The 60948-nt window shown below is 43.0% G+C and overlaps 1 protein-coding gene across 6 annotated transcripts; it reads right to left on the bottom strand.

Annotated features, from left to right (window-relative positions):
* Nucleotides 1–3920: 3920 nt before the first annotated feature.
* SEC22C (SEC22 homolog C, vesicle trafficking protein) lies at nucleotides 3921–47167 on the bottom strand. Of its 6 annotated transcripts, XM_067530424.1 has the most exons (8): nucleotides 41790–42647; nucleotides 39733–39793; nucleotides 39584–39627; nucleotides 37236–37399; nucleotides 35010–35186; nucleotides 28988–29106; nucleotides 28229–28294; nucleotides 23570–25178 (listed from the first exon to the last, which is right to left on the bottom strand). In XM_067530424.1, the coding sequence occupies exons 2-8, from the start codon at nucleotides 39763–39765 to the stop codon at nucleotides 24978–24980; spliced, it is 804 nt and encodes a 267-aa protein (XP_067386525.1). In that variant the 5' UTR covers nucleotides 39766–39793; nucleotides 41790–42647; the 3' UTR covers nucleotides 23570–24977. The 6 variants fall into 6 exon arrangements, with proteins under 6 accessions (XP_067386524.1, XP_067386525.1, XP_067386522.1 ...); XM_067530423.1 differs by lacking the exons at nucleotides 23570–25178; nucleotides 41790–42647 and adding exons at nucleotides 3921–4146; nucleotides 46381–46472 and having other exon boundaries at nucleotides 39584–39793; XM_067530421.1 differs by lacking the exon at nucleotides 41790–42647 and adding an exon at nucleotides 47105–47167 and having other exon boundaries at nucleotides 39584–39793.
* Between the last annotated feature and the right edge of the window lie 13781 nt (nucleotides 47168–60948).

Genomic DNA, 60948 nt, shown 5'->3' on the forward strand with positions numbered 1-60948 from the left:
CTGAATAGATATTTAGCTTCTTTGAATGCAATTTAACAGCTGGAAACACGAAGCACAGGGCCCCAGCACCAAGCGTCCTGGTGGTTGCTTCCTACAGGATGAGTATTCCAGAACCTCAGTGCAGTAGGAGTGGTAGAAGAGAGAGAAAACTGGATATTCTGCTACTGTCTGTCCAGGCTAGGAAGAATGAGATTTTCATTGGTAATTGTTGATAAACGTCGATTTTGCCGCACACACGCAAAGCGATGAAAACAATATTTGTATCGATAATTGAAATGTACAGCTAGGCAAAAGGAGAAATATGCTGCTTGCAAACTTCTTAGAGTTTAACTTAAGGATATTTATTTTGCATATTTTGACATGACGTGCTGGCAGTTTGTGTTTTAATGGTTAGAAAGCTTTAACGTTTGGAGTTTCAGCATCTGCTGACATTAAATAATTGTCTGACACCCCCATTTCATTTCCCACAACTGTGCAATTTAAATCGATAAAAACTGAAAAATGTGCTTAAAAATGAACAGCACTGAAACGATAAAAATTGGATTGTGCCAGGCCTCTGTACATCCAGGCCCCTTGTCTCCTTACAGTTAGAAGTCAAAGAGTTACTGCAAAGATTCTGGGCCAGCATGTAACAAATTGCTTGGGCCATGGCTACTTATCAACATCTTCCATCTTGCCCCGGCAACTCACCCTCTCACACACACAGACTGCTCTACACTGGGGACCTCTGCTTCTATTAGGTCCAACTCACCCACCATGTGTCCCATAGTGGTTGGGTGCAGTGTTTTCCCTCTCCGTAGCCCCGGGGACCGGCTGCTCAGCTCTGCTGGTGTTCCCTTCATCTTGTGACTGGCCAGGTCACGTTTAGGCTCACCCCTCTCTGGGTAAACCAAAGTTCAACTCAATAAAAGCCCCATGACCTCACCTCAGGTCATCGGCACTGGTCCAGGCCTGATGGTCTTTCTGCCATTGTGGGGGGGGTCTTCATGCCATCCCCTTTGTTGAGGCAGTAGGGGAACCCATTCTCTCCCTTTCCTCAGGGCCTGTCTCGTAGACTTCTTGCTTCTTCCCTGAACCACTTCCAACCTCACCTCACCTTCTCCTGAGCAGGGGTGCGATCTGCAGCCCATGCTGAAGCCTACGGCCACAGGGTCCTCACTGCTATTTTTAGCAAACCAGTGAGAGTACAGCTAGCGCGGGTACATCTACATGAGCTGCAAATCACACCCGCAGCTGCAGCACAGACATATCTCCAGACTGGCATTCTTCACCGGTGCAGCAGGGCAGGGCTGACTCAGCCCATAGCTGCTCTTTAACCCTTACTGATTAACATGAGGTTTGTATCCTTGTCACCCCACCCTAATCATGGCAGGAGGTTAGTCGGAGTCTGATGGAAACCCACCCCTCGCCCACTCCTGCTTGAATCCGATCTGATCGACCTCTTGGAATTCTAGATCCTGCCGCTTACCTGTGAACAGAACATGCACCCAGAGGCGTTTCCATAGTGTGCTGGTGGACACAGGCAGATCTGCCTAAAGGAAAGATTTGTCCTCCGCAAATACAGGCCCACAGAGCTTGTACAGTCCCCTTTATAGCACATCAAGTAAGTCCGAACATCACAGGGAAGCAAGATGGCTAGCTATGGCTGACAGAGTGGGAACCAACGAGGTAGGCAGCAGTTCTGCAGAAAAAGACCTTGGGTTACAGTGGACAAGAAGCTGGATATGAGTCAGCAGTGTGCCCTTATTGCCAAGAAGACTAACGACATATTGGGCTGCATTAGTAGGAGCATTGTCAGCAGATCGCGGGAAGTGATTATTCCCTCTATTCGATGCTGGTAAGGCCACATTTGGAGTATTGTGTCCAGTATTGGGCCCCCCACTACAGGAAGGATGTGGACAAATTGGAGAGAGTCCAGCGGAGGGCAACAAAAATGATTAGGGGGCTGGAGCACAGGACTTATGAGGAGAGGCTGAGGGAACTAGGCTTGTTTAGTCTGCAGAAGAGAAGAATGAGGGGGGATTTGATAGCAGCCTTCAACTACCTGAAAGGGGGTTCCAGGGAGGATGGAGCTAGGCTGTTCTCAGTGGTGGCAGATGACAGAACAAGGAGCAATGGTCTCAAGTTGCAGTGGGGGAGGTCTAGGTTGGATATTAGGAAAAACTTTACTAGGAGGGTGGTGAAGCACTGGAATGGGTTACCTAGGGAGGTGGTGGAATCTCCATCCTTAGAGGTTTTCAAGGCCCGGCTTGACAAAGCCCTGGCTGGGATGATTTAGTTGGGGTTGGTCCTGCTTTGAGCAGATGGTTGGACTAGATGACCTCCTGACATCCGTTCCAGCCCTCATCTTCTAGGATTCTCGGCTCCATGGAAACTCTAATGTCTTTCAGTTACTAAAGCTCTGTGAGGTCAGTTCAGTGACTCTTTTCAGCAGAATTAACTAGTTCATGACCCTGACAAGCCACGCATGGTGTGTGGCCGCAACACCATCAGGGGAGCAGAAGGGCGGGTTTTTCTTTAATTTAGTACTTTGAAGGGACGTGGGGCCACCTTTAGTTTTAAGTTGTGGCGTCCAGCCCAATACATTTATATCCTTGTATCACTGGTAGCCTCTATTGTGGGGCATCCATTCACTGCCACGACAAGAGGGGCACCTCTGAGAAGCCTTCTACCACCTCGTATTCATTTCTGACTAAACAAGTGGTCGAGCTTTTCCAAGGTGACTAATGAATTTTTAGGGGCTTATCTCAAGACACTTCAAAGGGGCCCAATATTTAGAGAGCGCTGAGCACTGGCTCTCAGAAAACCAGGTCCTTTTACCATGCCTCAAGTTGGGCACCCAAAAATCGAGGCCTCAAAAACCACTAGTCATGTTAGCCTCCAGCTTGTGTGAATATGTGGTGCATCCACCCTGTGTGACGTTCCCCTCTGCAATCTGGACCAGTGTATTGCTGTGTCACCCTAACCCCTCACTCTTGGAGTTTGTCTATCTCACTCTGCTCTGCTGTGTGAACCCCCACTCCTGGACAGTCCATGCAGAAGTCGACAGCAAGCAAGTTGCCCCCAGCTCAGTGAGTGAGTGCCTCTAACCAGCCACTCATGGGATTATGCAATGGAATGACCCCAATCAATATCCCCGGTCCCAGATGCAAACCTAGGACCTGCCGTCTTACAATATTCAGTGCTGCCCACTGAACACTGCAAGCTCATATGTCTGTCAATTTATCAAAGTAATTGAGATGCACCAACCTTGTCACTTCAGATGGAGTCTCGAACACGCCTTAAACCAAAGGCACTGCTTTCGATAAAACAAACAAATGTATTAAGTACAGAAAGATTTTAAGTGACTATAAATCAGAGGAAAACAAGTCAGATTTGATCAAGATAGACAAAAGCCAAAAACATTTTAAACTAAGCTTAACACTGTCAGCAACCTTACATATTCAGATGATTTTCACCACAGGTTGGCTGATCTACCCCAGCCAGGGCCTCCCCCGGTGATCAGCATTTCAACAGCTTGGTGGTGTTTGCAGATGGAGGTGAAAGAGAGAAAATAGAAAAATGTCTCCTCTTTTTAACATGTTCCTTTGCCCCCTTCTGGGACCTCGCCCCCCCCTTCCCCTTTCAGGGCCAGGTGACTAATAGTGTCCGGACCTGGTTCTCTCCATGCCGAGTCACTGTGGTTCTTTGTGGATTTGTTTGTCAACGTCTGGGCCAGCCCTTTGGTCCTGAGATGCTAAGCTAGGTTGTGCTATCCAAGTCCTAAGGAGATGCGAACTGCCCCGCAGCTCTGTCGAGTTTCGCCTAGATCTGTCTCAAGCCACGAGACACAGAGTTGGGAGCATTACAGGGTGAAGCCTCATAACTAAACACACGACACTGCAACAAACGTATCACTGTAACAAGAGTGGTCCGTTCGTCATGAGCGTTCCAAAAACATCTTACACGACAGGCTTTGCATTAAACAAGACACAGTTACACTGTAAGGGTGATCGTGGGGAGTGCAGTGTGTCACACCCTGTGCTGGACCTCTGCACAGCGGTGAATTTCAGCCTCTATCCTTAGCAGAAGGCAGCTGGGTTCCATTCCGTTTATGCTCATCTCGCTGACTTTTGCAGCTTGTGACGTGTCTAAAACATAGCCAGCCTAAAAAACGCGGGAAAAAAAGAAGCTGATTCAAGGCTGAATTTTTCACTGCAGTCCACGCAACTGCACACCAAATAAGGCAGAGAGAGCAAATGCTCAGCAGTTACCCACGGTGGGGAGAAGCGGGAGTGAACCAGCAAACATTTGATTTTGGTAGTTCTCCCGGATGACCCTCTCACATACGAGTTTTGCGGGAAGTTTAAATTGAAATTGAGTCCCCCTCTCAGGTTGATTTCTATTATTTCTTTTCCTTCCCACACTCAAGAGTCAATCACACGTGGTTCCCTCCAAATCCCACCATGCGCATTTGTCCGCATTCCTGTGATCTAAGCGAGTGCTCTGAAAGCACCCAGTGCCTGAGGAGTGCAGGGATATCAGACAAGCATCATGCATTCCAAATACTTTGCTCTAATCATGGCTTGAATGGAACCAGTGTGAACCAGTGCCTCTGGCCAGGGCACACACAAAAATACACAGGGTCACTAGGTTAGCACCATATACAAGATGATCCAAAAACATTGACCTTGATTGCATATAGGGGGACTCGTGCCACATTAAGTCATTAGGAGGGTTTGAACCTGAGACTCTCAGGGCTAAAAAGCAGAAGTCTTTATTACGTGAACTAAAGGAGCAAACCTGTTTGCAGGATGCAATAGTTGCCTCTTATCCATCTCTCTGGACTAGCCACTAGCAGGAGGACAAAGACCCACACTGTGCTACCGTAGGTTACATGTTTACTAGCATTAGCGGCTAACGGAGATATGATATTGGACTAGATGGGCCACTGCTCTGATCCAGACTGTTCATTCCTCCATTCCTATGTATTTGTATTTCACCAAATCTAGAGCAGCAAGGAAAGGTGGGCTTGTGGTTTGGGCGCTAGCATAGGCTAGAGGTGATGATGTAGGTTCACGTCCCTCCTCAACCAGGGATTTATTGTGTGTCCGCTAGCTAGTTCTTTAATACCTCAGTCTCCCATTTGGAAAAGGGGGTTAATAGCACTTCTCAACCCCAGAGGGGTGTGAGGAAGGTCATTACATTAAAAATTGTGAGGCATTCAGATATTACAGTAATGAGGGCCATTAAAGCAGCTTCATTAGATGAACAATGAAAATAGAGTGGCCAGGTTCACTTTAGTTCATAGTTTTAATTTCTGGGTCCCAGGCAATATTACAGTGCTGCAAAAATGCAGGGAAATGTTTAAATCCAGGCACGAGAGAGGTTGTTTTTTTGTTTTGTTAATTAATGAAAAGACGTTGATTAACATTAAGTTTGGTTAATCTGTAAGGTCAGGTCTACACAAAAAAGTTAGGTCAACCCAGCTACGTTGCTCAGGGGTGTGACAAATCCACCCCCCCACGCAACAGGGTTAAAGAGGCCTAGCCCCCTGTGTAGCCAGCACTAGGTTGACAAGCTACTGCCTCGCAGAGAGATGGATGAACTACAGCAACGGGAGAACCTCTCCTGTCACTGTAGTGAGCATCTGCGCTGAAGTGCTAGAGCTCCACCGCTGTAGCTGTTTAAGTGTAGACGTAGACCAAGGTCTTGATCCCAGTTACAATTTCTGCTGCTCTGACACCATCAATGAGCCCTAAAGGGAGGGGAAATGTAAACTTTAATATCCCTTCCCGAGGCCAGAGCGGTGTGAATCTAAGAATCAGTCCCTAAAATTGGTTTTGGTTTTACCATAAACGCTACATTCTGGCCCTGAACTACCTGACAGAGTCTTCTGAAAGGCAGCCAGGCTGAAGGCACCGTTAATTTATTCTCTCACAAACACGAGTTTTGCAGTGTTTGCTGTCTCTGACAAGCAAAGACCACTTGAGCACATTTCCACCTCCTGTGGCCTCATCAGAGCCTTTTTTTTTTTTTTTCCAGTCAACACAAACAGAAACTGGGGAGGCTAAGTCAATGGAAGACAAAAGACAGGGCAGGGTTTTCATTAATAAAGAGAATGCAAAATGAGGAGCTGAAGCAAGCAGAGAAGAGATTAAAATCACAGGTTTTACAGAGCCATTACCCAGTTCTTCACATTACCCCACACATTGTGACAAAGCTGTTAAGGAAAGCTGACAGTTCTACAGCTCGCTGGGTGATTTATTTTCCAAGCCCCAGAGGTGTCCCTCTCTGAAGGTGTGTGGGTGTACCCCTGCCTCCAGTGACTCCCTGTCTTTGCAGCTGCATGGCACTTATTAGTGCCTACATTGACTTTCTTTTTATAGTCAAGAACTCCGTTTTCCAAGCAAGAAATACTCTTTCCTGCCATACGGTACGCCAATTATTTTCAATCCATACAGCATGAGGAAGGACGGCCCTGGGGTTCAAATGGCAGGTGGGGACTCCGGAGATCAGGGCTCACTACCCAGTTTTGCCCCAGTCTCATTGTATGGTCCTCGATTCTCCATCTGTAAAATGCGGATTAGGAAATGTGTCCGTTTTCTCTGTTTAGATGGTAAATTCTTGGGGCCTGAGCTCTTTTTTCACTGTGCATTTGTGCAGTGCAGAACACGGCAGGGCCCTGATCTGTCTGGGGCTTTTCAACGTTACAACAACATGAAAAATAAATAGGAGTGGGCTCCTGCTACCTCTGCCCTCTCCTGTACAGATCACTTTTCATTGCCCCCAAGCCACCAACAGAACTTGCTCCCTTAGGAAGCGTAGCGAGCCCCACCATTACCAGGTACTCTGACCGCACACACCTCATCCCACCCCCAGCCCTTGGCTGCCTATTCTAGACCGTGACAGGCACCCTCTTCTTGGCCAACACACCAGGGATTGAACAGGGGGCTGCCAGCACTAAAAGCATGCAGTGCTACAGCTGGCACTGGTGCTAAAGCCCACGTTGCCGGCTTTGGATCAGACACTAAGGAGCCATGCCCGGAAAGGAGTCCCCGCAGAGGGAGATATCTATCTCGAGCCCCCTCAGCCAGCACACGGGGCACCTAAGCCCCTCTCCTTGGCATTTCACTCCCAGATAGCTCAGGTGGCTCCCTGCTCAGCTGGCCGGCTCCTGAAAACCCCTTCCTTAGACATCTAACTCTCCCCGTCCATTGTATAGGGAGCTTGGACACCTCGCTCGGGGCTGCAAATTCCTCCGGGCAGGTATTTCTACACAGCGAATGGCAGCCGGTCTCAGACCCCGGTCACCAGACTGGGGCTCGCACTTTGGCGCTAAAAATAACAGTGTAGATGTTTCGGCTCAGGCTCTAACACCCACCCCCCTTCCCCAGGCTTCACAGCCCGAGCTGCAGCATCTCCACTGCTATTTTTAGAGCCGCAGCACACGCCTTGCGACCCCGAATCTGTCACTCTGGACTTGGAGGCTCGCTGCCATGGGCTGTGTAGACGCACCCATAGGAGTTAGACCTTACAATGCTGAGCAGCCCAATGCCCAGGTACCTTTAAAGATCTGGGCTAAGTACTGAAAGGGGACTAGCACACCCTGGCATGCTAGCTGGCTAACAAGAATAACGATAACGACTTTCCCCTCTTTCAATGATCCAGCTGAAACCAAACGACGACCAGAGTTAATTAGGACTCGTCTGATTTATTTAACCATCCCCCAGCTGAAGCCCTTCAAGGAGATTCAACTGATGGACCACTCACAATGATAACACATCAGGAAAGTAATATAAAAAAGTTCTTTTAATGCTGGCAGCTTCCCTTGCCAATACAGAAATGATTCGGGTTTGATCCACTGACTCATAGCTGCTTAGACCAGCAATATCATCTCCTTTTTTAATTACAACTGCACTCCTTTTAGAACAAGTTGATGTGCCAAGTTTCTATGGAAGATATTAAAGGTGTGCGTATGTGCATCTCAGATTTCATACGCTGAGTGTGAGCACCGAGGGAGAAAAAGCGTAGGGTACTTGTTTAATGGAGAGTGTACCATAGGGTTTACCTTGATCTGCTGATGTGCTAAAACTACAACTGCCTCGTCTTCACTGGGACTTTACCTGGTGTTAGTTATCATGGGGCAGTTAATACACGGTAAGAACACACCTTTTTTCCTAGTGAAGACAAGATCCAAGTGCAGGCCTGTAGCACTGATTAACCCTCGCTGCGATCTTGTGAAAGACCATGCCAGAGTCAAAACAGGCTATTTGCACCATGACAGCACCTCTATGTTGGATGGACAGGATGGAGAGTAGGGCTGTGTTCAGAGCATGTAGTGACTTCAGTGGAAGTTAGGAGCCTAAATACCTTTGTAAGCATGTTCGAAAGTTAACCACAGTGGAACCTCAGAGTTAAGAACTGACCAGTCAACCACACACCTCATTTGGAACTGGAAGTATGCAATCAAGGAGCAGCAGAGACCCAAAATTAAAAAAAAGTGCGAATACTGTGCTATGTTAAACATAAACTACTAAAAAATCATTGGAAAGCAGCATTTTTCTTCTGCTTAGTAAAGTTTCAAAGCTGTATCAAGTCAATGTTCAGTTGTAAACTTCTGAAAGAACCATAATGTTTTTTGTTCAGAGTTACGAACAACCTCCATTCCCGACGTGTTCGTAACCCTGAGGTTCTACTGTACTTAATTTATTGTAACTAGCTTTAGACTGAACGACAGAAGCCAAAGACTCTGACTTCTCACAGAACTAGGGTCACAAACTCTCCCACAAGATACCATAAGGTAGCCAGGGAGTCACCCTGGGCCTGATCCAAAGTCCATTAAAGTCACTGGAAGCACTTGCATGGACTTCAATGGGCTTTGGATCAGTTCCAAGGTGGAAGCCTGGGATGGTGAGATGGTCCTATGCTTGTTTAGGGTTCTCAACTAGGGCTCTTAGTGGGTCTCAGTTGGTGGCCAGGGCCCAGAGAACATGAATTGACGCTGTAGAGGGAAATGAATTAATTGCCATTACAAGTAAAATAGTGCTTGTAGCGCTCTTATCTGCTGTATCCCATGTATCATATTATCAGCCAGTCCAATTTCTGTAGATAAACAGACATGTCAGATGTATAGTTGCTGGTTTTCCATGTGCGACATTAATGCATCTTTCTGGACATTTAGCCTATGTCAGGGGATTTTGAAGTGCCACACCCAGAATGGAGGCTTTCTAATTATGCCTATTTCTCAGTAGTGAAAGGTACATTTTTAAAATATATATATATTTAGGGCCAAGTTTCCTCCTGTGCCAAGATCTGCTCAGCGCAAGACAGAAGAGGGGCAGACCAGCTCTCAGGTTCTCAAGCTGCCCCAGCCTCAGCAAAAGTTGGAGCAGCCTAAGTGCTGCTCTAATTTACACCAGCTAGCTATAGTCCTTAGGGGACCATATGCCAATGGTAAATTGGCTTAGCACAGTAGAGTTCTGCCCCCTATGCATCCTGTCCCCAAAATACCCTCTATACCTGGTGGCAGACAGGCAATGACACAGGAATTAGTACTTCCAGCTAAATGCCAGTGGAAAATTCCCCTCCATCAGGGAGATTTATCAGTTTGGCAACTGGAGCTGGAACAGAGGCAGAGAAGCCAGCTCTTAAAATCGAGAAGATCGTCCCATCCAGAATAGGATCTGCAGGTAAATTCCTATTGGGACAGCGTCATTCTCTTCTCTTGTTGTTACAAAGAGGAGAGTCAAAAATTGTTCTCATTAATCTCTAAGGATAGGACAAGAAGCAATGGGTTTAAATTGCAGCAAGGCTGGTTCAGGTTGGACATTAGGAAAAACTCCCTAACCCTCAGGGTAACTAAGCACTGGAACTAATTGCCTAGGGAAGCTGTGGAATCTCTGTCACTGGAGGTTTTTAAAAATAGGTTAGACAAAACACCCGTCAGAAATGGTCTAGTTATTAAGTAGTCCTGCCATGAGTCGGACTAGTAATCTATTGAGGTCCCTTCCAGTCCGGCATTTCTATGATTCTCACTTACACGGGTGTCAATCAGGAGTAACCCCAGTGGAACCAAGGAAGTTGCACTGGTGTAAGTGAGAGCAGAATAAGGTCCTTGGAACATGGGCTGCCAGGATGTGTGTCGCCTTCTGCTGTGCCCTGCCGTGTCTAGCCACCCCCTGAAAAGCTGTAACCCACAGGGACACCGGATTTCTCAGCGTGTTGCTAGCACGAGCAGAATAGCACAGGAGGGAGCCGATTTCTGGATCTGGGCTGTAGTACTTCATCCAAAGGCTACTGAAGTCAGTGGAATTTGGATCAGTTACTTAGAGCATGTCCACTCTGCAATCAGACACCGGTGGCTGGCCTGTGTCAGCTGACTTGGGCGTGGGCACAGAGCATTTAATTGCGGTGTAGGGCTCAGGCTGCGGCTCCAGCACCGTGATGGTCCGAGAGCCAAGCTCCAGCTCAAGCCTGAATGTCTACACCACATTTAAACAGCACCTTAGCCCCTGCCTCACCTGCCCAAGTCAGCTGGCACGGGCCAGCGGCAGCTTTTTAACTGCAGGGTAGACATGCCATCGGTGCCTTTGAACGCGAAGGGTGAGTGGGATCTTTCTGATACCGCCTTACATTTTTGAGTCACAAGAGCATTTAGCACAGTAAAAGAGAATTTCAGACAGAAGAGAAACATTTTCCGCAGTACAAGAACAGGAGTTTCGAGGCATGCCAAATGCTGGTTCTTTACTCAAAAAACAATCAAATGTGGCAGAAAGATATCCTCATTCATTTAAAAAGTGGGGAGGAAAATATAGAGAAATCTCCACAAAAGCCTAATATTTTTGGAGGAACACAAAGAGTCCTTGCTCACGAGCAGCAGGTGGAGAGGATTCATTTATCTAAGAGCTGGAAGGCAGCCAAACAGCATTTCATTGCCAAGCCTTGTATTTCACTCACAGGCACCCAGCTTAAGTACTTACCTAAAGTCATACTGAAAGCCTGTGGCTGAGTCAGGAATTAAACCCGTGTTTCCTGAGGCCATGTGGAGTGCTCTAAGCACTAGTCCATCCTTCATCATCATTAGAGTTGTTAGTTTCCATCCCAGCCTAAAGACTGCACCAAAGCGGAACCTGACCTACTTTTCCTTGCTAGGAAAGAATGTTGCCTTTAGGTGAATAAAAATGTTAATGTGAAAGATACAGTCACTCATCTAGGCCTTGAACCAAACATAAATACTGTCGTTTTCCTTTTTGCATGGCTTAAATTTTCAAACACTTCCTAACTATTTTTAAGGAATAGTATGTTTTGCACCTCAATAGTTCTACCCACTTAGTCAGCTGGAGTGGTTGCTCGAGCACAATCAGTTCCCTTCCTTAGAGCTCAGACAGAAAGACCCAAAACCAGGGTTACTTACCAGTAACTGTTGTTCTTCGAGATGTGTTGCTCATGTCCATTTCAACAGAGGTGAGTGTGCGCCCCGTGTGCTGGTTCCCGGAACTTTTTTCCCCTTAGCCAGCCCTGTAGGGCCGGCTCAGGCGCCCCCTGGAGTGCTGCACTCATGCCGCAGTCTATCAGGCACCGCCGGCCCTGCGGGGCCTCAGTCCCTTCTTTCTGCCGACTCCGACGGTGGGGACGGAGGGTGGGTTTGGAATGGATATGAGCAACACTTCTCGAAGAACAACAGTTACTGGTAAGTAACCTTGTTTTCTACTTCGAGTGATTGCTCATGTCCATTCCAATACAGGTGATTAAATAGCCATACTTTGGAGGTGGGTAGGAGTCAGCGTCAAGCTGCTCTCATCAGCACGGCCCTGCCGAAGCCCGCGTCCTCTCTCACCTGCTGCATGATGGCGTAGTGGGACGTGAAGGTGTGGACCGACGACCAGGTCGCTGTCTTGCAGATGTCCTACAGGGGCACTCTTTCCAGGAAGACTGCCGACGAGGCCTGGGCTCTGGTTGAGTGCGCTGACACAGCTCCTGGAAGCGGCACCGTCGCCCGCTCGTAGCAGCACCTGATGCAGGCTGTGATCCAGGTGGAGATGCACTGGGTGGAAACAGGTGAGCCCTTCATTCGGTCCACCACTGCCACGAACAGCTGCGTCGACTTCCGGAACAGCCGTGTCCGCTTGATGTAGTAGGCCAGGGCTCGTCTCACGTCCAGTGAGTGCCATCTCCGCCCCTCCTCCAAGTCATGTGGTTTAGGAAAGAACACGGGGAGGAAGATATCCTGGTTATAATGAAACTGGGACACCACCTTAGGCAGGAAGGCCGAGTGGGGTCCAGTCGCACCTTGTCTTTATAAAAGACAGTGTAGGGAGGCTCCGAGGTCAAAGCCCTTATCTCGGAGACCCTCCTACCCGATGTAATGGCCACCAGGAAGGCTACCTTCCAAGAGAGGACAAGCAGCAGGCATGTAGCCATGGGCTCGAAGGGGACTTGAAACCGGTTGAGCCAGGCATGGCCCAACCTTAAGCCCCTGAGGGCTATCTATCAATTGTCTAACACTAACACTTAACTATTCAAACTTAACTGCTATATTTAACAACTATTTACTATTCAACAATGAACAACGGGGAAGCTACTCGCTGTTAGCAAGAGGCAGACGTTCCAGCAACCGTCAACGGGCAGAAAGAAGGAACTGAGGGCCCGCAGGGCCGGTGGCACCTGATATACCGCAGCATGAGCGCGGCACTCCAGGGGGCGCCTAAACCGGCCCTACGGTGCTTACAAAGGGGAAAAAAGTTCCGGGAACCAACACATGGGGCACACACTCACCTATATTGGAATGGATATGAGCAATCACTCGAAGTAGAACATCAGGAACCAGAGGAGCAATATGGGGCACACAACATGCACCAAAGAACCAAAATGGGAAAGAGGAAAAAAATCTGCAATTTTTTTATGGCTCACAAATTGCATCAAAGTAGTTGGGTAAATGGACTTTTCTTGAGTGTTCCCCTTAATGTCTCTGAATTGCTTTGTTTTGTAAACTTCAAAGTAAAATCTATCAGGGAAATCTTATTGTTCATATAAGCAGTTAAATTCTCCATCTGTCTGACTCCACACACCACTCCCCTCCACCCCCATTGGCTTGAGAAGTGCAGCATTAGCTTGTATGTTGATGCCGCTTAGTGGTTGGACCAGAGATCAGCAAGCAAAAAGCTTGAAATGCAGCTAGAGATACCTTGAAAACACAATTCACTTTGGCCACATCTACGCCAGGAAAAAGGTACATTTTACCTGGGTGTTAAAATCCTACCCTAGACAAGGCAAGTTGCAGTGTTAGCACGGGTTAGTTAACATTTCAAAATGCACTGTTTCCCAGTGAAACTGTCTCCGTAAATATCAAGGAGTTAAATACAATGGAACCTGCTTACAGTGATCTCAGGTGACCCTGCTCCTAATGAAGTCAATGCATGACACTTCCATTAGAAAATGAGGCAATGTAAGGAATAGTTCAGCTACCTCAGTGCTTTAAGGATATCTATACTACAGGTGAAATTGAGGGAGGAAATACCAAAAGCACCTAAGTGACTTCGGAACCAAAGTCCAATTTTCAAGTTAGGACCCTGAGGGCCAGATTTTCAAAATTTGAGGTTAGTTTTAGGTGCCTAAAGGTGCAGAGAGGCACCCACTGGGATTTTTCAAAAGTGCCTGAGCAGGTTGGGTGCCTGACTCCCTGCTCTTGTAAAGCGCACTAGGCCTTTATCTGTAGCTTTTGGCACCTAAAAATACTTCTGAAATGCCTAGGGCCAGATCGTCGAAAGGTACTTAAGTGCCTACCTGCCCTTGAAATCATTGGGAGTTAGACCCCCACATACTTGTGTGGCTCTGGGCCGAAGTCACTTCTCAAAATGTGACAAGTTTCCAAGTCACTTTGGCACTTCTGAAAAATGTACCCCCTCTCTTTGGTTGTGCTTTGTCTCCAAGTTCAGTCTCATCTCATTCCTCTTGCGATTTCGAGTTAAGAAGGGATTTTCTTCCCTTCCGGTCAGACGTGTGTAGCATTGTTCTGCGCCATCACACAGACACAATGTTCTACAGGAGGTTAAGGAGATGGAGAATAAACTAAAGGAAATACTGTAGGAATTCCTAAAAAGTCTGACAGAGGATTTAGCCGCACACCTGCCAGATGCCTGTTGGAATCACTGCATCAAGCAATACAGCTTAAGCTCAAAAGCTGGTCTCTCTCACTCACAGAAGTTGGTCCAATTAAAAATATTACCTCATCTACCTTGGCTAATATCCTGGGAACGACCTGTCTACAACAGCACTGCACACAGTGTGCTGGACTCAATTCTGCACTAACAAGTCACCGGAAGAGCTTTTCCAAACTTCCAGCAGAGCTGAAGCCATACAAGGGTTTGCGCCCCAGTGGGTCTTAGTTGGATACAGTCACTACACTCAGTTAGAGCTCGCATGGAATGGACATCGTATCATTTGTCAAACACTGACTGTGTTCTGCCCTATCCAGGTCATAGAGAAGACAAGGCCAAAGACAAAGAATACAGAGAATCACGGGACTGGACTGCGTGACTGGAAGTTGGATCATCATAAAGCAGCACAGATTTAAGTAAATACATTAATATGGCAATACTATGGATGAGGGGTTCCACCTCTGGAAGGGAATTCCATGCTGTCAAGAAAAAAACTTTGCAGACCAAAATTTCTCTCTCAGATACAGAGTGGCTTAATATTAATGGGAATATTTACTTTTTTTCCCCCCCCTTTGCAGATTTAAGCTCTACAGTCTGCCTCAACATTTACACAATACTTAGCACCATGTGATTGCAGACTCGACTGGGGACTCTGGATGTTAACATAAGTTCTCAAACACTGTGGTGACGAGCCTTAGAAATACCTGGATGGATAGTACATGAATAATGGTGTTATATACCTTTAAGATATGGCTGCGCATTTAAAACAGATGCTTATTTAGAATATATAAGGTCCACTCTGCTGGCATGGGCAATGATACCACATCCCCTTGGGGTGTGGCATTCCCATTAATTTCAATGGCAGATGGAGGCTGGGAGGGTTTAGCAATCTGTGGGTCTTGAGTTCTGGAAGCAATGACGAATGGCAGGTCATGTGTCCTGCACTTCCCATATCTGAATGGGATACATGAACTGAAAGACTTGTGTCCGCAGCCATTAGGCAAATGTGGATTGTTCAGGTCTGATCCTGCCTGGGGCTCAGCCCACCCCACTCTCAATCAAGTCAGTGGGAGTTGACAGAGTTCAGCACCTCACAGACCAGGGTTCTTTGATTGCCTTGCCTACTGCATATTTATGAGCTCTAACGTATTGCAAGCTGAACTTTTTGCATAATTGCTTTTTACCATTCACTACCTGAGCCCCTGAAATAAAGGATTTTGTATGTTAATATAGTTCATTGTGTAACAAAAGAATACATCTCAGCCGCTCCCTGTAGCCTTATACCGTACTATGCTGACTACTGCTTTACATTTTAATAGTCATTATTCCAGCCCCTCTATCTTATCTACTTCATGACTTTTATTCTAAAAGGGAATTAGATATGGTCCTGTGTGTAATTTGATTACTTTTTAAGCGGGAGCAGAAATCAAAGATTTTTAAAAGTTATTTAATTATTCAAAATTGTCTGTTTCAAATATCCCAGACTAGTGTTCCTCTTTACCTGAAAGAGGAATGTATAAGAGACATTTAAAAAAACAACATGAAAATTAAAAATGTGGTAAAAGTGGTTTTCGAGTCTAAAAATCAGACATGAAAAAATCAAAGCCTGAAAACAGGTCTCCAATGTCCAAAATTCAGTTTTTCAACTAAAAAAAGTCAACCTAATTTTCACAAGTTGTATCCACAATCCCACCCTTCAGCTATATAGTTCGTTGTCAGTTTTCAAATTCCAAATAAAGTATTGGTCGATTTCTACGAGTTGTAGATCTGGTCAAAATGTCTTAAGTTTGAAAATTTGGACAAAAGAAAATTCAGAATGCAAAATGCTAGTGCAACCACATTCCAATCACTGTTCTTCTTTAATAATAACCACTACCAACTTTCCCAGCAACCATGCTGTTTTCATTTCTGACCTAGATTAAAAGGTATCTTTTGAGACGCTGTATACAGTAGTCACCATTAAAAAGTCATTGAATATTCTACAAGGAATGTAATAACATCTTATCAGCTCCTGAATCCACAGACATATGGTGGTTACTGCAGGAATATGGCATGGCAACTGATGAGTTTTTAAAATGGCATCACCAAAGGCTCATAAGCAAAGTAAGCTGTCATGGGAAAAGAGGGAAGGTCCTCTCCTGGATCAGTAACTGGTTAAAAGATAGGAAACAAAGGGTAGGAATAAATGGTCCGTTTTCAGAATGGAGAGAAGTAAATAGTGGTGTCCCCACAGGGTCTATACTGGCACCAGTACTGCTCAACATATTGGTCAATGATCTGGAAGAATGGGTAAACAGTGCTGTGGCAAAATTTGCAGCTGATAACTATCTCGAGTAGTTTTGTAACTCCAAAGCAGACTCTGAAAAGTTACAACGGCATCTCACAAAACTGGCTGACTGGGCAACAACATGGCAGATGGAATTCAAAGTTGATAAATGCAAAGTAATGCATATTGGAAAACATAATTCCAACTACATGTATAAAATGATGGAGTCTAAATTAGCTGTTATCACTCAAGATAGATTGTGGAGTCATTGTGGATAGTTCTCTGAAAAGATCCACTCAATGTGCAGCAGCAGTCAAAAAAGTTAACAATGTTGGGAATCCATGGTACACCCACATCTTGAACACTGAAGATCTGGTTACCCCATCTCAAAAAAACATATATTGAAATTGGAAAAGGTACAGAAAAGGGAAACAAAAGTGATCAGGGGTATGGAACAGCTTCCATATGAGGAGAGATTAATCAGATTGGGACTTTTCATCTTGGAAAAGAGACGACTAAGGGGGGGATAGGATAGAAGTCTATAAAATCATGACTGGCGTGGAGAAAGTGAATAAGGAAGTGTTATTTACTCCTTCTAACACAAGGACTAGAGGTCACCCAATGAAATTAATAGGCAGCAGGTTTAAAACAAGCGAAAGGAAGTGTTTCTTCAAGCAACGCACAGTCAACCTGCGGAACTCCTTGTGAGAGAATGTTGCGAAGGCCAAGAATATAACAGGGTTAAAAAAAGTACTAGATAAGTTCATGGAGGATAGGTCCATCAATGGCTATTAGCCAGGATGGGCAGGGATAAAAAAACCATGCTCTAAAGTGCCCCTAGCTTCTGTTTGCCAGAATCTGGGAATGGATCACTCCATGATTACCTGTTCTGTTCATTCCCGCTGAGGCACCTGGCACTGGCCACTGTCAGAAGACAGGATACTGGGCTAGATGGACCATTGGCCTGACCCTGTATGGCCGTTCTGATCAACTGCAGATTGCCCTTAAGTGAAACAAATATGGGGGCCTAAACAGACTGCCTGCCACCATGTTTATGGTCCATTTAAGGACCAGTGGCTGTTATGATGGCAGGATTCTTTCACTTTTAACCAGAACTCTCATAAAATCTGCATCAAGAGCAAATAATGCATTCCAAGCTGATCTTTTCCGAGTGCCCAATAACGTTCCTAACAGTTATAGATGTAATTGGGTCACATTCAAAGGAAAGCATCAGCACAAAAGTCGAGGTGCCAAACGCCCAGGGTAAGGCATAGATATGCAGGCATTACACATGAAATTGCACTTTCATCATGATACGAATTGTTCCTCCTTTGGCATGATGCTCTTCTCATCCTCCTGCCTCCTTTTCTCAGATCTTCAAAAGAAAATAAAACTGTAATTGCTTTCTTCATTCACATCGGGGGGGGGGGGGGGGGGAAGGGTAAAGCAGCTGCTCTTTTCCATTTGGCATCCCATGAAAAAACATGCTTTGAGCAGTCAATTATTTAGAATTATATTTTTCTAATTAGGTGGAACAGTTCAGAAGAATAAGGCTCTTACTTGTTACTATCTACATTTTACCAAACTGTACCTCAGTACAGCTGAAATACTTTCTTTAATTATGTCTTTAGAAGGCTGCAGTGGTAACCACAGTAGTTTAAGCTTGAGGTTGGAAATATCTACACACTACAGCACCACAAGTTAGTATCTCAGCACAGCTGACTCAGACATTCAGTTTTCCAAGGTAGATACACTAGGGCACATTCAAAAGTGAAGCTAGAGTTGAAGTTGCTGTAACCTGGCTCTTTCAGTGCATTTATGGGTATCTCAATCAACTTGGGCCCTATTTACACTGGGGAAAGGGTAGATTTTTAATGTGCATTAACATCTTCACAGACAAGGTCAGCTCCCAGACTACTGCACTGGGTGGCACAGAATGGGAAGGAGGTGAACATCCCGCAGTGCTGAAGGAACAGGTCCAAGACTATTTAGAAAGATTGGACATACACAAGTCCATGGGGCCAGATGCAATGCACCCGAGGGTGCTGAGGGAGTTGGCTGATGTGATTTCAGAGCCATTGGCTATTATCTTTGAAAGCTCGTGGCAATTGGGGGAGGTCCCTGATGACTGGAAAAAAGCAAATATAGGGCCCATCTTCAAGAAAGGGAGGAAAGAGGATCCAGTGAACTACAGACCGGTCAGTCTCACCTCAATCCCTGGAAAAATCATGGAGCAGGTCCTCAAGGAATCCATTTTAAGGCACTTGGAAGAGAGGAAGATGATCAGGAACAGTCAACATGGATTCACCAAGAGAAAGTCATGCCTGACCAACCTGATTGCTTTCTATGAAGAGGTGACTGGCTCTGTGGATGTGGGGAAAGTGATGGACGTGATATACCTTGAATTTAGCAAAGCTGTTGATACGGTCTCTCACAGTATTCTTATCAGCAAGTTAAAGAAGTATGGGTTGGATGAATGGACTATAAAATGGATAGAGAACTGGCTAGAGCATAGGGTTCAACAAGTAGTGATCAATGGCTCGATGTCTAGTTGGCAGCCAGTCACAAGCGGAGTGCCCCAGGGGTTGGTTCTGGGGCCGGTTTTGTTCAACATTTTCATTAATGATGTGGAGGATGGGGGTAGATTGCACCCTCAGCAAGTTTGCAGATGACACTAAGCTGGGGGGCAGTGGTAGATACCCAGGAAGGTAGGGATAGGATACAGAAGAACCTAAACAAACTGGAGGATTGGGCCAAAAGAAATCTGATGAGGTTCAACAAGGACAAGTGCAGAGTCCTCCACTTAGGACGGAGGAATCCCATGCATGGCTACAGACTGGGCACTGACGAGCTAGGCAGCAGTTCTGCAGAAAAGGACCTAGGGGTAACAGTGGATAAGAAGCTGGATATGAGTCAGCAGTGTGCCCTGGTTGCCAAGAAGGCTAATAGCATATTGGGCTGCATTAGTAGGAGCATTGCCAGCAGATCGAGGGAAGTGATTATTCCCCTCTATTCGGCATTGGTGAGGCCACATTTGGAGTATTGTGTCCAGTTTGGGCTTCCCACTACAAAAAGGATGTGGAGAAGTTGGAAAGAGTCCAGCAGAGGGCAACAAAAATGATTAGGGGGCTGGAGTACAAGACTTATGAGGAGAGGCTGAGGGAATTAGGCTTGTTTAGTCTGCAGAAGAGAAAAATGAAGGGGGATTTGATAGCAGCCTTTAACTACCTGAAAGGGGGTTCCAAGGAGGATGAAGCTAGGCTGTTCTCAGTGGTGGCAGATGACAGAACAAGGAGCAATGGTCTCAAGTTGCAGTGGGGAGGTCTAGGTTGGACAGTAGGAGGTCCCCTCCAACTCTATGATTTTATGATCTTAGTGTTGAAAAGGCAGTTGTAGTTTTAATAAATGTTAGCTGATCACAGCTAACAGTTGTTAAAACTACAACTTATCTTGTCTACACTAGGCTTTTAAAAGGTTCAAGACACCTTTTCTCTTAGTGAAGGCAAGGCCTTGGAATTTAGAAAGCACCTTACATTTACACATTGGAAAACAGGCACAAGACTCAGTAACTGAGACATATCTCCTTACACCTCCCCTTTGAATTTGAATCACTGCTTTTAAGGAATCCTAGGTTGAGATAACATGCTTGCTAAGGGGATGGAAGAAAGGAGAGTAGGATAAAAAGCTAACAGGAGAGTATAAGAGCATTTAGGTTACACTTACATCTTTGGCTCATAGATTACATCACCCCAACTCCCTTACCCAATTATCAAGTGGATTAAAAAGAGTCTGAGTTGCGCATCTTGCCTTTTAAATTTGTGGTACTGAATCTCATTTTTATGGACATGTATCTTTCCAAATGAATTTTTTTTTTTAAGTTTATCTCTTTTGTATAGACTTTAACAATTGCACTGAAATTTGTATTTTAAAAAAAAACTTGTTTGGTGCTAGTGACCTTCGCTAAAGCTTGTCTGCTGCTCTTCATCACAGATGCAGCCCCAATTAGTTGTTTTGGGACCTAAATAAAGGCATCGGTTGCAAGATAAGATGTATCTTGTTATTGCTTTGTGCAGTCCAGTTTTAAACAGCCCCAGGAAGGAGCATCCATCACTTTCAAGGGTGACTGTTAGAGGGTGTAACGTATCACTGAAGCAACCCATCATGTCTACATGCAGATATTTCTCTCTATGAAAAATAGACAACCCACACAGACAGCCCAGCAAGTATTAGGGCAACATTTGAAACAGATTTGATTTAAAATGTATTTGTTAAATGAACTCAAAGAACAGAGAACTTGAGTTTTTCCCTCAAGATATTTTCCAGACTTCACTATGTATGACAAGAGTTTGGTATGTATATTTATATTTTTTCATCAATATTTCATCATAAACTTGTTTTTCCTGTTGCTGATGTGTTTCACTAATTTCTGAAGTTATAAATGAACATAGCCATTACAAAAAGTCATTTATTTTTTACTCTAAACATATTAGATATGTACATATATACACATGCAAACAAACGACTTTACATACATAAACAGGTTCAATTGTTAATGCAGTGCAAAAGTTTTTTTAAAAAAGGTACCAGCCAGCCTTTCAAGAACCTTAACAGATCTTTGGTTAAAAATTAAAAAAAAAAAAAAAAAGAAGGGGCGAATGGGTCGATATTTCATAAGTTGGTTAAGCACTAAGAATTTTAACTGTAAGGAGGTTTACTCTTGGCCTATTATCTTGCCCTGTATTTCCAGGTGAACAACAGTGTTGGCAGGAAATAATACAAAAACTGAAAGAATTAAATGGCTAAACGAACTATTTCAAATGGTCCAAGGTTCTGACAAAAATTGGATTCCTTTTAAAGATCTGTTTCAATACAAGCATAATCCTATTTTCTGATCCAGATGTTCTGTTCCCAAACCGTAAAACACTTGTTTTTATTAAATCTTGAAGGACTCATATCCATGTAAACAATGTTCTCTCTTTTCCTGTTTCAGCAAAAGGAAGTTTAAATGCATATTATACACATACTGTGCGAAGAGGTAACTTACCAAGAAGCCGTTCTAAATGGAAAAAAAATAATTAGGACAGTCAACGCTTAACTTGAACTCTTCTTAGTCCCTGAACAACAACCCAAGCTGGAGGAAATGTTCAGATATTAATGGACACACATGGCTAAATGCATGTTCCCTAATATGGATTTTGTGGGCAGGCTTACCCACATTATGGAATTAAGTCTCCCTGCAAATAGTTCCCTGCCAATCCTATTTCCTTTGCAACAAATCTCTACAAGGTGTTTGTCCATTCACCAGACATAGAATCCACTGGGACTTGCACAACCTTGTATTGAGAGATTTTACTGCATTTTTTTGCCTAAAGAATCTTGGATCGGAAGATCCCTCCAGTAGGCAAATCCAATGATTCATTTCATTATGCTTCAACGCAGCATCTTGGACGGTATGTACTCAAGGCAGCTAGACCTCCCACCACGGCTATGCTCTGTTTTTAGTGTGCCAGCTGGATCAGAGCTTGTGCCGGTATGGTCTCCTTGAACTGAAATTCACATCTTCACCTAGCAGTGTAGACCTATCTAAGTGTTCTAGATGCTCAAGTCTATCCAAGACTATCTTTACTCAAATATCTTTAGTGGAGACAAATGCAACACTACCAGGATCAGGGTCCACGTAGAAATCAGATCTTGTCATTAAGGTTTTTCCCTCACAACTTATTGTCCATGTACAAAGTAATGCTCCTATCCCTTTTCCTAGCAGAAACAGCCTTCCCTATATAAGCCAATGCACTGCCACCTGGTTAAGAGGGCCAAGTAGAAAAATCAGACAAGCCAGAGGTCTGATCACCATGTCCTGTAACCTCAGCAAGGCATTAGAGCCTAGTATGGAAATTTGGAAAAGAGATTATTAAAAAAACATGAATTCTTAAGTCATCTTCATGGCTTATTTTCCAATAATACCCTCAATTCATATGAATAGAACATATTACAAATACTTCTAGTCTGAATGTTAGGAAAGGTTTCCCTGACAAAACTGGATTTCTGCCTTGATCACCGTTAAAAACAAATACAAGATTAACCTTAGTGCAGGACCAGACCTTCAGTTGAAGCACATTAAAATCTTACCCGATACAAAACAACCATGATCTGCAAAGTTTTCCCTGACAGTCAACCTAAACATTCCTTTTCCTCAGTTTCGTTCTATTAGGCTTAGTTATGCCTCCTTGCGCCACTAACTTCTCTCTCATCTGACCCAATATCTGATGGACAAACACCAAGAAAAGTCCACCCCTCAGTCACTGCTTAGCAGAGTAACTATCCTCTTTTCTCTTCAAACATCAACACCTCCGCATCCTTTTGGACAGTCTTCTGCGGACATCCTTCAGTTTGTCTGTCTTTGGTACAGATGCCTGGAACTGAATGAAATAATTCTAGGTGTGCTTGCATCCGAGTTGTATAAAGAATTATGATCCTTCTCTGCTCTGAAACATGCCTCACCCCTTCCAGCCTACCATCATAGTGACTTTTTTGCTGTCATATCATCTTGCAATTTCACATCCAATTTACTGTTTCCTATCAATCTAAAGTTTCCTCTGGTCTCTAGGTTGCTCCCCACCCAGTTCCTAATGTTTCATTTTACCCCTTTCCTTTCATATGTATTTTTCATCTTTTAAAAGTTTATTTCCTCCTTGAATTTCAGCTCAATTTTCTTTACAATATGGTGCCTTCCCATTTCCCAAAAACATAGCAAATGATTCTTCTGTTTCACTGTTGTAGTACATGGGACAAGGTACAGCGAAAGGAGTAAGATTTGTGGGTTGTACCACTGAGAACAGCAGACATCAATGCAACATCCAGTCATTTAAATCTTTTATGCACAGATTTATGCATTGGCTGCACATAGCTGCGTTGCACAGGTTGTCAGAAGAAGCTGAAGGTTTCGGTAGCTGGATAGTTAGTTGTTGGGGTTTTTAGCACACAAGGTGTGGGGCTGTGGTTTAAAACATTAGCTGGATATTTCTGCTATCGTAGTTAGCACAGTGAATTAGATACTGACTAACATTTAAATTGGCATCATTAGGTTTTAGAATAAGCAATCCACTGAGATGAATGGAGCAATTCATACCTCTTAGAGCTTGTTTCATGCGGCCTACAGACTCAGGAAGGCAACTCTGCATCAATTTAATCTCTTCACAACCATGAAAGGTAGAAACATTAAGTGAAAGAACAGTTCCTCAGCAACAGGATGAAATTCTACACAATAAATGGAACTTTCATAAAACAGTTAAATGAAAAAAAATTAAGACAGTACATCCACAATATTACACCTAAAAGCTTTCTGAAATTTCTCAGGTTCATGATTCTCCAGTAACCCTCCAAAGATAGCTGCATCAAAATATTAGACATTCTCTACATAGAGACAACTTACTGAAAAAGTATCAAAAGTGTTCACACACATTTTAAATGTCTATATATATATTTCAGCACATTAAATACCAGAATATACAGTCCAGCAGAGGTGGAGTAATTCAGTCCTAATGACTATATTCAAAAGTGCATGCTCATAAATTAACTTTATCATGAGAGCGTCAATGTAAAATAAAGAGAACCTGCTCTCTCTCTCTTTCCAGGATGGGGAATGGATTTCTAATTGCTATTCATGTATCTTTTGAAAGGTGGAAAAACTCACTGGATAGTCACAAAATACATCTTCCAAGCTTATTTATCTGTACAAACCAAGCAAATGCTCATCTGCCCTTTCAAAATAGTGTGATCTTTAACAGGAAAATAAAGGCCACTGGGCTGAAAGATCAGTTATGTGTTTTCTTGGTTTGGTTTATGCAGCTTCAAACTTACTGACAATTTTCCAATGAGCTCACACCTTACCAACAATTAAGATGTACGATTTACTCAAAAGACATTTTATGTCCTTTATGGTTTTTAAAAGGTTCCGTGCCCTTTTCTTTCCTTCAGCACCCTATAGTTCTAGTTCATCTCAGTAGGATCACCCTGAAAATCCCACTAAAAGCATTTTTCCACCAATTACTTGACTAAACTAATTATGATAAACGCCTCCTTAGCTTACATCTGTCAAGCAACTTAAGATCTATAGATGAAAGTGCTAAGTATTGTTATCCACAATTTTAATGTCTCAGTTTTAATGTATTATTTCAATATTTTCTGTCAAACTCCCAGGGCAACACATTGAAATACTGAACTGTTGCAAAGCAAATGAGACAAATGAAAAGAGATTGACTGTCTGGTATTAGTCGAAGAGTACACTGAAGAGATTGAGTACTGAAGATTCCCAATGGCAGTGAGAACCTCCAAGCATTACAAATGCTTGAAAATACAATGCACAGTTGACATTGCAGTACAACTAATCCCCCTGAATGTCTATTTGACACAAATTATAAGAGGGTAGTTTATTTCAAATGGTTTTGTTTCAAAATCTCTCCCTTGGGATAACCATCATTGTACATCTTTAAAATATTCCCCAAATCATTTTTGGCCAGTGTAAATAAATACAAGAGTTTTTAAAATGCGAGTAACGAATCCCACGTTTGTTTTCATACTCCAGAATCAGGCTGTTTCTCCATCAGTTGCCTTGTCAGTATCTGATACGAAGAAAGAGAAGCAACTCCTATGTGAAAGAGTATTTGCCAGATGTTCCTTAATCCATACAAGTAAACGTTGCATAGACAAATGGAGAAAAACAGTACAAATGCCTTCATCTTCCTTGCAGAACTGTGGAACAGGTACAAATAACACTGGAATAGCACCAAAGAGACGGTGTTAGCAACATCAAACTGAATAAATACAGACAAGGATCACATCTTACTATTATGGCACCTCTGAATGGATGCACCTGCCACTAAAATGCATACAAGAAGCTTAAAGCTCTTTTTGAGACGTGTCTATTAGGAGACCATACATCCAACAGAAGTAAATTGATGGCCTCAATCCAGATCCTATTGAATAGTTATCGTATCCACAACAAAAGAAACCCGCCAGCATAACTGGCACCCTTGTTGGTAATCTTGTAAGCATCAGCAAGGATTAAACAATTATGAAAGCTGAACTACGTTCTAAGACTCACATGTGATCCTTACAGGTTAAGGCTGAAGCCCAATGGCAGGGAGATATGAGGCAAACCTATACTTAATTCTGCTGTATCTATCCTGAGCATAAAGGACTTCAGTCTCCAGGGCTAAAGAACCAGGAATTTTATCCCAGAATTCACTTAAATATTAAAAGATATGATTTCTACTAACAAGAGGCTCAGAGCTAGATTTAAAAACAGACAAAATTCTCAGTGCAGATATAGTCCACTAGTTTAGTGTGTTTTAAGTGTCCTCCTGCAGTAGCTGCTCCACATAACAGGGTAGGAACCTACTACGCATGCCAGCTGCAGGAGTTACTTGTTTAGCTCAAGCAGTCAAGAGTCATGCTTCAGCACTGGAAGTCCTAGGTTCAAACCTTGCTGGTGACACAAGTGGGGTTGTTATTTACGCAGCATTTAGCATTGAGTATGATTATGCAGGGTCACTTCATGATGCTGTCCTGCCATAATCTAAGAGGATAAAAGAGCCCAAAACACAATTTTTGTTAGTATTTTCCACACTCAGCCAAGAAGTTGGGAAAGTCAAGACAGAGTTGTTCTATGTAGAAAGGTGAAACTGACCGGGATCAAGTTTTAGGAGCAGATACCTTCACAAAAAAAAACCCCAAAAATCCTCTATGTGAAATACTAGCCCAAAAATAATATAAGGGACTTGATTACATCTCTCGTCATATACATGTACCTCCCTGGGGCAGGTCTCCATCAGTCAGGACCAAGGCTAAGACTTCTGGATCTAAAAGCAGCAGACTCTACTGCTTGAGCTAAGAGACCCAGGCCCTGTTATCGCAAAGCCAGCAGCAGATTCAAATCCCTAAGCGGTCCAGACATTAGAGTAGACAGAGAACCACTATAAACTGCCTCCCCCTTGTTTTGGCAGAATTTAAAATGCGATAAGCTTCAATCACAGTCAATCAAGCCACGCTAGAAGCCATGTGGTGCAAAAAAGGACTAAAGCTAGAATATTTTCTTCTCTTCGATAAATTTCTGAAATTCTGTGATTGGACAAACCCCAATCAGATATTAAAGCTACATTTCATTACCAGTCTAGGTTAACCGAAGATGGGAAATAGTTTTCTAAATATTTCTAGCACATTAATCACCACACAGAAATAAATACTGAAAGTTAAACTTCACTAATGTACATTTTTGCAGTGTGTTCTTTCAAAGAGGTCTGGAGCTGTATTCGCACTTAGAATTCTATCTTTATGCCAATTATAAACACTGACGCAATTCTACTACTTTTTACATTTGCTCAGGTTTTCAGAGGGCAATAATGCACAAGCCTATAACCAAGACCTCAGCTCCTGGAAAAAATACTTCTCTCTCTCTTGGAAACCAGTCATCTCTGTGCCAAGACTCATTTATCACACTGAGCTGCACTGGGCACTTCACAACAAAGATTGCAAAGCTCTCAGAGAAGAGAAGAGAGTTAACGTTAATTAAGAGGTTGCTGTTACCATTTGAAATAATGCAAAAAGAGATAATTATCTGGCAGCTACCTTAAAAGAATGAGGAAGAGGGCTACACATGCTATTAAAGAAACAGATTCTACCCTAGACTAAGGTCATCCTAAAACAGCCTGAAAACAGGACCAACTCCCACAGAGATTTGTCTCTAAGCCAAGTGCAGCAGTGATGTATATAGCACAAGTTATAAATCTTTGAGAGAGTTGTGCCTATTTATACCAGACCTGGTCCACAGATAATATCAAATCACAGTAACATATTTTTGCACTCCATCAAATGCCAGATCAGTGTAAGTTACATTACTTTATCACTTGTAACTGATGTGTAAGTTACACCATTTACATCAGCAATGCCTTTTGCCTACTGACTAGAAGTCAGTTGCAATATCCAACATGATTACAATGCAACAGGATCTTCATATATGACCTCAGGATTGTTTGTCAGCAGAAAGAAAGATGAGATTCTGAACGCAAGAACAATGGTCAAATATAGAGATAGGTGATGAAAGAGCTATTTTGTGAAGTACACAGGTCATTTTAGATAGAAAGACTGAGGCTCAGAAGTCAAGAGATTTATTCAAGACCTCATTGACTCTATGGCAGTTAGAATAAAATTTAGCAGGCCCAGGCTTTGTTTCAGATTCACGAACAATTCTGGTGACTCATTACACATTATGGTAGTGAAAAAATGGGGAAAAAAACACACAGTTTGTGTTATAGTATCTTGAGGACACAGTTTAGAAAAAGTGTGAAAAAGTTATAAAGTAATTAATATAATTAAAATGATTTAAAAGTTTTCCAGTTTGTATGACCGCCTTTTTAAGCAGTTTAAAGAAAACACTGCAATGCAGGAATAGCACAAAGCATATCTATTGCTTTGATAGATCTATCTATTGCTGCTTTGAGGAGTTTACATTTAATTAGTGGTTTACATGGGCGCTACTTTAACCCAGAACAGTTCTTGACATATCTATAAAATGAAGAGGATATATAAACCTACAGCAGGTAGGTTAAGAGGAGTAATTAGTCAATAGATGCACAATGTGTTAAAAGCAGGAAGCCTTCATTTGTAGACATCTGCCCAATGCAGAATTTCACCCAGTAACCAAAGTCAGTGCTTCAAAGTCTCCTATTCTGATCTCTGATCACACTCAACAAATGTTTGTTAGATGCAGAGCGGTAGCTGAAAATGCAGGAAGAGTGCCAGAGCACAATAGCTAAACTTAACATACCTGAAAAATGCAGGCTACAAAAGGTAGGAGAAATGCTATTACATTTCCAATTCCTTCGTGGTCTTCCTGTTGGGGGAAGATGACAAAGAAGAATTTTTAAGCGTTACCGAGTGTTAGTTGATGCAAAGTGCTGCTTGACATTTCAGATAGTACCAAAGTAGAATGATAATGAGTGCTTCTATGGAAGGAAGCAATCAGTCTCAGAATACAAAGCCTGACTGGTGTTAAATCAATATTTGTTGAACAAAATATTGGAAATTGAGATATATACATCAATTTATGCCACAAAATAAGACTGCGAAACACTAAATGATTTAGACCTTAAAAAAAAAAAAAAAGAAAAAAAGAAAGGTACACTTTATGCTGATTCCACAATACATTTTTAATGGTGTAAAATGCACCAGCCAAAGAAACACATGCAATTTATCAAAATATACATTTTAAAATTGGACTATATGTCCACATAAAATTAATCCAGGATGTCAAAAATAAGATTCTTCTCCACCTTTCAAATGAACAACATCACTCCACTCCCCACAGGGGAAAAAAGATTCTGCAACATGCTCTGAAGCTCAAAATTCAGGCTCTGACAGATCAGTGAATAAAGTATATTCATTCATCTGAATAAAGCTCTCTGGATAGATAAAGCATAACTTGAAAAGTTATGATGTGCAATAGCCACCCATGATTGGATACCTGTATAACTCTAATCCTTCTTCCCTGCCCCCACATTACAACTCAAAGTAAATAAAAAGTTACCTGAAAAGAATACTCTGCTAGATGAATTCCTCGAATGAGGTTCAAAGCCCCACACATGATGTTGAGAACGAGAGACAGAATTCCCAAAGGAGTCACAGGTTGCATTCTGTAGGTAGGGGCTTCAGACAATTAAGAACAGTGAGAAACTACTGAAAAAAATTCCAGTTACTTCATTTCTTTTACATAAGGCAACTAAAATTCAGTCTAATTGTAGATATTCAAGGTCTTGTGTACTTGGTGGCAAGATGGACTTCAATTTTGTGGCAAGGCCCCCACCGTTTGCATACTCCATTGCTGAATTTTCAGGGCACCTGGAAATTCTACCACAGCTACAAATAAACGGAATTGATTTTTAATGGACTGCATGATACAATCAATCCATTAGCACTTGCATTATACACATCTGGATATTAAGTGTTACTTATTTAATGCCACACTTAAATTTTCAATTATCAGTGTGCTGCCGATTTTTGTATTGAAGACACTTCACTTCCTTGTCAGCAGAAAAACTGGAGGTTTTCGCATCCAGAAGTCATGGGAGGTGACTTACAGCTCTGGCACTCACAAAACAGTTACAGCTTTTGGCACTGGAGAGGGGAAGTATCTCCTCTTTGCTGCATCTTGTGGGCAGGGATGACTTACACATTAGTGGTAGAAAGGGGCTTTAACTCTTAGGGTGCATCTACACTGCAGAATTATTTCAGTGGTGTGTAGTATACACATGTGCATAGGCTCCCCCCCAGCACAGGTATAAATAGCAGTGTAGACTGACAAGCAAGGATTAAGCCACAAAAGAAAAGACACACCTGAAGAGTGTGGGTATGTACCTGGAGTACAAACTCTGCATGTTTTCTATTGGCTAAGCTGAGCCTTCCACCTACACAACTATTTTTAGCAGTTTAGCATCCCACTGCGGAACCCTTCCCTGCTGCAGGGAAAGGCATCAGCAGCATGGAAAAGGCTCTGGAAGGAGAGAAGGCAGCAGGGAAAAAGGCTCAGCCTTTCCTGACTGCCCCCTCTCCTCTACCAGAGCCTTTCCTCAAGCAGTTGAAGCCTTTCCATGCTGCCTCCCCTCTCTCAGAGACTTTCACGGCAGTGAAAAGCACACCATGTGCACACTGCAGCACACAGCTATAAATACACTACACGCCGCCAAAAGTAGCCTTAGTTCCTGACCCCAGCAAATCTTTGACAACAGCTACATCCACATCCACCAATGATGTTTTAAGCACCTTATCTGCCAGTATTGAGCTTAGACTTCAGAAGAACCACCACCATTGAGATGAGCAGGCTAGTTCATGCCTCAGCTACTGGGCACCAAATTTCTCCTACAACAAGATCCACTAGATGCAAGAAAGAAGAGAAGGGCCATCAGAATCTCCACAATTCTGTTATCCCCAAACTGTGTAGGACAGTAGAGCTTCACATTGCTCCCTCCCCAACCCTATCACACAACCCATGCCTGGGGAAGGAGAGACAGAGGCAGCTAGCACAGGAGGTAGCTCCACTGGCTTTTATGCCAGCTGAGAATTTCTTTCTGGGAGGTCTTGCCTCAGTTTGGCAGCTGCAGCTGGATTCCAGCATCTTTGCATTGCTAAGGTGGCAAAGGGCCTGCAAGCAGGGAAGATAATGTGGACCAGCATTTTATGCTCATTGCAGCTTCAAGAGGATAAGACAAAATAGACAAGATTTTCCTTATACTCATAAGGGCTAGAAACTTATTTATAAAACACATCAACAGAGAGGATAAAATAGCATTTTGCAGCTGCAAAATCATGAAAAACTAGATAAAATACCCAATTAATAAATGTATGCATTACATAATGCAAGCATATTTACACAAACAAAAAATTTTAATTTTGCTAATATCAGACTTAAACACACGAAGGCAAGAAATTAAGAGGCAGTAATTCCTTATTGGAAGGGCTTCAGAACCAGAACTGATCTTACTCCATGCAAAAGACTATTATGTAAATACTTTATAGCACCTTTAATCCAGGTGTCTCAAAATGCTGTAGAAATATTAAACCTCTCCAGGACAGGAGTTTCCATATAGGATAAACAACGAGAGTCCTGTAGCACTTTAAAGACTAACAAATTTAATTTCTGCAGGCATAAGCTTTCATGGGCTGCAAACCACTTTGTCACAGTCTGAATCAGAATCGTCGGCATCTGACAAAGTGGGTTACAGCCCACGAAAGCTTATGCCTGCAGAAATTTGTTAGTCTTTAAGGTGCTACAGGATTCTCTTTTTTTTTGCTGTATACAGGACTAACATGGCTACCCCTCTGGAACTTTTCACCTTTTTTAAAATTATTTATTTAAATAAAGTCTTGTCCTATAACTGAAGTTTCCTTGACCGTGCTAGTTTAAAGCAAGCTTCAATGCTATTTTAATAGAGTGGTGTGAATTAGCTCTAATAAATGGCTATGTAATTAACTCACCTACTATACCCACACATATCCCTGCTTTTAATCTCAGATGCTGCTGTGGCAGCAGCTGCATTAATCTTGTTATGCAATATACAAGCAACATGCAACATTACCGTACACAAATTTCCACTGAAAGCAATGGTGCCGGTATCTCAGTCATTTAAATATGACTTTGCATAATAAACAGCAATGAAATTTAATATGCAAGTTTATCAAGTTTATTTTGTTATACACAGTTTATTGTACATTATCCTTGATGGATTAAGTCTTACTATAATAAGCAATAATGCATATTCCTCCCCCACACAACTTTCCTGAAAAGAACATTATTTCTCTCTATCCTTCCTCTAGCTATCCCTTGGTTGCAAGTTGCCAAGATTCACTTCAGAGCCTGTCAGTGTTTCATTTTAAAACAAACCGGAATTGTCAGTAAGTAATACAAGAGTAATTCTTCCCTGCTTGAAGTAAGCATATCACCACCTTCCAGTCCCCAGTAAGAAACTATGGAAGTAACATATTGAGACTTGCATACGATGAAGAATATAGTTTGGAAAATTTGCAAATTAGAAGTTTTATGTAGGAGGCAATAAGGGCTAATATGGGAGAAAGAGTGGAGATTACTATGTCTCATCTTGTGTGGTTCACTTATCAGTGGGAATTAATCTTTATACCCCAAAACAAAAGTTTTCATTTTATTCCTCTATAAAGTCTTAGGCATTATCCACTCTCAAAAGTTTATTTAGCTGAGGTTAGTCCTGCTTTGAGCAGGGGGTTGGACTAGATGACCTCCTGAGGTCCCTTCAACTCTATGATTCTAAATTGTACCACTTTAACTACACTGAAATAGTTAAGTCAGTACAACCCCTAGTTTGAGTGTGGTTATACTAGTATAAGGGTGCTTATAGTGATATGGCTTGCCTTATTCCCATATTTAAAGAGAATAAACCATGCCAGGATAAGCACCCTTATACCAGTATAACTACACCAACACTAGGAGTAGTACTGATGTAGCTATTTCAGTGGGGTGGGGTGGGAAATCACACCCATAACAGAAATAGTTAAGTCGGTATATAAATTGTGTGGACCAGGCTTTGGGGTTCAGAGTTTGTTCTATGCATATCAGCAGCAGTAAGTACATTTCTCCAGGGAATTACACAATCCTGCAAATCCATTCACTAAGTAATGGGTAGACGTTTTGCTTAAGATTTTTCCAAACTGATACCCTCAACCTATTTAACTGGAGATTGACATTACTGTTTGCTGCAAATTCCGTTCTATTTCCTCAGGACATTGTACAATAGTTGGCTGCCAAGGAGCCATGCAGGGAAGTAAGACTGACAGAGAGCTCCAAATCAATGCATGATCTTTAGCAGCATGAAATTAGACTCAGACATCTACATTTAAAAATAAGTGAGGCATTTTAAATCTGCAAAACATTTGTGTTAAGATCTCACCTTAATAAAACACAATGATGCTTTAAATATGACCTGTAAAGCTGTTCCACTGTGCATACAGAAGACTATTGGTGTTCATGTGGAAGAACACAATGCTGCATAGTTTATTAGCGTGTTTACCAGACAATTAAGGCAAGAGGTTTTTCCATTTCAAAGTACTATTTTTGTTTCTGTCTAAGATGGAAATGCTCTCTCCACTCCACATGGACTATTTACAACATTTCTTAAGTGCCCAGTTCCTTCCAGAACTTCACCTGCTAGATTAACTCCTATTTTGATGGTGTGTAACTTTCTAATGAGACAATGGCATCCAAACTGATAAAGGGAACAAGTGCTAGCAAGAACTGGGTTCAAGCACTGTTCTTTAGCATGGAGCAAAAGGTGTAGAGTAATTCAGGAGTAGATGGCTACACTACACTCCCCTTTCCTACATTAGAAATAGGGAGTCAGCAGACTGTGTCACAACATGGTTACAAAGTGCAGACCGAAACTAACCACCTCCCTGTGATGAGACTAAAGCCTTGGACAGTCCAAGTTTTTATCTGTCTACGACAACATGATTAGGTCCTCTCTACACTATATCTTTTAACTTTATTGTTGTAACCAGTTCCCCAGCCTTGTGTTATAACCAAGTTCCCTGACTAGTATAGCTGTAGTATAGATATATCTTAGAAGGAAACTAAGGCTCTAACAACCAAATTTTGGAGGCAGTAGAATGGGATTCAGCTGCTGCTTCTGTTAATGATGGAAAATGAAAGACTGAGATACAGACAAAAGCCAGAAAAGCTGAGTCAAGCAGAAATACACAGATGAGACTGAAAATGGTTCTTAAAATAAGGATGGAACAACGTGCAAGAGTATCTGGATTAGACCACTGAAAAAAGCCAGAGGCACAAACTCAGATGGAAAATGGAAGAATAAAGAGTATTGAGGTTATGACCACTGAAAACGTATTTCTGATAATTTGTTCAGGCCTAATTTAAAAATGTTTACTGGTCCTGAAAGTACCTGGACTGGTTCAAAGTATTTCTAAGCCTGGAAGGTCATAAGATATTGTCTCTTCACGTGTGGTTCTGAAAATTGACTACAAATATAACCTGCCAATCAAATCTGCTTGTTTATAAATAAAACAATGGCATGTGTTAGCCCTACAGATTCACGTTGAAATAGGCAAGTCAAGCTGAGTTCTGACTGGCCCGTGACCAACAATTTCATTTTGTTGGAGATCCATAAACTGCAGAAGAATCCAGCTCACTGGCATTAAATACTGCCATAGGATAACAGGACTGAATAACAGTCATTTGTTTTATTCAGTAAATTAAGATACTCTAGATACATATGGGGAACAGACTTAAGTAAGAAGATACCATTTTTACAGCAATTTTGCAGAGTAAGATTATACTTTAAAATGTGTCAACTTGTTTTTCAGCATTTGTTATACAATGTTAGCTTTGTGAAAGCACTCAATATGATGTATATGTAGATGTTTTTTATAACTGTAAGGTATGGTTAATTCTGGGTTTTATGTACAGCAACTTTAAACGTAAGCGGTTATCTTGCCTACATATTGGGGAAGAAAGGAAGAGGCAGTTCTGTGAAACAATTCAAGATGGTCTTAAGTGAGACACTCTTCTTGTCTCAGATTGTCAAATATCTCAGAGATATTTTTTCCTTGAATCCTTTTCTTCCTTAAGCTAAATTAAGTCTTCTAGACTGGAAGTATATTTTTGGGTCTTTGTTTATGGAACACAACATGATATAATGAAGCTCTTCGTCTTGAAGAAAATTAAAGCCTCAGCTTGCTAAAATTCAGGGCAATGTGCAATTTGTAATTCCAGTTATAACAAACTTCCCCAGAGAAAATGATTTATGGTTAAAAACAAACTACTATAAGTACTTCATTAAAAGATAGTTCTATTATGTATCAGCCATAACACAGGGATTTATGTCCTCTTCATCATGATGAAAAAGCTGGCCTTGAACAAGAACTATTTGTCTGTGGTTTATAAATGTTAACGTCGGCTTCTCATTTCAGAAAAAACTGGGATTTGTAACTATTCATCATCATAGGTTAAAAAACAGTGATCAGAAGAAACCTGTACTGCTGACATAAAACTTTGTATGCCAATAACTTACCAGACCCCACATGCACCTGTGTGTGCCCATTAATCATCCCATTCATCAGCTCTGTATCCTCCAGTTTCAGAAGCACAGGAGGATGGAACTTCAGCTCTTCTTGAATTTTCTCCAAGCTGTTCATCTGAGAGCAGCTTGTGTAGTTGAAATGGTATTTCACTTTCTGAATAACATTATCTGTAAGAGAGTATCAAGAAATGCTTTAATTAAAATATTGGATTGTTAATGAACTAATTAATATCCCTGACCTTCTTACCCCATTTGTTTAATCTTAATGGTATCATAGCTAAAATGTTATTGTTTACTGTTTGGGGCAAATACACAATAAATAGAAAGCAAAGTAAAGTACTTACCACACTTCTGGGTGCTGTAACTAACTCTCACCCCACATATGCTTAAAACACAGCTTTACACTGCATAGTAAATGTGACCTAACCATGGCTTAACCAAGTCTATAAATCACAATGAAGCCTTGAATGGCGTTAGGTCCCATCTACTCTGCAAGACAAAATTATGTTTTAATGGTGACAGGGATTTCATTTTTGCAGTACAAGATGAGACCTACAATTTAAACTGTGCTAGTAGCAACAGTGTCTCTGACAGGGATTTTCTTGAGACTTGCGCTACAAATCACTCAGATAAAATCTAACTATGGAATACTTATAACAACATTCTTATACAAAAATAACCTTCTCCACACATTTGATTCAAGTTGCCAAACACTAAAACTACAAATTACATTATCATCTCAGTAACAATCACCCACATTTCCAGAGCTGGTGTTCCCCTTTGTGGATATTGCTAACTGTTCTCTAGCCTAGCTTATTTGCTTATGTCTATGCTATGAAGGGCGTGTTTTTTGTTACATTACTTTTTTTAATAACCATGAGTAATGAAGCAAATTAAATGCAGAAGTGTATTTATAAAAAGAGATCTGGTTTTTAAGTCAAGTAAAAAAATCTTATCTTAAAGGCACTACATCCAAACAGTAAGTTACAACTTACCATTTAGGTTTCTGGCAGCACCTACTGAACATCAAATGTATAGGAAAATCTACAACAGCAAGACTACAGAATGCACAGAAGTGCTTTATGATCCACAGTACACAGCATTAGGCAAGGATAGGGGATTTCAAGCAACAACTACTGGGAACACATTAGCATTGCAACAGGCCAACAGTTACAAAGATTCACTAGTAAGGCAATAGAGTTCAAATCTTGCAATTTATTCAGAGCAACTTAGATTCAGGAGAATGCATAAAAGATCATGCAACAGCATGGAAGGTAACAAAAAGGGTAATCGCATGAAAGAGAGAGGGAGGACCATGATACTGAAAATAAATAATGCGAAGAACCCAAACTTTTGCATTTTGTTTTTTGCATTTTTTGCTTTCTTAGTACATGGTACTAGTACACCTTTTGTACAACTTTTGCATTCTTAGTACATGGCCAATGTGTGATTAAAATAAGTGAGAAATCCCTAGCCAAAACGCAGCAGCAAAAAACTCAAATTTCAACAGATTTATGATTAAATTAGAATGTGACTTGCAACCAGTTCACTCACAATGCAAGAATTGTTGCATATCATAGTTTCCCTAGGGACATCTCTTTCTTCTAAGCAGGAGAATCTAAACTCTTGTTCAGAGCTGGATGGTAGTGTATTAACACACTCCAGCACCCTACCTCTGACAGGGAATAGACTTTCACTTAAAGGGAAATGCAACTAATCCTATAGAGCTAGTCATTCTTCCAGAGATGTGAGGTTCCCAAGGGACAGCAGCTGATAGGCTGGAAAAGCCATTTATTTATGTCAGGAATCAGAGGTGAGAGAGAGCACCCTGTATGATCACAAAGTGTTGCATGAACCTAAGCTATGTGAGAAGTGAAACTGTCTACCATGCTGACCTGCATCATCTCATTGTTTTCTGTGCTCACCCTGTCTTTCTCCCATCTTCTTGTCTTATACTTAGATTGTAAACGCTTCAGCGCAGGGACTGTCTTTTTGTTCTGTGCCAGATGCTGTACAAACACAACAGGGCTCTGGTCTACGACTGAGAATCCTAAGAAATACCACAATAATCTACTGTTTCATATTATTATAGGAATTTTTTTCCTACACTGTTCTCCTGCCACATAAAGCCACCTTGTATGATCAGGCATTAACATGGCTCCTCATCATTAACAACCTGTACAAAGGATCTAACAGTAAGAGAGTAAAGCTACAAACCAAATTCAAGAAAAGCATAGGGTCTGGAAGCCAAGCTTATGCTCGTAGTGTCATATGAGGCAGCAAATTCCCATTGGAGCTCCTCAAGGAAGCAAAATGCCATGGCGGTCGGGTAACTGCTGGAGCAGATCACCATGAAGGCAATGTCCCCAGAAGAATGAAAACTGAAAAGAAAACATTCATTCTAAGTTACAAGAAAAAAGTAGAAGAGTTATGCTGGACATCAACATTAGACTGCATGGTCTGTTAAAAATATTTGATCTCGGATGCATTAGTTGGGAAAACATACTGGAGGAGAATCATCTGGTTTTCATCCCAGCTGTAGTTCTGTTTAAATATATGCCAATATCTGTATACAGCAGCCTTTTCTCATTGGCCATTTATTTATAGCCTTTACCCCCATACCCGTTTATGGTCCCTTCCCTACAAAAGGCACTAGATCTAAAGTCATCACTCCTCTGGCAATGCTGAAGATTAAACATGGCATGAATTTCATGCCTTGTAACACTGGCTTCGAAAGACTACCAATTAAAACTCGAATCTTTCCTTTCTCAATTCATTAATTCAATCTAAGTTCATAGCCCTCCTCCACACCACAAAAATAATTACACACATACATACAATTAAAGCTCAGGTCTCCAATAACCAGCCTTTACAACCTCTAGCCAGGAGTGCAATCTCAAATGTGAGCTCTGATCACTTATGAAATAAAATCCAATTAATTTAGATTATACAAAATGGAATAATCCATTAATATTCCCTTTTGTGAGGTTCCAGAACATGAGATTTATATTTTTCTTACATATAAAGCTATGCTCTTTTTCTAGCAGATGTTAATCTTTAGGTTTTAGACAATAAGTCCCTGTGCACAAAACGAGAAAGTATTTGTCTGTAAAACCGATTCCTCAATTTCTTGTCCAATCTACAATTTTTAAGTTTTGTAAGGCACTATTTCTTGCACCTGCCAGGGGAATTTTTGATGTTTCTCAGGTCTTATTGAACTGCTAGATATCTAGTTGCATCCTCTGCCTCTTTATCTGGAGATATTATGGCAGAGGTCTCACCAGTTCTTCTACCACAAGTAGGATTTTCAGAAGTGCCAAGTGAAGTTGTGCAAGACACTCACTGAAAATCCATTGTTGTAAGTCTGAGCCAAATGGCCCAGTTCACAGTGTGATTTCTGATCCTAAGCAGCACTTCAAATTTGTGCATAAAACTGGCACTATTTTAAAAAGTGATTTTTCAACATATAACTCTTGCTGTAATAAGTAGGAATTGCAAGGCTGTGGTGCAAATCAAAATACTGGATAATCACAGGTCCCATCAAGGAATGTTGATAGCAATTTAAAATTCAGAAACATGGGATGAGATTTTCATAAGTGCCTAACGGAGCTGGGCACACAAAGATTGTTCCAATGGAGGTAGTGCAGTGAAAAGAAAAATATGGATCATTATGTAAACTAAGAGAACAACATATGGGCTGCTAAACAGAGATGAGGAATTTTGTAACGTGTGGTCAGGACTAGAATCCTTGAAGTATTATTTCTCAGACATGGGCATTCACCAGTTTGGATGGCTCGCATGGGTCAGACATGCTGATTCATCCACAATACAGATGGCTTTGTTTCTTCCCCTTCATCTGAGTTCTGTCCTGTACTGAGACCAAGCAGCCACCACATGTTAACTTTCATTCATGAATGACCTGGGCTGGTTCTTAAGCCTAAGAAAAAAGTAGCTACCCACAATTCAATAGGAAGGAAAATTTGATCATCAAGAGGCCTGAGTTATCTTGCAAGCCAAGATAAGTGGAGTGGGGAGGGGGGAGATGAAGAGCCTACTAAAACCATTTTAAAATCCAATTTAAGAGTGTTCTCTGGTAGGGTTATTTTTATTTGTATTATTTTTGTCTTGACAAGATACCTTTAAATTGTACATTAAAAAGGCAAATACTGACATCACTGTGAAGGAGGAATCTGAGATTAGAGAAAAGTCATCTAGATGTTAGTTATGTCTGTTTTAGAAATGCTTACGAAAGGAAGTTTCATAAAGAGGTGGGAACACCAACATAGGGGAGGGGAAAGGGAGAAGAGATGCAGATTGGAAGCAAAAAGATAAGAGGAAATTAGTAGTAAAGATAATATAACAAAATGATAATGCAAACAAACACTCATTTTCACATAATGCTGAAAGTTCATGTTATACCTGTAGCATATGTTCAAGGTGCAGTTATATTACATGATGTTTAAAAAAAAAAAAAAAGCCTCACCATAGCCAACCCCTAAAGTTAATTAAACCCAGCAGGATAAACATTTTTGTTAAGTTAGGACCAAATGAATGTTGTAGCTTACTGTATGCTGAAGTCACGTCCTTTTGCTGTGCCTCGATCAGGATACTGTGTAAGAATTAAGGATAATGCCTTTAGTCTCTTCCTACATTCCAGAAAGTCCTGGTTGAGATGAAAATCTGTGGAGGCTGAAAGTGGAAGTCCGTCCCTCACCCTCACCACGCAGGCAAAAAGGATCATGGACATCCTCCACAAGAGTATTCATGAGGACAACCTGGAAATAAATGTATTAAATTGAGATTTCATCCATTTACATAACCACCTAATAATCAAGAACGTATTGTGTCAAAGCATAAATTTAACTCTTTTACTGCTGCTTCTCAACAAAACTTCTTGTACTGCCATCATCTTTTAGAGATGATCTAAGCGTTTCTTGGTTTTTTTGCTTTTTTAAAATGGAATTGTCGCTGTTTCTGCTTCTTGTTGACATATAAAGATGGTCTGAAAAATTCTTTCCCTGAAAGAATTTATCAATGTCTTCTTGATGGCTTTTTACTTTAGAAATATCAGGAACATTGGAAGAAATTTTCAAAGACAAAAATAGCAGTTGGACACCTAACTCCCACTGACTAGCTGTCATTTCACTAGTCCTCCTGTCAGTCATCTAATGGTATATCTATACAACAAATGATGGTATGATTGCCGTGCAGGTACACATACCAGTGCAGTTTTAATCTAGCTGGTGTGGGTAACCGTGTTGTGGTGCGAGCTTCACCACAGGCTAGCCACCCCAGTGCAAGCCCACCAGGGATTCTAGGTACATACTTGGGCTGCTGGCCCTCCATGTTGTCACATATTCACTGCTATTACTCACACTAATTACATTAAAACCCATGCTGCAACCACACCCTAATCTGTAGTTCGGACACACCCCTATTGTTGCAGACAACTCTGGAATTCCTTATGTAAAAAACCAAACAGGAAATGAGGCTTTTGTTTATAATCTTTCAGGACTTCTTTATATATTATATAAAAATCAAAAGAGGGGACAGCAGTTCATGTTGAGAGTACATAAACGCTCAATCAGAGTCAAAATTACACTGTATAAGCATGGGGTTTGGCATGCTGAACTAGCCGCCATATCAAAAAAGACTAAGACCCCTAATTACACATAATTCCATTTTTTTTTGTTCTGTTATGAAACCGGACAGCCAGAGGGAGCAAATCTTCCATTCTTAAAATTGTGCTGGCATTTGTGATATCACCATTATATTTATCAGAACTACGAAGTAAAAAGAAAGAAAGAGCCACGTAGGGTTTGGCATGCCATTAAAAAGAGAAAAATAGTCAGCATTTGCTAACTTGAAGGACACCACAAAATTGCGGCTTTTGAGCTTCTAAAATGGAGTGTAAAAAAAGTTAAAGCAGTTAATGGTTCTTGACATTATTTGTTTCACAGTTTGTATTTAAAATGACTGATCTTGTAAAAAAATATTAAACTAAGTCCAAAAATAATTACACTTTAGTAAGCATTTGTTTAACAATTACTCCCATTCCACTGATAAACAAGATACACAAGAGTGAAACGTCACACTGATCTTTAATTTGCTCTGGTAATATCAATGTAAAAAAAAACAACAGAGCAAACACACACGAACTTTAACCTACTGAAAAAAATTTGTTGATTCAGAAGAAGTATAAATATTAGCATTGTTAACTTTCAACTGAGATCAGCTCCTCAAAGCTGCAAAGTTCATTCAGTCACTGGGTACTATTGCTAACAGATTAAGAGGAATTTAACTGTGTTTCAGATGTATATAAAATAATGAATTGTATAGATGAGGTGCATCAGACACTCCTATTTACTCTCTTGCAATAGAAGAGCAAGGGGACACTCAAAAAAATGGAAAGACAACAAGTTTAAAACATATAAAAACAAGAATCCTTTTAATACAACATATAATTAACCTGTGGAACTCTTTGCCTCAATAAACCAGTGATACCAAGATTTTAGGATTCAAAAAGGGATTAGACATTTGTATGAATACACAGAACACAGATCGATACATTAGCCAGCATGAACCACTATTCGTTATTTGAAAGGAATTGTGTACTTTTAAAAGCATCTCCTCATGAGAAGAAGAGACAGACTTATGTATTCTTCACTGATAGGGGTTTTCGTAAATCTGGTAGGTACCTGATTACAAGAGAGGTCAATGCTAATGTCACCCCAAAACATACTTGGCAAAGCTTGAAAAGATTGAACTTACATGTTCCACACTTCTATCATATACAGAGCGGCCACAGCTCGTCATCAAAACACTGCAGCAACCAGACCCATCTACAACTTCAAACTACAACTTCAAACTAGGCTCCTTTTGCAGGCTCCTTCCATCTACTCTGCCTCAGTTTTTCTGCTCTCACTTTCACCTGTGTTTTGTTCCAAACTGCCCCATAGTCATAGAAAGCCTTTCAAAAACCTGTTTCCCAAGCCACCTCCCTTCTGCTTGTTTAAATTATCATTGCACGTATTCACTTGCAGATGACAGGGTAAAGTTAGTTCATGAGAGATTAATGGATTCATCAGGATGTGCACATGCCTGAGTAACTGCACAATCTTATTACTCTAATCCTTGTCCTCTCTCTCCTCTTCCCCACTCCCCTTTTCTGTCAGTGGGAATTTAGGCCCCAATCCAGCCATTGGATGGATCTGTATAGCAGACCCCTATGCCTATGCAGAGCCCAATTGGAGCCTCACTAAAGCCAACTACAGTACATCAACTACAGGCAGAGATCTGGTTGAGAAATTGAAGCCTGGTAATATAACATATTTGGTCCAGGGATGAGGTCATTACAATTTCTGTTAAGCACCTCTCATACATTTTGGTGCTCAAAATTAGAAAAGCAATAACATGCTCACAGTATTTTCATTTATCTGACCCCTCTATACTATGCTGAAACATACTGAATAAAAATATTTTGCCTGTCCTACATATGATCAGTAAAGACTGGTCAGAGCATCACAAACTTTTTTTAAAGGGGCAGTTTCAATAGAGTAGGTGGGAACATTTAATACACTTGTACATCTAACAACATTTCAGAGATAGGCTTTTTAACTTAACACTCATTTAAAGATGAGTAGGTGTATTGTGTATGACTGAATTAAACATTTACTGTAGTATTATTAACACCTCCTAAACATGTAAATTACAGCCCCCATTAATAAAACTGGCCATACATTTTCTAAATTGCAAAATATGAAAAAAAATTTAAGGGAAAACATATCCACCCAAAAGGCTCCAAGCACAGAAGCAGAAAGTTGTCTGGCTGTCCTTTTAAAAATATTGTTCTTTGTTTTAACCAAAGAATTCCTCTATTGTTGAAAACGTTTGTCCTTATTTACTCAGAATGGGATGGTTGGCAGCACTGAGGAAGCTGTCTTGACTCAAGCATCTGTTCTCCTTCTCATTGCTCATTTGTCACCTTTCTCCTATGGAAAAAGCCACATATAGCCACACAATTTCAGCCCACTGATTTACTAACATCCAATTACTGGGCCAAGTTCTGCCCTTGGCCAGACCTACACAATCCCACTGAAGACCATGGGAGATCCGGTAAAAGTTACATCACTGCTCAGGAAGGCTTTAGAGGAAGTGGCTGTGCATTTGATTAAAATTTGTGTTTTGCTACATGTAATGCACCTCTGATCTCTTTTTCAAATGGACCAAACACCCACAGCTCCCACTACCTACAGCGGGAGCTGTGGGTGCTCAAAATCTCTCCATGTCTATTAGGGTATGAAAGAGGCACAGAACTGTCTAAACAAACAAAAAGTATGCAGCTACATCAGTATTTAACAGAGCTGCAGATCACATGCGGATATTTAGCCTCAGCCAATAAAAGAAATAAAAATAAAGGGGATGAGAGGGTGTACGGGTAGTAGCAGGAAAGAGGCCTTTGTCTTTTCTGTGGGAGCACTTATCCTAAGTGGATTGTACCTGCCACACCTGAAGAGTCTGTCTTTCCTTACACTTTGACAACACTTGTATGTAGTGTAATTATAGCCGACTGAGTCCCAGAATACTAGAGAGACAAAGCAGGCAAGGTAATATCTTTTATTGGATCACCTTTTGTTTGAGACACAAGCTTTCGAGCCACACAGAGCTCTTCTTCAGGTCTGGGAAAGGAACTCACAGTGTCACAGCGAAATGTAAGGTGGAACAGATTGTTTATCAAATAGATAGCACAAATGCACCAAGAAACCAATGACAGACCTCAATGATTGTGTCATCCTCGGGACAGACAATCTAAAATTCCTCATAGATTTCCGCCACAACTTCAACAACCATCACCAATCCTTTAAACTCTCTCTGGAACACTGCCACACCAGCATTAGCTTCCTGGACACCACAATCAGCTTCAGCGATGGAACCCTACAGACAACCACCTACAAGAAACACACAGATCTTCATAGATTCAATAACCACCCCAAACACACCAAGAAATGTTATCTACAGGCAGGCACTCATATACCACAGAATATGCTACGAGGAGAAAAGGTACAAATCCCAGACTAACACATTTAAAGCCTCCTTCACCAAACAAGGACACTCCACCAGAGAAGTATATCACATCATGCAATGGGCCACCTGAATACCCCAAGAGAACCTACTTCAATACAGAAATAAAATGCCCTCTGACCACACACCCCTAGTGTGACCTACCACCCCACACCATATTGGATATCATCAAACAACCACAACCTATACTTGATAGGAACCCCATCCTGAAAGAAATCTTTTCAGAACCCCCACTACTGGCTTTCAAACAATCCCCCAGCCTCTCCAAGCTCATCATCAGAAACAAGTTCCCCACAGACCAGGACACACCAACACAAAACAGCACCAGACACTGCTAGAACAGATGCAAAACCTGCAGGCATATCTCCACTGCTACAATGATCAACACCCCCCTCCCCCAACACATCTTTCAAGATCCATGAATCCTACACATACGTATCACAAGTGATATACCTCATCCAGTGCACTAAATGCCTCAACAACTATGTCAGGGGCGGCCAACCAGTCAGAAACGAAGAGCCAAAAAAAAAAAAAACTATAGATACGGCAAAGAGCCCCATTTACCTTACCCTCTGCCAAAAATTCGTGCTGATCCATCAATTTCGGGGGCAGCTTGTCAATTTCACTTTGGCACCCCATACAATGCACAGAGCAAAGAGCAGTGAAAAGCAAAGAGCCGCATGCAACTCGCGAGCCGCATTTGTATGAGCAAAGAGCCACATGCGGCTTGCAAGCCGCGGGTTGGCCACCCCTGAACTATGTGGATGAAACCAGACAATATCACTATGCTCTCAAATGAACTCACACAAGAACATGATAAAAGACAAAAACACCCTATCATCTGTGGGTGAACACTTTTCATACAGTGATCACTCTATAGCTGATCTATCAGTCCTCATCCTCAAAGGAAACCTGCACAACACTTTCAAAAGACAAGCCTGGGAGCTTAAATTCATTACTCTGCCAGACATCAAAAATCAAGGACTGAACACATACTGGATTTATGGTTTATTACAACAATCTGTAATCTACTAACCCTCCTTTTTGTCCTATGACTGCAGAGGTGTTAACAGGACACTCCACCTTAAATGGTCCCTTACAATATGTGCTAACTACTTACGCTAAACAATATGTTCCACCTTGCATTTTGCTGCGTCACTTGGAGTTCCTTTCACAGACCAAAAGCTGTGTGGCTCAAAAGCTCATCTCTCTCACTAACAGAAATTGGTCCAATAAAAGATATTCCCTCACTCACCTTGTCTCTCTAACACTGTTACAATCTGTCATACAGATAAAGTCTTGTTGACTTGAATTACATACGGACTAGTCTCCCAAAGCATCCAGCAACTACATGGATTGAACCCTTCACCTGCCCCCTTTCCCACGATCATGCCTACATTGTGAACAAGAACAAAAACTGTTCTCACAGCATAGGAAGAGCTGAATTTCAGACCTAGCAGGATTTTTGCACAGTTTGGGAGCACAATTCAATCTCATCCACAAACCACATCTTCAAGACAACAGAGGCATGTAGTGCTGTACCCAAGTGCCCCAACATAGTAGTTTTTATAACAGGGGTAGCCAACTGGCAGACCGCAGGCCAAATCCAGACCACCAGATGCTTTTGAATGAAACCCAAAATCTTTTTATTTACTTATTTTCTCTGGAGTCTGAACCTTGACTATACTTTGATAAAAAATAATTTACTACCCCGTTTTATAATAATAAACAGGATCTAGTGCCCAACACACAGCCCGCTCATTACATGTTACTCCAGCAGCGAACTGTCAATAAGATCATCTCTTGGGTGCACATCCCAGTGTTGCCAACTCTCACGATTTTGTCATAAGTCTTATGGAAGTTATTGCTTTCCTTAAAGCCCCAGCTTCTGGAGTTAAGTTGATATGTGATGATTTCAGCCTTCATTCTTAAAGAAAGAGCAAGTTTCTAGCCCCCATGGCTGTGGAGAAAGGTTCAAAATATGACCCCCAGTGCACCGTAAAGACTCAAAACGCAGAAAGCAAATAGAAAATCACAAATCTATTATTTTTATATAATCTCTTGATTTTAAAGCCAATCCTTATGATTTTTGGTGAGCCTGACTCATGATTTGTGAACTTTTTGGGTTGGCAATATTGACTCTGCATCACCAACACTTCTTCCAAGAGAGACAAGACAAAACCCATTAAACTGAACAACCACATGTCCCCATCAACCCTCATCCCCAACACTTTGTATGCAGGCTAATGTCCAACCCTTTTAAATTAAACCCTCAACTCACCCAAATCCTCATTAAAGAAGCCTCTGGCCACTCATCCCAATAAACTCCATCACCCCTGAACAGCCTGTCCCCACTGAATGTTCTCACCCTCCTCCCCCCAACTACCCCCTTTCCATCAACCCCAACCCACCACATTGAGTCCCTTCCTGCAGCCACCCCATAAGTGTCCAAATACCCCCAGCCTGTCTCCCTAGGAGCCCCAACCACCAGCCTGCCCCCCCTCACCAATCTCCCCATACCCCTGCCCACCACTCTGCCCCCCACCCTCCTCAGCTACTCCACCCGACTCCCCGCCCCCCCCACCAGCCCGTCCCCCAGCACCAGCTTGCCCCATCCTCTTCAGCCCCCCCCTCAGCGCCCCACACTCCCCCGCAACCAGCCTGCCCCACACCCTCTTCAGCCTCCCGTTAGCCTCCTCCACAGGCCCTCACCACCAGCCTGTCTCCCCATACCAGCCCCCAACCTGCCTGCCCCTTGCCCTCCTCAGCATCACCCCCACTAGCCTGCCCCCCCTCCTCCTCCTCAGCATCGCCCCCACTAGCCTGCCCCCTACCCCCCTCCTCCTCCTCCTCAGCATCGCCCCCCACTAGCCTGCCCCCTCCTCCTCCTCCTCAGCATCGCCCCCCCCCCCACTAGCCTGCCCCCTGCCTGCCCGCCCCCCACTAGCCTGCCCTTCACCCCCAGCCCGCCCCGCGCCCCCTCAGCCCGCCCCCTACGCACTTACCGTTCCCCGCCCCGGGCCCTGTCAGCCGCCAGCAGCAGGCGGGAGGCAACCCCACAACAACCCACCCCGCCCCTTCCTCCCGCCCACCGAGACGGCACGGCAGCTAGAGAGTCCGCCCGGCCCCAGAGCATGCCGGGAACGCAGGGAGCCCCTCCCCGGGAGCTCGAGCTCTCAAAGGGCCGGTCAACTGCGCTACTAGCGCCTCGCCCGGCCGCGCGTGCGGGGCAGTAACGGCTCTTCGCATCGCCTCAGCGCGCCGGGCCGGTAGCGGTAGGAGCCCAGCGGCCCGGCGTCAGGCCCCACCCCCAGCAGCGCGGCACTGGCGGGCCAAGGCCATTTCCCGGCGGCCCAGCGAGCTCCTGGCGGCGGGGGCAGCAGGACGAACCGAGCGCGGCAGGTCAGAGTCCCGCCGAGGTGCAGAGCTGAGCCGGCCCCTTGAGGTGGCTGCTGAGAAACGGGCGCCGCTGTTACCGGCAGATCGAGGCGTGGGATGCCCGGTGCCCCGGGCTGTGAGCTCTGGCAGCTTCGGGCACGAACCTGAACAAGCCTGGACCCCGGCTTCGGCGGGAGCGAGCCCGGGAAAGGCCAAGGCAGCCACCCTCTGAGCTGACACCGCCCGGGGCTGGGCACGGGGGACGTGGGGAAAACTCCCTTCTTGACCGTTTTGTTAGAGCCTTGTTCGCTCTGATCTCCTGGGCAGGTCCCAATTTCTGAGGAGACCTGAAAACAAGGAGGGTCCTGGAGCACTCTAAAGACTAACACATTTAATGTCTGCAGGCAGAAGCTTTCCAGGGCTGCAACCCACTTCCTCAGATGTTAGGAATAGAAATCAGATAGGAGGTGTGTGTATATACACATACATACACACACACACACACCCCATGGGAGGTAACAACAATGGGGAATAGGCCTCAACTACTCTAACCGAATGGAGTTTGCTTTCATCCACCTTCCCCATTGTTGTTACTTCCCTTGGCTATGTATATATACGTCTCCTCTGTGATTTCTGTTCCTTAAGTCTGATGAAAGCCCATGAAAGCTTATGCCTGAAGAAATTAAATTTGTTAGTCTTTAAAGTGCTACAGGACTCCCGTTGTTTTTGCTGTATACAGACTAACAGAGCTACCCCTCTGGAACTCTTCTTCAACATGAGGAGACCTGGTTACAATAGGGTTGTTCCTCTGCCATGGTTAAAATCAATTGAATCATCTTGTGCAGATACAACCTTATCGTATTTTAAACATATCCCTCCATCAAACTAGAGCTATGGGAATAATTGCATTTTTCAGGTTGCTGGCAACTCAAAAAAATTGTTTTGGGGCAGCTGGAAAACAAATCCCCCCAGAAGTTTTGGTGAATCAAAAAATTTTAGTCATTTTGGGTCACACAAACGTTTGTTTTTGAGAGAGCTTTTTTACATTTTGTGGGGTTTTTTTAAACAAAAAATTGAAGGACGTTCCAAAATGAAAAGTCATTTGACCCCCAAAAAAACCCCAAAACGTTGTTTTGAAAATGTCAAAGTGTTTTGATGTTGTAGTGAAAAAATGAGATGAACAGTTCAGTGAAATGGGTACAAATTCATGAAACATTTTGGTGTTGCCAAATCCTCATTTTTTACTAAAAAGTTTTGAATGAAAAAATTCGCCTAGCTCTAACTAGAACTCTGTGCAGGTCAGTAGTCCAGAGGAATACTTTAGAAAGTCTTTCTCCCCAAGGATCTCTGGGACAACGACAGGGATATGGTGGCCTTTGATCCCAACTGGAGCATGTCCTGCTGCAATCTTGTATCAGGAGCAGTGGGCCAGAGAAGCAGAGGTAATCAGTGAGGTCTTTGATAGAAGACCGATCATCAGAAGTGTCGAGACTTGGACTCCAAGACAAAGGCAAAACAGTCTGGCCAGGGCAGATTCTTCCTATTCTTAGGGCAGGAAATCTGTAACACAGTTGGAACTAGCAGACTCAGAATGCTATATACTGCATCACCTAAACTCTTCATGTGTCAATTCATTGCGGGTGTCAAAAAAAATTTTTTTTTTTTTTTTAAATCACTGAAGATGACAAATCAAGCACTTTTATATGGGGCTTAGTGACGTTTTGGGTCATGAAAATTGCCTCCTACCATCCATTGGTGCTGTTTAAATGAGATTATTTAAAGAGCAAAGTTAAGAATCCCTGTAAGTGAACGTAATATGATGGAAAAATGACATTATTCCCTGACTGATAATGACAGTGTAAAATATTAGGAATAATCTTGCCCTATTAAAGTCAGTGGGCAGGATCAAAGCCCCTACTCCAGTCAGTCATTGCTCAGGCAATTCTCTTATTGACACCAGTGGGCCAAATCCTGAGACCTGTTGGGTACCTATGACTCCCAGTGGGAGTAATGAAAGGCACAGGGGCTCAGGAGCTCCCTGGATTTGTGCCCTGTTGGGTGGTTTACCCAAATCAGGACTGTGTAAAAACTGTAAAATAATATGAACTTGGATTGTTGAATTTGAGCTGATGTATAATTATTATTGAAGTGCTGACACTCTCTGTGCTTAAAGAAAATCTGCTGTTGCCAATTCTAATTGATAACAATTTTATCAATCACCAGATGCATCAAGTAATCATTGGTTGACAACTATCCTTCCAGTGATGTTCTGACAATTCTCATTTCCACATCAAACATGTCACCCCCATGGGCCAACTTCACTCTAGGTTTACAGTCTGAAAGCAACTAATTCCAATCTCGTTTCATGTTTCCCTCATCCTTTGATTTACAAAAAATATTGACCTTAGAAAAATGTATGTAATAGATCTCTTTTACAGCAGTGTGTCAATTCTATTCCAAACAACCAACTCCTTTATCCATGTACAGAGCAATTTTATTCCTGGAAGAAACAGAGCAGGATTTCCAGGATATTTTGTATATGTTTTTCTAAAATGGTACTACACTGCATTTGTGTGTGATAGAGAAGGCAATAAATACCTCAGTAGGCCAAGTCTTCAAATCAGCCAGAGTGACACTCACTCCCATCTAAGCTGCATTGGGCCCAAAGTGTTTCCAAGTCTATGTTTATCTAGTGCATTGGAAATAATAGTTAACATGGATTATTGGCCTGACTCAAGTAGTCATCTTCTGTGTACTACATTATCCTTTAATATGAATGTTTTCCAACTGCCAACACATAGGTGCCAACTTTGGGGGTGTCCGGGGGCCCCAGCACCCAGTGGGATGGTCGGGGTGATTAGCTGTTGGCAGAGTGTGCTGATCAGGTATTTCATCCACAGCCTGTGGCTGCAGTTTGTCTTGCCCCACCCATCTGGCCAGTGATAAGCTGTTTGATTTAATTAGGTTAAATCAATCAGCTGTGAATTGTTTCCCCTGGTGGGGCTTCTTTGCTCTGGCAGGGCAGGGCTGAGTCATTCTGACCCAAATCCCTGTGTTCCACCTCTGGCAGCCTCAGGGTGGCATCCAGCTGGGGGGGGGGAAAACCAACTCTCAAGCCATGCATCTCCTCTCCCACACACACACCCATCCCATAACAAAAGGAAAAAGCACCTTAAGGGGTTAGACTGGTCACAGTGCTGGGTGTTAGCAGACAGCACCACTAGTCCTGTGAGGGTTGGGGCCACCTCGCCTGCAGTGTCTCCCCTTCTCCTACCTGCATTAATTTATGCCTCCCTTGGTGATGGCATGTGTGTGGCTGCCAGGCAGCAGGTAAGTCTCAGAGGGAGCCTGGCTAGGCTAGGGCTGGGAGTGGGGAAGTGGTTTGAGGCCCCTGGCTGGAAAATTAGGCACCCCAAGCCCCAGCAGCAGACCTCCCATGAGTCCTACCTGAAGGGACATGCAGGGGAAGTCCCAGACCAGAGCCCCAGCAGAAGCAGGCCAGGGGGAAGCCCCAAAGCAGGGCGGGCACAGGCAACCGATGAGTGATGCCATGCCACTGGTAGAGCTGGGGCTAGGACTCCCTGCCACTATGCCAGGTGGGTGAGAGCCACTAAATCCACAGGGACCAGGGCCAAAATCAGGGAGAGTGGCTGGCACAGCCTGATGCCAGTGGCAGGTAGTCCTGATCCTGTCGCCCAGGACCCTCCACCACCCTGCAGTCCAGATCCTGCGCTGCCACCCATGGACTCCCCCCTCCTCGGGCAGTCCTGCTCCTGATCTTGCCCTGAACACCGGCAGCAGGGTCAGAATCGGGATGGTAGGAGGACTCGTGTTCCAGCACAGCCTGCGGCCTCCTGAACCTATCTCCCATGGACTGCCCTCCCCATCCCCTCCGCAGTCCCGATCCTGCCCTGCCACCCATGTATCCCCTCACCGTCTCAGGGGCAGGATGGGGACTGCTGGGGGGGGCTTCTGCCCAGCAGGGAAGCACCTGCCCTATGGGATGGGCCTGCTAGGGCATGGGACTTCAGCCCTGTGGTGGGGTGGTAGGGCTATAGGCTTCTGCCCCATAAGAGGCTCCTGCTAGAGCTCAGGGCTTCAGCCCTGCAGGGAGGAGGGGGGTCTCAGGGCTTCTGCACTCCCCATGGGGTAGAAGCCCCAAGCCCCACCACCGTGCCACAGGGCTAAAGCCTCGAGGCTCAGCAGGCGCGCCCTGGCTCTCAGACATCTGAAGATTGTTGTATGCGGCTCAGAGGATTAGTAAGTTTGGCCACCCCTGATATAGGTGGCAATCCCTGCTCTGGGTCCATACTGAACCAATGCCCCAGGGAGGCGTTAGAGGGCGCTGTGCTACTGGAAATGGCAGGTGGTTTTTTTATTTATTTATTTATTTTTGGATGAAAACATAAAACCAATATCCCCATCACTTGTGGTCATTAAAGATCACACAGCACTTTATTCCAGAAGAGGGATGTTAACCCAATGCCCTTGTCATAGTCCAAAATGGGGTTGCACTCTTCCTAAAATGTGACTGTTTCAACTGGCTATGGCATTCATAGAAACATAGAAGATATGGGTTGGAAGGGAGGTCATGTAGTCCAACCCCCTGTTCAAAGCAGGATCAACCCCAACTAAATCATCCCAGCCAGGGAAACTTGTGGAATAAGGATAATCAATAGAACACATTAATACCAGGGTACAAAATATATAGGAATGATAGTAGGTCGTGCTGGTGAAAGAAAGCATAAAGTAAAACTTTTAAATTAATCAAACTGTGCCATAGAATCTCTATGGCTAGAAATTCCATCCTTGAACAATAAGAGTATAGTATCAGGAATATACTCTCTGCCACCTCACCAGGAAATGCTCAAGGAAATTAGAGAGTCTACAAAGGCAGACAATGTAGTAATAATAATGGGGGATTTCAACGATCCTCATAGTGTTACCCAGAAGGGATTCAAAGTCATTAATGGTCTCTAGAAATTATATCTTTCTTGGAGTAGCTTGTCCTGGAGCACACAAAGGGAGAGGCAATTCTTGATTTAGTCCTAGTTGAAGCACAGCATTTGGTCCAAGAGGTTAATATAGCTGAACCGCTTGGTAATAGTGACCATGATGTAATTAAATTTAATGTCCTGGGGGTTGGGGGGAAATGTCAAAATAACCTATCACAGTAGCATTTATCTTCAAAAAGGGGACTGACAACAATGAGGAAGCTAGTTAAACAGAAATTAAAAAGGAACAGTCACAAGAGTGAAATGCCTGCAAGCTGCATGGAAACTATTTAATAAAAACATAGAGGCTGAAACGAAATGTATACTCCAAATTAAAAAAAAAAAATGAAATTTTTAAAAAGCAGTAAGAGGACCAAAAATGCCACCATGGGTAAATAGAGTAAAAGAGATGGTTAGAGGCAAAAAGACATCCTTTAAAAATTGGAAGTCAAATCCTAGTGAGGAAAATAGAAAGGAGCATAAATTTTGGCAAGTCAAGTGTAAAAGTATAAAGCAGGCCAAGAAAGTTTGTGCCTTTAGGTAGCTGTTCTTCAAATTCTAACAGCAAAAATTGTTTTAAGTACCTCAGAAGCAAGACACCTGCCAAACAATCAGTGGGGCCTCTGGCAGGCTGAGGGAGCGCTCAAGAAAGACAAAGGCATTGTGAAGAAGCTAAATGAATTCTTTGCACTGATCTTCACTGCAGAATATGTGGAGGAAAGGCATTTGCTTTAGGTAACAAGTCTGAGGAACTGTCCCAGATTGAGGTGTCAGTAGGAGGTTCTGGAACAAATTGATAAATTTAAACTTTAATAAATCACCAGGACCAGATGGTCTTTACCCAAGAGTTCTGGAGAAACTCAGTTATGAAATTGGAGAACTACAAACTGTGATATGTACTCTATTGCTTAAAAATCAGGCTCTGTAACAGATGACTGGAGGGTAGCTAATGTAGTGCTTATTTTCAAATAAGACTTCAAAGGTGACCCTGGCAATTACAAAATGGTAAGCCTAACTTCAGTCCCAGGCATATTTGTTGAAACTAGAATAGAGTCAGACACACAGATGAAAATGATATGTTGGCAAGGAGTCAACCCAGCTTTTGTAAAGGGAAATCATGCCTCACTAATCTATTAGAGTTCTTTGAGGGTGTCAACTAGCATATGGATAAGGGTGGATGCAGGGTACTTAGACTTTCAGAAAGCTTTTGACAAAGTCCTTCAATAAAGGCTTTTAAGCAAAGTAAACAGTCATGGGATAGAAGGAAAAGTTCTCTCATGGATCAGTAAATGGTTAAAAGATAGGAAACAAAGGATAGTAATAAATGGTCAGTTTTCACAGTGGAGAAAAGTAAACAACATCCCCCCAGGATCTGTAATGGGACCAGTGCTGTTCAACTTTCATAAATGATCTGGAAAGGAGTGTGAACAGCAAAGTGGCAAAATTTGCAGATGACACAAAGTTACTTAAAATAGTTAAGTCCAAAGCTGACTGCAAAGAGATCTCACTAAACTGGGTAACGAAATGAGAGATGAAAGTCAATGTTGATAAGTACAAAGTAACACACATTGGAAAACATAATCTCAACTATTCATACAAAACGGGATATAAATTAGCTCTTACCACTCAAGAAAACATCTGAGTTAGGGTTAGCTGTTACCACACATCTCTGAAAACATCTGCTCAATCTGCGGTGGCAGTCAAAAAGCTCACAGAATGTTAGGAACCGTTAGGAAAAGAATAGATAATAAGATAGAAAATATCATAATGCCACAATATAAATCCATGGTAAACCTTGAATACTGTGCAAAGTTCTTGTCGCCCCATCTCCTAGGACTCTATTAACCCCTTAGAGGACAGTGTGGGGCCAACACCCTATCACACATACCCCCCTCAAGCCTGCAACCATCAGGGATAGCGAGGTCTCCTGCTCTGTGTTGCTCTGAGATGCCCCTGCAGGTTACTCCTCTTTCCCTCAGTTTTGCTCAACTTTTCCCTCTGCCCTTAGTCAGGCCTGCTCTGCCACTACTAGTTTCACTTGCCGTTCCTGCTGAGCACCTAACACCCCTTCCTTCAGGGTCTGGGTCCCCACTGTCACCTGTTCTGCTTCAGTCTCAGTTCTCTTGTCTGTCTGGGCCCTGTCCATCCCAGACATCTTATCTACCACCCCCTGCTAAGTGTGGGAGATGGCTTCCTGCCAGGCCCACAGTCATCACTGACACGTCTATCCTGACAGTTCCTGACCTAGCTTGATTCTCAGGCACCTCTTTCCTACCCTGCCTTCCCGCAAGGGGCAGTGCCTTTTTATATGGCCCTCCTCATGGCATCGAAAGCAAACCCTTTGTATCTCCTTGGCTATGGGACTCCCATTGTCCTTCCCTTGCTCTGCCCTTTCCCCTGGGCTAGCCTTGACCCTGCAACTCATATACAGGCACTCCTGTAGATGCCCGTTGACCACAGGGGCAACGTGTCCATCCCCTCACTGTCCTCCTCACAGATGGGACTCTCGTGGGCTTTCTCTTCGTCCTGCAGTCTGGGTCAGGCTCCTGTCCCCCATCCCAATAGGGGCACTGCCTCCTCCAGGGTTCCTGTTGCCCACAGGCATAACACGGCCCTATCCCAGCCACTGGTCTCCTGGCCTGGTGCCTTGCTTCCCCTCTCGCTCTCTGCAGCTTCTAGTGACTTCTTCCCACAGGAACTTGAATATATACAGCTGCTGGTCAGCTAGCTGTGCCCTAGAGGCCTGCAAGGACTCCTGTGCCTCCCACTGTCTCTGCTGGGTTTTGAGTTCCTGCAACTGCAGGGCCTGAACACCCTTTCCGCAGGGGCACTGACTCAGGAGTCCCGGCTCAGGGAGGGCACAAGAACCCTCAGCAAAGAAGGCCTCTGCATACTCTGGCTCCATTGTCTCCACCTTCAGTGTCTCTCAAATCCCTGTGACAGGCAGTCATCCCCACAGTCCTCTGTCCTCCCCTTACGTTAGGGGTGACCATGTACCTGCATTCTCCAAGTGAGTTAGCTCCACTCACCATGCTGGAGCCTCCTGCTTGCTGTCTTGGGGATTAGCTCCAGAGGTCAGTGTGCACCCTCCCGCCAGTGCCTTACCCTCCATCACTTCTGCTCCCAGACCCACACCACTCCAACGACCGCAGCATCCTCTTCAACTCCTCAGTACATTTCCCTGGGCTACTTCCTCATGGCCACAGCACCTACTTTGCCCTCAACTCAGGGCCTCCAGGCACGGCTCTGTCCAGAGTGCTAGCTTCCTCCTGCCTCCAAGGCACCCCATGCTTCCTCCTTCAGCACCAGGCAATAACTGACCCTTCCCTTCCCCGCAGCTCTTCTTATATGGGCCCTCCTGGCCCTGATTGGCTGTTCCTCTCAGCCCCTCTCTAATTGGCTGTCTCCTGCGCAGCTTCCCTAGCGCTCTATTCATTTCTTACAGGCCAGTGTGGGGCCAACACCCCATCACAAACACTGACAGCCAGAAACCAGGAGTGGAAGATGGTGTGGATCACTCCAAAATTGCCCTGATCTGTACACTTCCCCTGAAGCTCTGTACTGGCCATTGTCGAAGAGTGGATACCGGGTAAGATGGACCAGTATGGCAGCTCTTATGTTCTTATTTCTCTCTTTTTTTTTTTTAAAGGGCACCTGTTTGATGGTCCTTGTGGGCACAGAACATTAGAACAAGTGGCTAGAAGATGGCTTAACAGACAGAGTTCAGGTGAGATTGTCAAAAATGAGCGATAAATACCTTTATCACATGGATGTCACTTCCATATATTAGGTAGGTAAATAGGTAGTAGACATGAAAAATTTCCAATGTATCACAGCATGTCAGGCCTCAATCCCATAAAGACTTGCACACATGCTTAATATTATGCACTGGGAATAGTTCTGTTGAAGTCACTGGGACTACTCACAGTGTGTAAAGTTAAGCATAGGTGTAAGTCTTAGCGGAATTAGAGCCTAATTCTATGTCTTTCATTAATGTCATGATGTTGAAAGTGTGCATTACCTACCCTACCTAATATGTTTTGCTGATGTTCTGCTAGTAATGATGGAAAAGGTGGATGATTCATAGATTCTAAGGCCAGAAAGGACCACTGTGATCATGTGGTTTGACTGCCCAAAGGAGGAGGGGGTAAATTCAGGATCTGGGTCTTCAATAGGTGTTTGAGCAGCTCCCATTTTTCTTTTCCATGCTGCCACTTGGGACATCCAGAGCTAAGACTATCGTAAGAAAAAGGATTAAAACTCTGGGATCATGCACACATTGATGCAGGAGACAGTTGTTGAGTGCTGTGTTCTGACAAAAAAGCACACACACTGAGGGCAATATCTGATCACATTACAATGATCATCATTTTTGGTAACATGCACATCACTATTACGCCCCAAAACATCATTGGAAATGTTACCAGATTAAATCTAAAACAAGGACCCCTCCCTCAGTCAATGTGAATCCGCCCCCCCAGCTGTACCTAATCACCGGGATGGATAATTAATAACACTCCAATTAATATGACACAAATAACCCTTTATTTATAGTCCCATGAAACAACAGATAAACTCAGGACCAAGTAAAAATAGAACAAATCCCAGTAATTAACCTTCCCTTTGTCAAATATAGTCCTTGGATGGTAACTTTACCATTATTCTTCGTCAGGATAGACGCAGGCTAACGACTGATGGCAACAGGATCAACCCCGATGGAGACAGGAACCATGGACGGGAAAGATGCTGCAAGGATGGAACACGGTGGACGCAGCTAGGTAAATAGGGATCTCTTCTTTCTTCCTTCTCAGTGAACAGGAACAATAGACGGACGTGCGCTCTTGGCTGCCACTCAGATGGACAGCACCAGGGTGCTCTGCTGCTGACCGTATATATCCTGTGGTTGCTAAGCAAATTTGACCTGCCCCTCCTGCCAAAAGGTTAAAATGGTGGGAACAGACCTATGAAGGGCCTCCAATATGGTGTCTCTGTTGTTTCCCAAACAAAATGGCTGCGACCATTAGAAACAAACCACAAAATAAAGAAGCTGGAGCCATATATTTTCCACATTCTGGGGATTGGCAGATGGACTTGTTAATCTGTTGAATAGCCATTTTTTGTTATTATTTTTATAGCTACCAAAAGTCTTTTAAGTGCTTTACGGAACACAAAGGAAGACACAATCCTTGCCCCAAAGCTTTTCAACCTAAGGCCTCGATCCTGCATACACTTAGAAACTCACTCAACTTTATTTATTGGAGTCGCCCCCAGAAGTTAATGGATCCATTCAAAGACAGAATATAGTTACTTACATGCATAAGCATTTAAAGGATCGGGGATAATTTTTGACAGGATGCAACAAGTGGAGTTAATAAGCTATGTAGTTGCTCGCTTCCAGCCTGTGCATGCCTCAATAGATCAACTGAAAGTAATAAAATAATTATTAATATTAAATATATGCTGACTCTTCTTGCATAAATGGATTTTTCGTTTTCTGGATTTACCCTGACTGTTTCCATAAGCCTGTTCCTCAGGCTGTCACAACATACACATTATTTAAATCCTGCTGTTGCAAAGCCTATACAACTTTCATATCCAGGATATTTTGTGAATCTCTCTCATATCTGATTTAATGACAAATTATTTGTCCCATTGACACAGGGTGTCTCCTTACAGGCTCATTCCCCATCTCCTTCCCCGTTTTACCTAGTGGTTGTTTCAAGAGAAAGTTAGGGATTCCATCTACCTGATTTGGAAAGACATACTAATCAGTTGACCACATGAATATTCATCTTGTACCAATGTAAAGGTATAGATAGATTGGATCAGATCCATGGTCCATATAGTCCTATATCCTGTCTCCCAACAGTGGCCAGTACCAAATGCTTCAGAGGTTATCCACAGTAGGCAGATGCAGAATAACCTGTCCCCCATGAAGGACTCATTCTAACTCCTTTTTCATTCCTAAACAATAGCAAACCCAGACACTCTCTGTGCTCCCTATTTGTGTTCTCTCACTTCCCATGTAACATTTTAAGAATAGATGCACACCACCTGCATCAGCTGAATTCTCAGATCACTCCCTTATTTTTAACCCTCTACTGCATCTCATTTACACTAGGCCCCTGAGCAGATCATCCGTTTGGAATACTTTTAGCAGCTGTGAGCACTGTATGCAATACATTTTAAAAATGCAGACTTATGTGAGCAATGACCCAGCCATAGTTTCTACTCATATTCATCATGACTTGGATCACCCAGTTAAAAAAAATGTTATTTCGTTTGTGAACACAATGCCATACGAAAGAGAACAAAGGAAACATAACAACATATAGAAATAGTCGCTTTCCAGCATAGATCCAACTGCTCTCTTCCCCATCTGACAGCGGCAAAGTCCTCTGATCTAGGGCTAAAGGACTAAATCCAGTTCTTCAACTGCTTGACTCTTTTGCAGGTGTTTGACTCCCAGCCAGAAATCATGTCATTTGTCATTTATCTGCAGCAGTAAATTACATTGTTCTGTGCCCTTCATTTGTAAAAACAAACAGGGTTCCCTGGCAGTCTAAGTGAACATAAGTTATGTTATATTTACCAGCGTGGTCAACTGCGGTATAAGCAATCAAGCATGCTATGTCAGTTAGTTTTATCAGAGTCAACAAGCATTCATATTGTTTTTAGGAAGCTTTGTGGGTGAGTTAGTCTGAATAAATCTTTAGTCAGCTGACATCTAGGGATCTCTATGGTTTATCTGAAGTAGCATGAAGAATGTGTCTCATTCTTTTCCCCTTAAAACCTCAAGATTTTTCCTAGGTGTTTTGAGGCATCTCTCAGCAGAGGAATGGCCCAATGAGCAATGAGTTCAGTGGACAAACGTGCATAAACCTTTGCAAGATCGGGCTCAAAAAAGTGCATTTTAATTTTCTGCTATGATTTCCCTCCCAAGCTCTCTCCGTCTAGACAATGCTAGAGACACAGGTTATTGAGCTCAGTGCAAGGGTAATTGGGTGAAATTCTACACCCTGTGTTATACAGGAGCTTAGACTAGATAGTGTCAGGAATAAGGACTTGTAGCTGCACCTGCTCAGTCCTGGGGCAGTCTATGAACACAGCTGAGCCACAGCATGGCCACCTGATTGACTATGGAAGTCAACAAGCCTGTTCTTAAGCTCACAGCAGCAACTGACCTCTAGCTGCTCAACACTTATGCCTGCAGTTGTGATTGCTCCTGTGCCTGCCCTGCTTCCAGCGCAGCCTATCCTCCCTACTTATTAGTTTCTTGACTCTGGCTCTGACCACTAGGCCTGGCTCCTACCCCAACTGGCAGGCTTGACTTCTGCTCCAACCACTGGGCATGACTGCCCACAGCATGGTTCATGACACATGGTGCCGTCTGGCCTTAAATCTAAGGTGCTGGCACTTTTGCTTCTTTCACACTTCTCTGACTATTATTGCTTCCTCTTCTGGCTTTTTAGAAGGCCTAAAGCATGTACAATTTCTGCTACTTATTTTGTACTATAATAATTAAAAGCGGGTTGCAATGACCTTGGTTCCCAGGCATCAGAGTGTCCCCTCGGCACTGTTAGATAATGTATAAAGACATTCATTTAGCAGGGAGGTTCTTTATCTGTCTCCTCTACAGCCCAGAAGAATCTCTCACTTGGTTTCAGAAAGCTGTCTGTTTCTAATGTTAACCTTCCTCCATCTGGACTCAGGGCACTTTGTTCCCACTAATCTCCAGTAAGACTCAAATTGGTGGCCCTAATAGTAGACAAACACAGTATTACGCAGAGCTTTGTATAATAAGAAGAATATAAGACTTTACACTCATTTAGCACCTTCCTAAGGGATCTTAGCACTTAGATCTCATGGAGAGAAACAATTTCACCTGCCACTCAAATGCAGTCTCGTCTGTAATGCAACAGTGCACAAAAAACAATACTGTAGGACTAGACGTGGAAAAAAAAAAAACATGTCCAGTTAAAATTGCAGAGGGAACTTCAACAGAATGTAGTTACTCTAATCAGAATCTGGCAAGGAAACCAGAACAAACATCCCTATCTGGCTGGGGCTATTGACGAACACAATCATTCATTAACTCGTGCATCCCATCTGAAAGCTGGCACTTCCAGATGCACAACTCCCCTAATACCATGGTGGGGTACTGCTCCAGTACAGACTCAGTGAAAAGAGCATCTCCCAGCTGAAATCACCAACACCACTTTCTGAGTTTCCCGGAGGTTTTCCTTACAAGCAACATCCTTGTTTAGCTTGTAGAAGCTAACAAAGTCCCTGCCTAAGCTGGAATAGCTCTAAATAATAGAAGAAAGTATGAGCCTTTCATTCAAGTGATTTGATGCAGGGGAAAGACAAAATCCTCTTGCGGCCTTTTATCTACATTTCACTCAAGAATCGATGAGTGATGCTTTTAACTGAAGCATCGCAGGAAGTAAACACATGCACAGGCTGTCACATAAACC

This window comes from Emydura macquarii, unplaced genomic scaffold, assembly GCF_026122565.2.
Source record: "Emydura macquarii macquarii isolate MOO-44397 ecotype Brisbane River unplaced genomic scaffold, CSIRO-AGI_Emac_v2 contig_3080, whole genome shotgun sequence".
NCBI lineage: Eukaryota > Metazoa > Chordata > Testudines > Chelidae > Emydura > Emydura macquarii.

Bases quoted from the DNA above. Each gene is read 5' to 3' on its own strand.
- SEC22C (XM_067530421.1), bottom strand. From the start codon at position 39,765: ATGTCCATGATCCTTTTTGCCTGCGTGGTGAGGGTGAGGGACGGACTT. The intron at 37,400-39,583 runs GTAAGCTACAAC...TTTTCTTTTCAG, and splicing joins GGACGTGACTTCAGCATACA to TTTTCATTCTTCTGGGGACA. The intron at 28,295-28,987 runs GTAACTTTTTAT...TTCCCCCAACAG, and splicing joins TAGCAGAGTATTCTTTTCAG to GAAGACCACGAAGGAATTGG.